The 72,089-nt window shown below is 32.5% G+C and overlaps 3 protein-coding genes and 2 long non-coding RNA genes across 18 annotated transcripts in view; 3 read left to right on the top strand and 2 right to left on the bottom strand.

Annotated features, from left to right (window-relative positions):
- Nucleotides 1-9,135, top strand: part of LOC139512007 (heterogeneous nuclear ribonucleoprotein 87F-like) — a 15,545-nt gene extending 6,410 nt beyond the window's left edge. The window contains exons 2-9 of one of the 4 annotated variants that reach the window (XM_071299309.1): nt 2,926-3,231; nt 3,728-3,938; nt 4,293-4,400; nt 5,292-5,351; nt 6,796-6,957; nt 7,218-7,328; nt 7,732-7,793; nt 8,672-9,135. In XM_071299309.1, coding sequence (XP_071155410.1) covers nt 2,926-3,231; nt 3,728-3,938; nt 4,293-4,400; nt 5,292-5,351; nt 6,796-6,957; nt 7,218-7,328; nt 7,732-7,772 — 999 coding nt within the window. In that variant the 3' untranslated portion in view covers nt 7,773-7,793; nt 8,672-9,135. Of the gene's footprint in view, nt 1-2,925; nt 3,232-3,727; nt 3,939-4,292; nt 4,401-5,291; nt 5,352-6,792; nt 6,958-7,217; nt 7,329-7,731; nt 7,794-8,671 lie in introns of all 4 variants that reach the window. The other 3 variants (XM_071299308.1, XM_071299311.1, XM_071299310.1) reach the window with 3 other exon arrangements.
- Nucleotides 9,136-14,193: 5,058 nt separating this feature from the next.
- Nucleotides 14,194-14,863, top strand: LOC139512008 (uncharacterized). Its single transcript, XR_011662143.1, has 2 exons — nt 14,194-14,333; nt 14,693-14,863. It is a non-coding gene; the product is annotated as an uncharacterized lncRNA (long non-coding RNA).
- A 12,206-nt stretch (nt 14,864-27,069) lies between these two features.
- On the bottom strand, nt 27,070-46,317 carry LOC139512006 (heterogeneous nuclear ribonucleoprotein 87F-like). 2 transcript variants are annotated; one of them, XM_071299307.1, is made up of 9 exons: nt 46,191-46,317; nt 45,158-45,454; nt 40,941-41,151; nt 35,989-36,117; nt 35,220-35,288; nt 34,536-34,679; nt 33,941-34,063; nt 33,365-33,432; nt 27,070-27,133 (listed from the first exon to the last, which is right to left on the bottom strand). In XM_071299307.1, exons 1-8 carry the CDS (start codon nt 46,242-46,244, stop codon nt 33,392-33,394), a joined length of 1,068 nt encoding a protein of 355 aa, XP_071155408.1. In that variant the 5' UTR covers nt 46,245-46,317; the 3' UTR covers nt 27,070-27,133; nt 33,365-33,391. The 2 variants fall into 2 exon arrangements, with proteins under 2 accessions (XP_071155408.1, XP_071155407.1); XM_071299306.1 differs by lacking the exon at nt 27,070-27,133 and adding an exon at nt 31,634-32,506 and having other exon boundaries at nt 46,191-46,316.
- A 5,335-nt stretch (nt 46,318-51,652) lies between these two features.
- Nucleotides 51,653-53,321, bottom strand: LOC139512005 (uncharacterized). Its single transcript, XR_011662142.1, has 2 exons — nt 53,262-53,321; nt 51,653-51,885 (listed from the first exon to the last, which is right to left on the bottom strand). It is a non-coding gene; the product is annotated as an uncharacterized lncRNA (long non-coding RNA).
- A 4,264-nt stretch (nt 53,322-57,585) lies between these two features.
- On the top strand, nt 57,586-67,947 carry LOC139512004 (chromobox protein homolog 1-like). Of its 10 annotated transcripts, none has more exons than XM_071299297.1 (6): nt 57,586-57,726; nt 58,235-58,319; nt 59,825-59,974; nt 60,429-60,597; nt 64,883-64,983; nt 66,102-67,947. In XM_071299297.1, the coding sequence occupies exons 1-6, from the start codon at nt 57,606-57,608 to the stop codon at nt 66,250-66,252; spliced, it is 777 nt and encodes a 258-aa protein (XP_071155398.1). In that variant the 5' UTR covers nt 57,586-57,605; the 3' UTR covers nt 66,253-67,947. The 10 variants fall into 10 exon arrangements, with proteins under 10 accessions (XP_071155398.1, XP_071155397.1, XP_071155406.1 ...); XM_071299296.1 differs by having other exon boundaries at nt 60,429-60,606; XM_071299300.1 differs by having other exon boundaries at nt 57,635-57,726; nt 58,192-58,319.
- Nucleotides 67,948-72,089: the final 4,142 nt, after the last annotated feature.

Here is a 72,089-nt window from a genome sequence, read left to right as displayed (position 1 = left end):
CAAAAACGGCAAAATTTCCTCAAAATTACCAATTCAGGGGCAGCAATCCAACAACAGGTTGACCGATTCATCTGAAAATTTCAGGGCAGATAGATCTTGACCTGATTTACATTTTTACTCCATGTCAGATTTCCTCTAAATGTTTTGGTTTTTGAGTTATAAGCCAAAAACTGCATTTTACCCCTATGTTCTATTTTTAGCCGTGGCGGCCATCTTGGTTGGTTGACCGGGTCACGCCACACATTTTTTAAACTAGATATCCCAAAGATGATTGTGGCCAACTTTGGATTAATTTGGCCCATTAGTTTCAGAGGAGAAGAGTTTTGTAAAAGATTACTTAGATTTATGAAAAATGGTTAAAAATTGACTATAAAGGGCAATAACTCCTTAAGGGGTCAACTGACCATTTCGATCATGTTGACTTATTTGTAAATCTAACTTTGCTGAACATTATTGCTGTTTACAGTTTATCTCTATCTATAATAATATTCAAGATAATAACCAAAAACGGCAAAATTTCCTCAAAATTACCAATTCAGGGGCAGCAACCCAACAACAGGTTGACCGATTCACCTGAAAATTCAGGGCAGATAGATCTTGACCTGATAATCATTTTTACTCCACATCAGATTTCCTCTAAATGCTTTGGTTTTTGAGTTATAAGCCAAAAACTGCATTTTACCCCTATGTTCTATTTTTAGCCGTGGCGGCCATCTTGGTTGGTTGACCGGGTCACGCCACACATTTTTTAAACTAGATACCCCAAAGATGATTGTGGCCAAGTTTGGATCAATTTGGCCCAGTAGTTTCAGAGGAGAAGATTTTTGTAAAAGATTACTTAGATTTATGAAAAATGGTTAAAAATTGACTATAAAGGGCAATAACTCCTAAAGGGGTCAACTGACCATTTCGGTCATGTTGACTTACTTGTAAATCTAACTTTGCCGAACATTATTGCTGTTTACAGTTTATCTCTATCTATAATAATATTCAAGATAATAACCAAAAACAGCAAAATTTCCTCAAAATGACCAATTCAGGGGCAGCAACCCAACAACGGGTTGACCGATTCATCTGAAAATTTCAGGGCAGATAGATCTTGACCTGATAAACATTTTTACTCCTTGTCAGATTTGCTCTTAATGCTTTGGTTTTTGAGTTATAAGCCAAAAACTGCATTTTACCCCTATGTTCTATTTTTAGCCGTGGCGGCCATCTTGGTTGGTTGACCGGGTCACGCCACACATTTTTTAAACTAGATACCCCAATGATGATTGTGGCCAAGTTTGGTTCAATTTGGCCCAGTAGTTTCAGAGGAGAAGATTTTTGTAAAAGTTAACGACGACGACGGACGACGACGGACGCCGGACGCAAAGTGATGGGAAAAGCTCACTTGGCCCTTCGGGCCAGGTGAGCTAAAAAGCAACAATAATACTGATCTTTTTTTGAGGCTTTCCTGTTAAATAAAAATCTTATGTCATGCCATTGAAAATGGTATTACATCCACTTTGTTTCAAGAACTTATCCACTGAATAGAATGGATTTCAACAGTGATGTCTTGTCTGACTTATTTTTATTCTTTTTTTCTAAAAAAAATTCTGGAATGAAAGGTTGTTAACTCCACCTAAAAAAGTCTTACAAATTGTCTCTCATTGCTGGATTTTGCATCTCATTTTTCAAAATTTCCTTGAGAAAAAGTTCAGTTGGAATAAAATTGATTCACTGAATGTTAACTTTTATCTAAAAAAAACCAACTATATTTGAAAAACTCAAATGAACATTTGTGTGCTTTGAGGTGCTCAGATGGCAGGAAATTGCATCTTATTTTGAAAAAAATTCTAGGGGGGAGCATGCCCCCAAACCCCTCTAGCAAGTTCGGGCCGCGTTTCTGCCCTCACCAGTGATAGTGATGGACTACCAGGACTACCCAAAAATATTTCTTGGTAGTCCTGTGGACTACATGTCCTCTAATGTTAGTGTCTAACCCTGATGAACTTTATAGAAATGCAACATTTTATCACTTTCTCATAAGGGTTAAAATTATTATGAATTTTTAAGAAATAAAGAAAATTAAAACGTTTTATTACTTTTTATAAAAAAAATATGTTTGGAATGAATATATGTTAATAAAATAAGAAATATTAAAAAATTTAATGACATTTTAGTTTAATACAATTATTTCAAATTAAATAAAGGATATAAGAGATATGTTTAGTTCCATATCATATTAAATATTTTATAAGTTAATATAAACTATATGAAGATTTCAGTTGTACAATTAATGAAATTAAAAAAAAGAGTTAATTTGATAACTTTTAAGCGGGAAACAACTAAACAATGTTTTTTTTTGGAATCACTTACAATAAAAAAAAAGGTGTAATTGTATAACCAAGAAAAATATCCTGAACAAACTGAAAAAAAACCAAAAAAGTAATCTAACACATATACAAAGTTTCGAGAAATTTAAACAGTAATATGGTAGGATATTACAGCACACACAACTATAGAAATATTGGAAAAAAACTTCAAAGTCCAAGGAGTCTATTGTAGAATTTGTGCAAACTGGAATCCTTACAGTCCTGACTTTGTGATGCAACACTTTTGAAAGATTCATTTAAAGAGAATCCATATTTGTTTAAGCAGGAGCAGCAAAATATAATTTTTAACAACTTAACAAACATGAAATAGATTCAGCTACCTGTATTTACCTATTTGTTTAATAAGTATTAGTATGATTGTTTTGATAAGCATGCACTTTTGTTGTGATAACTACTTGCACCTATTCCTTGAAGGCCAACATAATTTTACAGGTAAATTGTCGGTAGAACAAAATATGTTGGCATTCAAGGAATAAACCGCCTAAGGCACCTGAAATTTTGAAATGTAACTCTTTTCCTAACCTTGTACTTTTTTGTGAATATTTAGGGTAGAAGAGGAGGGGGGTCGGGAAAGAAATTTGGTGAACCTGAAGATCCAGAGTCCGAGCAATTTAGGAAATTATTTATTGGTGGATTAAGTTACGAAACCGATGAGGAAGGACTCAAAGAACATTTTGGACAATGGGGAGAAATTGTAGATGTAGTTGTCATGAGAGATCCTCAGAGCAAGCGGTCACGAGGCTTTGGTTTTGTAACTTTTAAAGAATCTCAAAATGTGGACGATTCACAGAATTGTCGACCACACAAACTAGATGGAAGAGAAGTTGAAACTAAAAGAGCTATGCGTAGAGAGGTATGTGTACATTTTTATATTATTTACAAGTTGATTAATATGGAATAAACGTAAATGAGACAGTACATATAATATTAAAATATGGAAGGTCCTACAGAGATGTTTACATAGCAATACTTATATTTGTAAATCTGCATCATTTGAACTCTCTTCTCGTGGACAGTCGTTTCATGTGCAATCCTACTTCATCTCAAAATTTAAAATTTTGTAAATATACTCATCACTGTTCAAAATTAAATGGAGAAATACATCACATACAATGTACATGTACATGTAGCTTCCCCAGATATATGGATGAGGCAACCAATCTTCAGCTAAAATTAAAGACATTAAGTTATAAAAAAAAGAGTGAAAGACATTAGAGTATTCAGTAATCTTGAACCAAGAAACCAGGTACGTGATAATATACACAATGTAAATAAATACATACTATACTTATTTTCAGATTGTATTAATGAATTGTTCCGAATGTTGACATGTTATTATGTATTGATAGGACTCCCAGGACCCAGACGTACAGCAGACCTGTAAAAAACTATTTATTGGAGGGATGAAAGATGGCACTGATGAACAAGATCTGCGTGATGTATTTGAACAATACGGATCTATTAAGGAAGTTAATGTACCAGTAGACAAAGCAACAGGGAAACTCAAAGGATTTGCCTTTATAGAATTTGAGGACTATGATCCTGTTGATAAATGTGTTTGTGAGTACAAATATGTAGTATATATGGTTCTGATCATAAAATTATGTCTTATGTGAATAATATTGTGATAACTGAAATAGAGGCTACATGTAAGTAATTTTTCATGTTTTTAGACAACTTGCAACAAAGTCGAGCTCGACTTATTATGTGCTGAATGTTAGGAGTCCATCCATCTTTACATCAAACATATATCAGTTTGCAGACAACATGTTTTTAATTACTTACCAACTTGCCATAAGTTGAAAAATATGTATAATTTGTACCAAACTTGGTTTGATTACCAGTACATATTCATATAATATGTAGCACCTTATCAAGATTTATTTTACATCTTAAACATTGTTTTTTTTATAGTAATGAAATATTTCACTCTATCTGGGAAAAGTGTGGAAGTTAAAAAGGCAAAGAAAAAGGATGGTGAAGGAGGAGGTCGAGGTGGGGGTAGAGGTGGAGGTAGAGGAGGTAAGAAGGATTGTTTATGATCAGTTATTATAAAAAAAGAAGATGTGGTATGATTTGCAATGAGACAACTCTTCACAAGAGACCAAAATGACACAGAAATTAACAACTATAGGTCACTGTACGCCCCCGAAATGACAATGTGGAACAGTTCAAACGAGAAAACTAACGGCCTTATTTATGTAAAAAAAAAAAGACCAATGATGTCTCTTAGGAATTGAAAAAAATCAAACAAGACAGACACCTGGATGATTTATATATAAAACAAAAAGGAAAACAAAATATATAATATACAGCTACCAACTGCATCCACTTATTTATGGGCAACCCACCTTCTTTGGATGGGAACTCTATGTCTCAATAGTTTTCAAAAACCTACTTAGTTAAAAAATTAAATACATCATCTTTCCCCCTCATATTTATTAAGCTCTTCGAACAAATACATTTGTCTTTCCAAAATATCCAGACCTGTACAATTAATTCAAAGAAAAAGACCATCTTAAATGTTTCACTTCAGATATTAAATGAATGAATTTGTAACAGAAAAAAATCAACCCCATTATTTGATGTTTAGAAATAGAATAGAGATTTGTATTAGATAAAACAAAATAAATCACCATGTTTCCATCCTCCTGAACAGGTTTTCCCTATCTTCATTTGTTGTCCTTTTTATGACCTGCCTTCATTAGTAAGGGGGCATGTTGTTTTCTAGTCTATGGGTCTGTTAGTGCTTTCATTTGACATTGTATCCAGTTCAAGTATTAGTTTACAATGGCAAGGGATGGTAAAAACAACTTGAAGCTTAGAAATATTACGATGTGCTTCTTTCAAATTTTATGCCAATAGTTTTCTGTTTTTTTAACTACAATGCTTTAATTTCATGTTTATTTTTAGGTCGGGGAGGTCAAGGTGGTGGATTTGGAGGTCAAGGTGGGGGATATGGAGGTCAACAAGGTAATATTTTTTGTCATATTTGTCATATAGGTGGTGCTCTGGCAAATAAAAGGAACCATTATATAGCAAATTACATGACTTATGTATTATCATGATTATAATACATTCTGTTGATTTGGTCAAATGTTAATGATTCAATACAAAGAAAAACAATTCCAGGTGAAATATTGGTTGAAAAATTGAAGCTATATAAGTGTTTAAATGATGTGCTTGATGTTTAAAATGTGCAATATCAGTTGCTTTCTTATCAGACTCACTAAATTTGCATTTAATTCAAAAATTTACATTAAATTAAATAAATATTATTTTTATGCCCCATTTATGGGCATAATGTTTTCTGGTCTGTGCGTCCGTCTGTTCGTTCGTCTGTCCGTCCGTTCGTCCCACTTCAGGTTAAAGTTTTTGGTCGAGGTAGTTTTTGATGAAGTTGAAGTCCAATCAACTTGAAACTTAAAATAGATATAGGAAGATGTGGTGTGAGTGCCAATGAGACAACTCTCCATACAAAGAACAATTTAAAAAGTAAACCATTATAGGTTAAAGTACGGCCTTAACCAATAACTGAAATATATAAGGGCATACACTACAAGCACAGGGACACATTCTACTGCATCCACACAGCACGAGTAACAAACCCTGCAGTATTAAAATAGATATACATGTGCCCTATGATATGATCTTTCTAATTTAAATGCCAAATTATAGTTTTGACCCCAATTTTACGGTTCACTGAACATAGAAAATGATAATGCAAATTTCAGGTTAAAGTTTTTGGTCAAGGTAGTTTTTGATAAAGTAGAAGTCCAATCAACTTGAAACTTAGTATACATGTTCCCTTTGATAAGATCATTCTAATTTTAATGCCAAATTAGAGAATTTATTCCAATTTCACGGTCCACTAAACATAGAAAATGATAGTGCGAGTGGGGCATCCGTGTACTGTGGACACATTCTTGTTTTTATTCTAATTTTTTTGCCAAATTGGAGATTTTACCCTATTTTCACAGTCCACTGAACATAGAAAATGATAGTGCGGATGGGGCATTCGTGTACTTAGGACACATTCTTGTTTAATAGTGAAATTAAATATTCATTATCAATATTATTATTTTAATTTGAAAATATCATTGTTTTATTTAGAAAATATCCTTGTTTTTTTATTTAAAAATATCATTATTTTAATTTGAAAATATCAGTTTTAATTTGAAAATATCATTGTTTTAATTTGAAAATATTGTTATTTTTATTTCAAAATATTCATCTGACACATATGATGTAATCATGTTCCTTAAATGGTAACCAGTTATCTTATGATATGGAAATTTAGAATTTTCACCATATGACATGTTTTAGCTAATAGAATATACAGCTTATATCAAAGGACGACCTACCGTTAATATATCATCAAGTAAGATAACAGCACAAGTATGTATTTTATTAGCAGGAGGTTACCAGAGTTATGGCGGCGGTGGTTATGGCGGAGGTTATGACGATGGTAGTGGTGGTTACGCTGGCGGATACAACCAAAGTAGTACATATAACCAAGGTTACAGTGATGGTGGATACAGTGCCGGTGGTTATGGTGGTGGTTACGGTGGGGGACAAGGTATGCACACAAGACAGGAATAGCAATGTCAAAACTGTGCATCGCTGGAATGACCAGTCAACTCGTTACAATAACACAGTAAACAGACTTGGATGGAGAGTTGTCTCATTGGCACTCATACCACATCTTCTTATATCAATTGGCAGTCTTCTCAAATTTGTACAATGTGGTTTCTTTCAAACAGTTTTAACAGCCATTTTAATTTACCTACAGGTAAACAAAATATACATTAGTTTAATGCATTGAGTGTTATATTACAGGGGCAGGTGACTATAGCCAATCGTTTGGACAAAGTTACACAGGAAATTCTGGTGGAGGACCAATGAGGGGACAGTATGGTAACAAACGAGGAGGTGGAGCACCTTATCAGAGTAATTATTATGTTTTGAGGAGCATTTTTATTTATGGTGAAATTGTTAATTTCTATAGTTTGGCATACACATACATGCATGAATGAATAAAATTTCAATGTGGCTCTTTTACGAAACAAAACCTAAGGGTAAAAATTATTGTAAATTGTATTGAAATTTACATAATTTAAGAGTGTTATTTCTTTAAGATCTTATGATGAGAAAACAGATGCTGGTATCATTCTGCACTATAAGCTACTGTGTCAATGGCCTAGACCAGTAAATTTTGGGTTTCGGATAAGTGAAAATTTCATACAGGGTCAAGTTTTGATATTTAGTTTCCGGACTTTGGATGAAAAAGTTTTTGGCGCAGACTGCAGTTTTATTATTTTTGTTTTGTTTTTCACGAACTTTCTCTTTACAGGTGGAGGAGGAGGAAGAGGGAGAGGTGGTTACAACAGATAAATCATACTCAACAATTTTTAGGTAATGTCTCAGATGGGTAAAGACAATTATCAGGGTTTGTTTAAAATGGAGGAAGGGGAGACAATTGATACTATTTGTAAAACACAGTTGTGTTAAGCATGTTAGGTACCTATATTTGACCCGTACATCAGACAAACACTTAATTTCAAATTCTAATACATTACATTACCATATCTGATGAGAAATTTGAGCATGGCAACAATAAGATTGCAAAAGATAAGAATATATGATTTGGTGAAAAGAAGGAATTTATAACCAAAGAAAAGAAGAGTACTGTCTTAGTTGTGATATATAACTATTTTACCCTTGTTCAGTGGTCTAGACTGGATCAGTTTCAAGCTGTAAGACTTTATTTTGGCTGGAAACAAGAACTGTTCTAATTGACATTAACTTAAAAATCCTAGACATTCAAGTTAGTAATTCGTCATTTAAAACATAATACTTAATCGTGCATGGGATTAAAGATGAAGCACAATAGGATTATTTTAATATTTGAATTTGATTCATAAACTCTTTTAAAAAGATTATGTGTTTCAGGTTTCTGTCATATAAAACTTTGGCTAGGTAGGTAGGTAAGGGAAATTCATAATCATAAACAGAAAGTTACTTATATTGATTGGTTTGAAGGGGGAAAACCTGAAACATTTATCTTTTGATCCAACTCAGTGATTTATAAATAGATTCTAGAAATATTAATTGGTTTTAAATCATGTGTGTAGTTAAGCATGAAGACTGGAATTGTCTTGTGTAAAATAAGACGTTGATTTGAAACGTTCAAATAACTTATTGATGGTTTAGTGTTTTATAATTCACTGTAAATTAAACATGTCAATATAATTATTGCATTCATTAATAATATTTACTCTTGATTACATTAGGCAGGTATATAGAGACTAGGCAAGAAGTAGGACACAACCACTGTAGGCATCCCCTTGTTAGGCAAGGATTAGGATATTCAACACAGCTTATTAATATTATCATATTAGGCGATGACTATGTTGTTCAGCAAGTGTCCATAGGCATCCCAGTGTTAGGTAGATGCTAAGAGATAATAGTGAACATCTTCAATGCCATAAATACAAGGATTATATATTCAACATTTGGTCTTATTTCAACATATTTAAGACTGATATTCGTAGCTGTGGGATATCTAAACACTTATTATGGATCTATATATACCTGTGTAAAAATTGCCAATACCTGACAATCAGATTGTCAGTTTTAATGTATTATCCTGTGATAAATGTTGTGTGTCTCGTAACAGAAAGTTACAACTTTTTTAATAATCATGTCAACCATCTGTTAATATTTACTGTCATCAATTAAAAATATTTTAGAAGAATCCATATTATTCAGTGTTCGATTGTAGTGAATGACTTCCTTTGTAATTTTATGCCCAGCACTGATTAGCACTGATAACTTCCAATTGAGACAAGTTAGCTAGTGATATTGCTGTCCTTCAGGGATTTTGTTGTTGAAATATTGATATTCAGATCTTTTAAAGGCTCTGGGACTATCTTTGTTGTTTCCATTTATTTCTGTGTACTGTTAGTGTTTAAGATTCTTCAGTGTGTTGATGAACACAACTGTACCATCCACTAGATAAGCCCCAGAAGTTCAGCTGCATGCTTGGCACTAATAAACCTACCTCATGCAGATCCTTTATGTTACGGTCACGTCGACTTATAATTGAGGCTCGAAAGACTTTGTTGAGTTTTAAGGCTAGATAAGTCTCCTTGATATCCCTTGTAATATGAAGCTGATATTTCAATACTACTATCCCCTTCTAGATTCCAGTTTGTTTTGGAAATTTGAGTGACAGTATATTCATTTAACACTCAAGAAACTTGTCAGATATAATTTAATTTCGTTGATCAGAGAAGCATAATATATCAATGATTATTTTATACTGAAGGGTTCATTGGATCATCAAAAACGTTTGAGAAATGGTTCAGTACAGTACATTAGGTTGGTTACAGGGGCAGAAATTTCATCTTTGCATTCAACATTTCAGATATAGAATTAAAAATACTCTGATCAGTTGCTCTATCCACCATTCCGGAATTAGGATTCATATTCTGCCATTAATATTACTTCCATTTATAATATTGAATCAATCCTGGTTTCTGAGGAAAGACGGGGACAGTCAGTTCCACACAAATATAAATGAGGTTGCAAAAGTGGTTCCTATGCAAGGGAGAATATTAAAACCATGAAGTGGTTGCACACTGAGGAGATATTTGTTTGGGGCTTGAACCATGCATATCTGCTTTATTACACAAAACACTACTGCTGAGACACCATCCACATGAATAATCAATTAGAGGCAACAGTAGTTTACCTATGTTAAAATTTGTGTAAATCCATTCAGAAGATACCAAAAAATGCTTTAAAAAAATGAGGGAATCTTATCATATGAACTCCATAAAACAAATAGCTTCAAATGATAATTTAGTAAAACAAATATATCAACAACCTCATTAAACTTGTAATTCATTCAAATATGACATGAAGAAGTGTCAATTTTTTGGTGACATTACAATGAAAATTCCATATGAAAAATCAATTCTGGCAAAAAATAAATACTCTAGATTTGTAACATGCACATAAACATAGAATAAGTCTTTTGGGGAATCTTCCATTCTTCATTTTTATGTGATAAGTGGAGTTACAAATGGTACATGAAAAAAATTCAAAATCTATTTCCGAAATTGCTTGCTACTCTTTAACATTGATATTACAAATATCAACCTTTAATAATGCATAATCATTCAAAGTGTATTTTAAGTATTTAAACTGCTGATTCAGATATGTTGTCTTGTATTCCAATATTGGTAATTGTAAATTTAATAGCAAATATGGTGAAGAAAAATTAGAATCCATGTAAACTGTTAAACAATTGTGGATCAAGAAAATTGCCTGGAAACTAAAGCAGCTAACTCTTTACTGTTCCTGAATAATTAATGCTGCTTTAGTAGGGTAGTAAATTTTGATTCACTTCTTTGATTTAACCTCAATTAGTTGAATAAAATATCGTTTTGTGTGTTGATTAACATTGGGAATTGGGTTTGTACAAAACGAGAGATTTCAAACTCCTATAGAAGGGTACGAAGTCCTAATGCTCAGAACAGGACCTCAGTAGGCTGTAGGGATAAATCATCATCAAGATCGTTACAATTACATGAAGATCAAAATGAAGACATCTAGGGTTCAAGATAACAGATCAAATAGCAATAAATAGGTTCCTTCAGATAGGTGAGGTAGGTTCATATTTGATGTAGTCAGATTATATGCATTTCTTGTATTGTCATGGTTTTGACACATAGTCATTTTGTTTCCACTAACAACAAAGTTATAAACATGAAAATAATATAAGAATTTGACTTATGAAAGGTAATGGTTGTAAAATCAAAGATTGTTAACCTGACATAAACTTTTTTAGTTTTGAATTATTAATAGAAAAGTAACTATTTTACAAATAAAATTTATAATTACAAGAATTGATTTTGAAGTTTTCAATTATGATGTTATACCCCTCCATTGCTTCTTTAAAAATGTTTGTCTACCCAGACACTGAATGAGATCATGCTCATTTCCAAATGGATGTAGCAGTAGGTTTCTCGTGTATCCTCCTGGTTTAATTCCTTTTTAAAGCAATAACCTTTATCTCAGTCTGTTGACAGGTGTAAAAAGTAGATTTTTTTATATTTTTAACCTACTAAGCATCTACATCCAATACTTACAGATTTAAGGTGGTACCCAACACTTTAAACTAAAATAAATTTGGCTCATTTAATTTTCATAAAATTTTGACAAAGTATTTACTTTGACCCTTTGACAAAAATACAAAAATTTCAAAAAAATTGAACCAACCGTTTTATCAGAAAAATTACTGGTTATATAGGAGTTTGGCAAACACTTATTTTGATCATTGAGAAGCTTAATATTCCGTTTACAACACAACATAATTCAAATGTTGCTGATTTTACAGAGTTATCTCCCTGTAGTGTTAGGTACCACCTTATAATTACATGCTATGTATTAGTATTCCAGAATTATTCTTTAAATTTTTTTTTATGAAGAATATCTCATACTTTTAATTTTTGGAAGTTATGTTATACAATTTGTTCTGAAAGTTCCCATATTGTATTAGTAATATCTAGTTGTTTTTATCTAAATCTATCAGAGTTCAGAAATTGAATTTTAAAAGATAATGAAATTTGGTACTGGTATAACATTTGCGAGTTTTAAAATAATGATTATATTAAAATGTAATATTTAGTATTAATTGCCTCTTTTTTTAATAATAAATAAGCTATTACAATAAATAGAATGACGCAAAAATTTATCTTGATAGGCTTTTCAAATTTTGATACAAATTCTTACAAAAGCATAAAATGACAAAAAGTTTTGCATATGAATTCATCTGTTTAAAAAAAAAAAAACGTATATAATAGAAAGATTCCTTTAAATAAGGATTGTTAATGACATTTATATTTAATCATTTGTTTTCAAATTAAGTTTTTCTTTGTCATAGTGAATATATCTGAGAAATAATATGTTGAATTTGAGATCTATCATCCTCTAAAATTGATATATAAGTATTTTTTTATTGCGAAGTCAAAAGACAGTAAATTTCAGTATACGTCTTTTACGTTCTTAATTTTCAAAGCAGTAAATGAACACTTTCGTTTCAAGTGATTCACATTGATGAGCAGCTGTTTTGTGCAGAATTAAAAACAATACATTTCGCAGTGAAAAATATAAGAAAAAGTATTCTTGTGAACATGAAAGTCAGCAACTGTTCTCTTTTGATTGCATTTAAGTTGTTCACAAAATTTAGTTAATCAAATAACTTGGTTAATTTACTCAGTTGTAAAGAACTAAGTATTAAATTGTTCATTAAATCTAGCAAAGAGAAAAATGTGTTTAAAATTGAAAACAATACTGACTAGCTGTTTTGTCCAGACATTTGCTGATTTTAATATGATATTTGTTGTAGGATGCACATAATGACATTCTATTGAAATATGGAAGACCTGTTTTAGCATAAAGATGTTCAATGTATTTACAGCTAAATGTAAGTATTTTTTTATTGCCGGGTCAAAAGACAGTAAATTTCAGTATACGTCTTTTATGTTCTTAATTTTCAAAGTAGTAAATGAACACTTTCGTTTCAAGTGATTCACATTAATGAGCAGCTGTTTTGTGCAGAATTAAAAACAATGTAAAATGTAAAGTTATTTTGCACTATACATAAGGTAAATCTGCAGTACAGAAACAATATTTCAGAAACAAAAAACCAAAAATAAATCATTTGAACTGTATTTGATAAATGAGACAACAAATAGATTACTCTTAGACAAACCTAAATATTATGTCAAACTAGATTGCCGATAAGATTAAATGGGATTAATGAAAGAGAGAGGCTAAAGATACCAAAGGGACATCAAAACTCATTAGTTTGCAGCTGTTCCATTATTCCCAGAAGAAAACAAGAATGTGTCCACAGTACACGGATGCCCAACTCGCACTATCATTTTCTATGTTTAGTGGACCGTGAAATTGGAATAAATTCTCTAATTTGGCATTAAAATTAGAATGATCTTATCAAAGGGAACATGTATACTAAGTTTCAAGTTGATTGGACTTCAACTTCATCAAAAACTACCTTGACCAAAAACTTTAACCTGAAGCGGGACAGACGGACGGACGAACGAACAGACGGACGAACGGACGCACAGACCAGAAAACATAATGCCCCACTACTACTAGGTGGGGCATAAAAATATATGGTAATTATTGATGAGGTTCATGACTTCTGTCTTCAATGCTCTATTAACAACATCATTCAGTTGAATAACAACATTTGCATAAAATACTACTACAAATGTTATGAAGGGAAACTCTATAATACAGTTACAATACCGGTAGGTAAAATTATTTAAGGGACAAGCAAATAAATAATAAACCTTACAGCAACTAATTAGAAAGCATGCTTTGAAAACTTTAGTTGATATCATGCCTTTCTATCGTTTAATATCGTCTGGTGATGATGATGATAATGATGGATGGCTGGTAAACATGCAACTTAAATGCATCAATGAGAACATACTGATTTAAAAGGAATAGAAATACACACCCTATTTCTTAACTAAATCAACACACTAGCTTGTTTACCTCAAAAGTTTGATTCCCAAAAAAGACATCTCACCCTAAACAGACGTTTGCAGAGTTTGCTTTGTATATCAAGTCTTGTTTGATAATGCCTGTTGATTTGTTACTTTCATTTGATATTAAGTTTGAGTAGAAATGTTAATAGTATTCTTTATATTTAAGGGAGAAGACAATATTTTGTCTTATGGACTGATGTTAATCAAGTACAAGTGTGCAAGATATCTGGAAGAAAAGACATTGGTGTATGATGTGATCCCTACTGCTAAACTTGACATGTTGAAAATATTAAATTCATTCCAGTTCAGTTTTTTTTTTAAAGGAAAGGATGCTATCAACAACGGCCATATTCTTCATCACATAGAGGTAACTTTTAAAATTCCACTTTATTTTCAAAATTAGTTTGTTCCTATTGTATAAATATAGACAAAGACAAATAAAAAGAACACAATTTAACATGTAATTAAGATGATAAACAATTTCAGTACATAGAAACTATTTTTCAACACTATTGGGTATTATTTTTGAGCTACACTGATAGCTGTATATGACGACTAACAGTGGGTACTGAAGATTATTAGTAAGATAAGAACTGCCTTTCCAGCACAGCTATGCTTTGATCTCTGATCATTTTGATACTTTTAAATCACATATTTTCAACTAAAATTATTTAAATTTCAGCGTAATGAACAAATTTAATGAAATTTTAATGTTTTTCTTTGTAGAATTTAAGATCATGGTTGGAGGCGAAATATAGACATCACTCTTCAAAAGACTTTCATCTGTGTGGTAGCTTTCCAATTTGCCAAAAAGTTGGCTTGTTACAGTAATTAGAATTGTAATGAAATAAACAACTATGACAGAGTTTTTGCCAGGCACTGCCTATTGTCTACATATTCCTGAATTGTGATTCTAATTCAATGCTGTGACTTTCTGCTATATTAACTCATTATTTTATTTATTAAAAATAATGGTTTTAAGAAAAAATATAAATTTTTCTCTGCTTTATAAAAAAGAAATAGAATAATAATTTCATGCTGAAAAAAACTGATAATTGTCTCATTGACAATCATGATACATCTGCCTGTATTTATTTATGGTGTTGAGCTTCAACTTTGTTATGTCAATGAGTTTTTGTACCGGATTATTTGACCTCTAATAAACTTGAAAACAATCTTATTGTTGTTTATTATCATATTATATGTTAAAATTGTTGACCTTTGACATAGAGGATCTGTTATCATTTAATGTAACTCTTATTGAATTTTTGGTGAAACTGCACAATGAAAGGTGAATTAAACCTAATATGCTAGAAATAGTGTAGAGAAACTTCCGTACATATATACAAGACTAGAAAAGTGGATCCTTTAGTCCAACAGTTTTCAGTTTTTATAAAAAAAATTGACTTGATTGAAAGATGAAGTGATCCATAGCCACAAACCAAAAGTAAATCGAAATATTTTATGAATAAGGCTCCAGAGTTCTCATAGACTTCCCAGGTGAAAATATATGACAAGAGTTGGACACCTTCTCCTTTTATATGTTAACAATGACCACTGTAGATACTTGACTATGAATTGATAGTTAAGAGTGAAGAAATGTGATTTATATTATGTTTATTTGGAATTATTGTTTTAATTGTTTCCTAAGGCATCAGTCTCCCACTTAGGAAATAATCGATTTTTATGCACCCGTCGTAGTGGAGAATACTTTTAAGCTGATGAGGGACTTTCCTTTTTGAATTTTCCTTGGTGTTCAGTATTTTTGTGGTTTTACTTTTTATACGACCGCAAAATTTGAAAAAAATTTCGTCGTATATTGCTATCACGTTGGCGTCGGCGTCGTCCGAATACTTTTAGTTTTCGCACTCTAACTTTAGTAAAAGTGAATAGAAATCTATGAAATTTTAACACAAGGTTTATGACCACAAAAGGAAGGTTGGATTGATTTTGGGAGTTTTGGTCCCAACATTTTAGGAATTAGGGGCCAAAAAGGGCCCAAATAAGCATTTTCTTGGTTTTCGCACTATAACTTTAGTTTAAGTTAATAGAAATCTATGAAATTTTGACACAAGGTTTATGACCACAAAAGAAAGGTTGGGATTGATTTTGGGAGTTTTGGTTCCAACAGTTTAGGAATTAGGGTCCAAAAAAGGGCCCAAATAAGCATTATTCTTGGTTTTTGCACCATAACTTTAGTATAAGTAAATAGAAATCTATGAAATTTAAACACAAGGTTTATGACCATAAAAGGAAGGTTGGTATTGATTGTGAGAGTTTTGGTCCCAACAGTTTAGGAATAAAGGGCCAAAGGGTCCAAAATTAAACTTTTTTTTATTTCATCCAAAATTGAATAATTGGGGTTCTTTGATATGCTGAATCTAACTGTGTATGTAGATTCTTAATTTTTGGTCCCGTTTTCAAATTGGTCTACATTAAGGTCCAAAGGGTCCAAAATTAAACATAGTTTGATTTTTACAAAAATTGAATCCTTGGGGTTCTTTGATATGCTGAATCTAAAAATGTACTTAGATTTTTTATTATTGGCCCAGTTTTCAAGTTGGTCCAAATCGGGGTCCAAAATTAAACTTTGTTTGATTTCATCAAAAATTGAATAATTGGGGTTCTTTGATATGCCAAATCTAACTGTGTATGAAGATTCTTAATTTTTGGTCCAGTTTTCAAATTGGTCTACATTAAGGTCCAAAGGGTCCAAAATTAAACTAAGTTTGATTTTAACAAAAATTAAATTCTTGGGCTTATTTGATATGCTTCAACTTAATATGTACTTTGATTTTTGATTATGGGCCCAGTTTTCAAGTTGGTCCAAATCAGGATTCCATATCAAGTATTGTGCAATAGCAAGAAATTTTCAATTGCACAGTATTGCACAATAGCAAGAAATATCTAATTGCACAATATTGTGCAATAGCAATTAATTTTCAATTGGAGTTATCTTTCTTTGTATAGAATAGTAGTTGATAATATATGTTGGAAATTTGCCAGACATGACTATGATGTCATTTTCTATTTTTATTTGCCAATAACTTTATGTAAATAACTTCATTGGAAATTTGCCAATATAAAATGTTGCTGATGAAGCTTTTTTTCCTTATCTTATCTAAAATGTTTTTAGATAATGTATGTTGGACATTTGCCAGACATGACTATGATGTCATTTTCTATTTTTATTTGCCAATAACTTTATGTAAATAACTTCATTGGAAATTTGCCAATATAAAATGTTGCTGATGAAGTTTTTTTTATTGTTTTATACAATAAACAATGTGTATTCACTTTTACTACCAACCAATCTTTACCATTCAATGATAACAAGCACTTTATTTTACATTTTAATATTTTATGATGTATTTAAATGAGTAGTTATTGCTGCAAACTCCATTAGAAATTTGAATTGATATCAGTTTTGGAAAAAGGGAAACGGGGATGTGAAAAAAAAGGGGGGTGGGGTTTAAATTTTTCTCATTTCAGATTTCATAAATAAAAAGAAAATTTCTTCAAACATTTTTTTTGAGAGGATTAATATTCAACAGCATAGTGAATTGTTCAAAGGCAAAAAAAACTTTTAAGTTCATTAGACCACATTCATTCTGTGTCAGAAACCTATGCTGTGTCAACTATTTAATTTTAGATTTAAAAAGTTTGAAGAAGAAATCTTTAATTGATTTGTAAAATCTTGACATTTGTTTTGTGTAAAAAAAAAACCATGTAATGTCAAAAATTTGATCACAATCCAAATTCAGAGCTGCATCACGCTTGAATGTTTTGTCCATACTTGCCCCAACTGTTCAGGGTTCGACCTCTGCGGTCGTATAAAGCTGCGCCCTGTGGAGCACCTGGTTCCCCTTGTTTGTATGTCCCAAAATTGGCTTCTGTTCCCTTCCTGTGGTTGCCTCCATCATGACACTTGTACACAAAACAGAGATCAACATTAAAATTAGGTAGGTGTACACAATGCTTATTACCACAGAACACAGATCATGTTTGCATTTTGGTGGCGTTACTTTTGCCGTTTTTTAGTTATTTCCTTTTAAAACGTTATAAGCAAACAGGGTATCATCTGTGTCCAATTTACACATTCCCCATTTATTTGTGTTTAATTTGTGTTTATGTCCGTAATTTTTTTCCAAACAGTATAAGTATTTAAGTGCAGGAATTTACTTTTGAAATGAAGAATGAACTTCCATTTTTATAAATTACTTTCTCAATTTACTTTACCAATGTCCTTTTCTGTAAAATGTCAAAATTAAGATTGGCTTAAATAAAGGCAACAGTAGAATGCCGCTGTTCAATAGTTATAAATCAATTGAGTGAAAACAAAACCGGGTCAAAAACCAAAACTGAGGGAAAACAAGAGATCAAAAGAAACACTGAAATGCAACAAAAACAAAGACCAACGAAAATAGAAACGGACAATTTGATAACAATTTAAATAAATTGGCGGTTGAACCTGGTATTATGGCTAGCCAAACCTCCCGCTTATATGACAATGTTAAAAATACCCCTTAAATGACACAACTACGTAAAATACTCTACAGCATTTCATTGTAAGTGTACTGTAATTGTTCTTTTCAAACCAATAATCCTAATTACAGAAGAAATATAGCAGATCTACGTTCAACTTACTTAATTGCCAAAAAACAAACTTGTGTTTATTTGAGGAGACTAGGATCTAAGTTTTAAGACTACATCTTATGGTCATATGTCCTACAAGAATAGCTGATGAACTTTATTAAGTGGAACTATATTCGGTATTTTTTTCTGTTTATAAAAAAAAGAAAAGAAAAAAAACAACACGATCAAAAGAACCAACAAGTGACACTTTTAAAATTGAGCAACACAAATCTCCTAGTCAATTTCGAGTAAAAAGGTATATTTAAAGTCTTACCACAGTTTACAAAAACAGGCACTGTGCTTTTGAATTACCACAAACATCTAAAACCCATAGTTTTGTTGCAGTGAAAAGTAAAGAATATCAAGCGATATTCTACCTCAATATTGACGCACATTACAAGCACTATACTTGATTTAGTAGGCAATCCCGTATATCCACAGTGTGGGAGCGGAACTACGTTTTTTTTTAATAATTTAGCCATTCCGGAGACTGTCAAGCGGGGCTCCGACATTCGAAAAATAAGTTGCTTGATGGAAACTTTGACGAACTCTAATGTTACTATATAACGTTTCTGCTTCAAGTTTTGATTGCTATGTAAATATGAACCAATAAAATAATAAAATAAGATATATGCATCCAAACGTTTTCCTTAGAATGGTGGAGCTCCGTGTAAAACGATCAAAACTGTCACACAACAGCAATCACAATTGTCAAATTAACATCGAAAAACCAATCACTGCTACCAGAATTTTCACATGTACCCTTTCTGATATATAGTCTTACTTGTCTGAAAGTTTCAAAGCCATTATCCCAGTAGAATCCAAATATGTTCATTTTCTCCATATCGTATATTTTTATTGACTATACAATTTGGCGGGGTTAAACAAATCTGTGTGCGCTCAGTCTGTTTGAAAACAGATTTTGTGAATTAATCAAAACGTGTTTAGTCTTAATGGATTTTCAGCTCATTCCATAATTTAGAAGCATAATATTTACCATACCGGTATTCTTAAAAGGTAAGCAATTCATTCTCTACTAGTGACATCCCTAAGGGTATAAGAGTCTACATTGGTCAAACGTCTGGATGAATGATAGATCATACCATTCCTTTTAAGTATTCTTTTCTCGCCTGGTTTGTGTAGCCAGCAACTCCGCTCTACCGCGAAAAAGTCAAGTGAATAGTTTAAGGATAAATGTGTTTTAAACAAGTTTGAACGTCATATGATTTTTCGACCAAGTATCACTCTATCCGTCTCTAACGATTTGAGAAGAGAGAAAACCAATTGAGGATCATGCTTATCACTAGATAGTACTTGCATTATTAGGCATCACTGCACAAAAATGTTACCTTTCAGCAAAACATTATGATAGAATATAATAAGAATAAGATACTTACCTTACCTGACTACATTTCTTTTCACCGCTTCGAGGGTACCTATATCCAGTGGTGATGCCACTGTGTGGCAACGGTTATCAAAAAATGACATGGCAATAGTTGCGATATTGGTATTACATAGTGCATGAGCATTAAAACCAAATAGAACATCCTATTTATCATAACTGAATTGGTATTTAAATTTCAATCAATTCTGGTAGCAATGATGTATAGAAGGATCTGATCACCGGTAACATTGTAAGTAATGAAACATTGCTAATGTCATCAGTATGCCAATCCGAAATATCTCCACTCAAACATGAGTTCATCTACTTGAGCAAAAACGTGTTTATGCGGGATTTTAGGCAATTACCGACGAGTTTATCACATTAACTCCGTTGAAACTATAAAGAACTTCGAGTAAATATTTGTTGAACAACACCAGGACAAAAACCTCTTCTTCAACATTATATCTTAGAAGACCTACATCGTTTGACGTCTGTTTTATGGATTAGCTTTTGAACAGTTTTCCGTTTTTATAATTAGCTGTTTACAAAACTTTGAATTATTCAAAATAATTTTCTATCTCAGGAATAGGTTACCATGATTCCTCAATGCGTTTTACTTTTTTCACCCGTCTAACCTTTTTTATTCGAGCAGCAATAAAGAGTCTTGATATACGAAACTCGGTAGTGGGGTACATGATGAGTTTGTTTTTTGTTTTTGTTTTTGTGCAAAAGGAAATAAAACAGAACTATGAATAGGATGTGTTTTAAGCCTTCCTACCACCAAATTGCACGAGACAACTGAACCGTTTTCCCCACAAATCATTAGACTTTTTTTCTTACAAACCATTTTAATTTTAAGATTATCGTGACAGTGTCCAACTGTGGTCTGCAACACAATTTACATCATGAACAAGGGTAAATTGCAGAAGACCGATTGCACCGATGATTTAAATTGCAGATACCTAAGTATTGCATTGAAAATACATGGCATGTCTGGGTCACATCAGCTAGATAAAACGCTAAATGACAACGACAGGACCGTATATTGAAAAAAAATCCCATTGAAATTCGAGGTCGTGTATTCATGATCTCTAAAATATGAGGTCAATGTAAATTTCACAGAAAAAATATACTAATGGTGGTCCAAAACAATCCTCAATGATTCCGATTGGAGGAAAAACATTGCAATCTGAGACATTCTATAAGTTTGATCAAAATTAATAATATTCAATTGAAACTTTTATTATCTTATGCAGTTATGTTTTCTGGTATCATTGATCAAAATATGTATTCGAGACAAAAAATTAATCGCCTATTCTTGGTTGGGCTATGTATTCGAGACAAAAAATTAATTGCCTAATCTTGATTGGGCCACAAGGATGATAGTTACTTTGGAATGTATTTCAAGCTGGTTTTTTCTTAGTTTAAGAATAACGTGCAATGGCTTTTTATGGGACGCTACAAACTTTTTAATGCTTTCCATTTCAAAGAAAAACGTGGACTAATTTAGGAATAATTCTTCTAGGATTGGTAAATTTTCCTTTTTTTCAAATCACCAAAAGTTTAGAAACAATAATTATTGCATCTCTAATTCGAATGATATCCAAAAACAAAAAAAGCAACAGAAGTTTATTGATAGCCAAAACTCGTAGGCCTTCCTTTTGAATGTTCCAACGTAGAGGGAGATAAAACTGAAGATGCTCTACTCGAAGCGAGACTGAATACATCGACAGGATAAACGTCTCCCATTAAGCAAATAGTACCCTCAATGCGAAACTAGATTTCAGCCAAAATATTATAGGTACAAATGGGAGTAAATACGTAAACTTTGAGATAAGAAGACTGTTTTAGGATCTAAGGCCGCAAAAACATGCATCTATTTACTATTTACAATAACCACAAAAAAACTATTTCTCGTATCTAACATAAACTAAAAGAACTAGCCAAGAAATTTGTTTTTGTCCCGGCCGATAAAGCTGCTAATAATATTATTATTGTTTGACGTAAATTTTACATTGAGGTTCTGAAAAAAGAAATCACCAATTCACCAACATTCCAACTGACTCCATTTTCAGAAAACGACATCTGTAACAAACATAAACGTTTAGCTACCGCTTTACAAGCAGAGTCAAATACAATGAAAGTCCCAACTATGTACTGGCTTCCGAAGCTACACAAAACACCTTACAAATATAGATTTCGTCTTCAAGCCATTGTTCCACTACTAAATTGTCTATTCTTCTTACCAGCACACTTGGTACAATTAAAAACCTGATAATAAATTGTTCAAATAAGGCCTTCGAAAATAGTGGAATTAATTACTTTTGGAGTGTCAAGAACTCGTTGGAAGTACTTGATAAATTGCATGCTTATATTGGTGATTTTAAATCTGTTCAAAGTTTTGATTTTTCTACCCTGTATACCACATTGTCTCACATTCTCATTAAGAAAAAAATCACACACCTAATTAAATGGGCATTTAAAAAGTCAGAATGTGAATATATATGTTCAAACACTTTTAGGTCATTTTTTAGTAGCAATAAACAAAAAAAACTATGTCAATTGGACATGCTTTGATACTATATATGCCCTTGAATTTTTACTAGATAACATTTTGTTCGCTTTGGGGATTCCGTATATCGTCAGATTATCGGAATTCCAATGGGGACTAACTGTGTACCACTTATTGCGGACCTGTTTTTGTATTGCTATGAGTTACAATTGATGACAAAAATAGGCAAAGACCCATCGAAACAACATCTGATAAACAAATTTAATAATACTTTTAGATATTTGGATGATATTTTGGCTCTCAATAATGACGACTTCAGTATGTATATAAAAGAAATTTATCCTGTTGAACTTACTTTAAATAAAGCTATACTAACAATGACCACTGCCCTTTCCTCGATCTTGATATCTATATCACTAACGGGAAGCTTAATACTAAAATTTATGATAAAAGAGATGATTTTTCATTTCCTATAGTTAATTATCCATTTTTAGATGGTGACGTTCCCTTGTCACCATCTTACGGTGTTTATATATCTCAACTTGTACGATTCGCTCGTGTATGTAACAATGTTTTAGATTTTAACGAGAGAAATTTATGTATTACTGAAAAATTATTACACCAGGGTTTTCGATATCACAAACTAGTCAAAACATTTACTAAATTTCATCATCGACATAAGGACATCATTCGTAAATATAGCTCAACATGCAGACTTCTTATACGTTCAGGTATTTCACATCCAATTTTTTATGGAAATATTCTTTATAAAGCACAAAGGTGTCAGTATTCACCTCAAAAACTAACAAAACCTTTGAATAGACTTATTAAGAAGGGATATAGTTACGATACTGTTGTCAGGTCATTAAAGATTGCATATTTTGGCGTTAATATTGATTCACTTATATAGGGTCTTTGCATCAGAACTAAACACATTTATTCAAAAACCAGTTGTTGGCATGACACGGGTTATGTTCTTCTCATATTTGTTAAGATGGTATGATACTAAACCCCTAACGGGAAGTATTGTGCCTGATGTTCATATGATGAAATCATAATCTTTCAGTCAGTTTAATTGAAGTCTGGAGCTAGCATGTCAGTTAACTGCTAGTAGTCTGTTGTTATTTATGTATTATTGTCATTTTCTTTGGTTACATCTTCTGACATCAGACTCGGACAACTGAATTTTAATGTGCGTATTGTTATGCGTTTACTTTAATATATTGGCTAGAGGTATAGGGGGAGGGTTGAGATCTCACAAACATGTTTAACCCCGCCGCATTTTTGCGCCTGTCCCAAGTCAGGAGCATCTGGCCTTTGTTAGTCTTGTATTATTTTAATTTCTTGTGTACAATTTGGAAATTCGTATGGCGTTCATTATCACTGAACTAGTATATATTTGTTTAGGGGCCAGTTGAAGGACGCCTCCGGGTGCGGGATTTTCTCGCTACATTGAAGACCTGTTGGTGACCTTCTGCTGTTTTTTTTTCTATGGTCGGGTTGTTGTCTCTTTGGCACATTCCCCATTTTCATGCTCAATTTTATCTAGTGAGTTAAGATAGAACTAACTATTTTAATTTTAGTTTCTTGTGTACAATTTGGAAATTAGTATGGCGTTCATTATCACTGAACTAGTATATATTTGTTTAGGGGCCTGTTGACGGACGCCTCCGGGTGCGGGAATTTCTCGCTACATTGAAGACCTGTTGGTGACCTTCTGCTGTTGTTTTTTTTTTCTATGGTCGGTTGTTATCTCTTTGGCACATTCCCCATTTCCATTCTCAATTTTATCTAGTGCGTTAAGATTAAACTATCGATTTTGTCTACCAAAGTGTTAGGACCTGAAAATGTTTTGGTTGTGTTCAACTCATGGGTAAAAGCTCAACCCATCTTGAGACAGTTTGGTATAAGATAATATTAACTTTATGTATCAATTTGAAAATAAAAGTGCCATACAATGTCAAATTGATAAAAAAAAAATACACAATTTCTATGGGAAAACTGAGTCTGTTGTCACATCGTTGTCAATATAATGGAATTTGATGCGACTGTCATACAAGCGAGAGGTTTAGCTAGCTATAAAACCAGGTTTAATCCACAATTTTCTACATAAGCAAATGCTTCTACAAAGTCAGGAATATGACATTTCGTCGGAGTTCATTGTTTTGTGATTTTACTTTTTGAAAACTTATGTATTTCTGAACTATGTTAGTTAAAGTATACAAACGAAAAAGTGCCAAACTCAGATTTTTCTGGATATGGTATTTTTGAATGACAGTTGCTATGGTGTTTCTTCTACAAATGAAAGTCGGGGCAATGTGTACAGCTCAAAGGTGAAAGATCGGGAGTTTAAATAGAAGCACGAATCTGCCAGTCACTGTGGATTTTCCTTTGCAACTGTAAGATAAATCAAAGTTCACAGAAGTAATAATCACAAACAAAAAGACTTAAGGATGAAGTAGGTTTCTTTTCATTCAAAATTTGACTTTTTAACGAAATTCCTTTTGCGTCCTTTAGAGAGACTTCCTTTTTTTTTTGCTTTGGTTTTTATACTAGAAGATTATGTTGAAGTATGTTCATGGACGAAGTATGCGATATCTGAATCAATTGTATTACTTTGAAAACGATTTTAAAAGAACTCAAATATTTTTGCTGGAATCTTACTGGATGTATATAAAATTCATTGAAGCTTATAATGTGTCTTGTTTTACTAAGGGTTAAGATGCGATTATTTCGGTGTATTTTACGTAAAAAAACCCGAAGATAATTGTTGCCTGCCTTGTCGGTAATTTTGTGAGAATATGAAAGACAAATCCTCTGTTCCGTCATTTTTACAAAGTTTGAGACTAACTACTATAATGCTGATGATACTGCCATGAACATGCAGCTCCAAAGCAGTGATATCTGTTTTTGAAATGATAGTAGTCTTGACTTAAACTTCTGATTTTGATTGCCCTTGTTACTGGAGAAAGTTTAGTATATTTGCTACATAATGAGAATACAGTATCAATTAATAATACATTAACAGCGCTTCCTATCCAGTACTAGTATTTGATTGTGTACCGAATACCAGCAATATCCAGGGTATCATAATAGGATTAAACTGTGATAACGGTATCTATCAATCGTACATTCTGCTAGTTCAAATGCCTAAATTTTTGAAATTTTGCCCCTAGAAAATGCCTTTTAATCGCTGTGTGGTGAATGTGGGTAAGGCGAGTTAAAAAGTTGTTATCTTTTTTTCTCTGCACCTAGAATATATATGTAACTAATTATATATAGTATTATGTTTTATTCATTTATAATTTTTCCATTGACATTCATATTGTTTTAATTGCTTAAACTTCCACCATTTGTGCATCTGTATTCCGTCTCGTAAACTTCTTTTGTTTCTCCACGTTTAAATAGTAGCTTAAAGTATTTTTCTTGCATCTGTAATCCGTCTCGTCAACTTCTTTTATTTCTCTTCGTAACCTGCAAAAAAGATAATTATCAAAATTTAATAAATCATGAATATAAAAATGTCTGGGTTTTTTATTGTCATTTTCAATCTTTTTTGTTTAATAAATTTGAAAAAAGTGCAATGCAGTTCTAGATAAGAAATGTTAACACCGACCTTTATTCCTATTACGAATTAATATATCCGATGACAAAATATTGTTTCATGTCTAGGTTTGTCATTACTTAGAATTCGTGTTCTCGACACAAAAGTCCATACGTGAATTACAGGTTATGATGACTCAATTCAGGTTTGAATCTTCGCTCCTATTCGTGTACAAAACTGATTAAAATACAGATGCTGTGTTCAAACTTTGCTTGAAAGCGATCCTGGGCATATGATCAATTTTTCAATCAGATTGATGATACATGTGCACTAACAAATCATCACTGTTTAGCTTAAAAGGGAAAACTCGGGAAATCGAGTTAATATATGTAAATTCTAAATGCGTATCGAGTATTTTACATCAGTAAGCTGGAATGCCAGATCAGTGGCGGATCCAGAAATTTTCACAAGTGGGGGCCCACTGACTGACCTAAGAAGGAAATCGATGGGTCACTGTGAAAACTGTTAAAATATGGAAAAAGGTAGGTGAAACTTACATAAATGAAGAGATAAATGAAAAATGAACAGATTGATGCCCGATTTTTATAATTCCAAGGCCGTCAGTCGGCATCAGAAGCGACGAAGCAGCGCATCTATTTTTGGTGGGCAAATATCCACTTTTTGATATGGGACGAGCTCTGACGTCCCACAGCCCCAGCTTGTCTGGCAAAACAGCCGTTGGACGTCAGAGTAATCTAGGACTAGCAAACAGGGAATTTGATTGATGTCACTTATACGTTGTATTAAAGACGGAACATAATAATAACTTTTAGATGATCTTAGATGGATAAAAACTGCATTCGGTCCTCTACGACACGAAGTTGATATCATCAGCATTAACGAATTATTTAACCGGAACGAGTAAATCCAACTAGCCAAAACACCCAATAAGAAGTGTTATCCTCAACTTCAAAATTGTGCGACGAATAAATTTATATTTACCTGTCTTTGGTGTGCAACAGAACCTATTTCTTTTCCGTATGCAGACGTCAGTATACTTGTATGCCAGTTTAAGACCAAGTTCAATTCATCCTAGAATGTATACAAGAATATTCGAGATAAAAGACTTTAAAATTGTCACTTTTGGTAATGTAGACCGTATATTTTTAAGTAGTATACATCCGTTGAAAAAAATATCGTTTACGATGGAGTCATGTTTAAAGAAAGACGTACTTGTCGCCTGTAAATCTTAAAACAGTCACAAGTCTGTTAATTACCAGACATATGGTATAATGAATAAATAAGCCGGGATTTTTGCAAGATTTGGCAATTTGTTTATTTCAAAATTTGCAGTGTTTTGTTTGATCGTGCGATAGTGCAAAAGGCGGGATCAGAAGCGCATCATTAACTATAAATCCGGAAGAAACAGCTCATTTCAGAAATTTTTAATTGATGTTTAACATAATAGTATCAATTTGTTGTTAATTTTGGTGGCCGTTTATGTCGTTTACGATAATTCTTAAAGTTGAAATCTAAGACGATCTAAACTGAAAAATGAAAAAAAATTATGCAGGTGATCAACAAAAATAATTAAACAATCCGTACGTAAATCTGTATTTACATGTCGAATAAAGAAGTTAGTATCTTTCATTTTTCATACAAACAAAGAAGGGTAATGCACCTTTACACCTCCTTCCCCTCTCCTACACCCCTGATAAATAATTCATATATCGAAAGTTTATCTTCAACTGGGCACAATTCTTAAAAGAAGGCGTAATCAAGGATTTTTTTTTATAAAATTTTAAAACTATGCCGATTTTTACAAAGCTTTTTTTAGTCTTCAATTTTCTTATTTGTGTTGGCATGTTGTGGAATACCCAATTTACATTTACATTTCAAAATCGAGACACTATAATTATATTGATGCAAAGCTTGGTTCTAACCGTCTTTATGTTTTACATAATTTTTTTTATAAAGTATAATCCCCTTGAATAACTGACAAGGGAGGATCGACAGACTGAAAATGACGCAAATGTAGAATTAAGGCATTTCCTAACAGCTGAGCATAAGTATCAGTATCACCTAAGTTGATAAGAAAGACCGACCAACTTTTAGTTTAGAATCTAATAAATTAACAATAAGTTTTCATCTCAGGGGCGGATCCAGCCATTTTAAAAAAGGGGGGTCCTAACCCATGACAAAGGGGGGGGGGGGGGGGGTTCCAATTACATGTCCCCATTCAAATGCATTGATCGTTCAAACCCCTCAGGGGCGGATCCAGCCATTTTAAAAAGGGGGGTTCCTAACCCAGGACAAAAGGGGGGGGTTCCAATTACATGTCCCCATTCAAATGCATTGATCGTTCAAACCCCACCCCTTCTGGATCCGCGCCTGCATCTATAATTTACTTCTTTGGTGGTCAGGCGGTTAGCGTAACGTATTTATAATTATGTGTGCCATTCTATTATAATAATTTGTTTATTGACTTTTATTTTTTTTAATACTACAATTGAATAAGGAATGAAAGTAAACCTACCTGAATACAAAAGCCTTAACCTTAAGCCAGCTTACCCATGCTTCTTATAACTTCTTCAGTTGTACGACCATTGAATTTATAGCATTCATTAATTGCATAACCTACAGTGAATGGCAGATACATGTTTTTATATTAAATCCCCGTCTTTCACCTATTCCTCACAACTCAAAAAGAACTGTAGAAAATGCTTTTTGATTCTTTAGACAAAACACTAGCTTAGTCTTTCAAAAATTCTTAATGCATAATACAGTAGAAGATTCTGGTAAGGGGAAGCAGTTCTACAACTTTTTTATTACCTCTTCAACCATAAAAGTTTGCGACAATGCATGCATTAACTGTAAAAAATTGATTGATTGTCGTTTGTTAAAAGTGAGAGTTGCCTACATAAATCATTTACGAGGAAAACCAATGAAATAATTAATCTATATTGAGGTTCGAAAAGTGGCTACGAGGACATGAAACGGTTGGGGAATCCATGTAAAAAAAGGCTAGAAGTATCCCCTTAATCGGTCTCCTGGTTTTTTTTTACTTGATTCTTCAGCGTAATCATCGGATCTAACACTGGTTAGATCGGCCGTGACTGTACCTTTATATCTACCACATTGAATGAAATAAACTCATCATAGATACCAGAATTAAAATTGTGTACGTCTGAGAAGCGTTCAGTCAAACGGGCACCTATAATCACGTGTTCTGCTCAACGGTCAGAACACCCAATTTGGCTTAATAAATTAAGCCCAATGTTGCGCTAAGCACTCGTTAGTCGTTACCCAATGGTTGTTTAAATTATCGAATTTGTTATAACAAAATGTCGAGCATCCATAAGAGAAACATTTAATTAATATGCCCATCACATTACACAGTAAGTCGTCCCAAACATTTTTGTTCCTTACGCTATTTATGTCGGAGTACACAAAATATCTGTCTTCTGTCTCACTGGTAGCCAAGAGGAACCCATATTTTATATAGTGTGACGAAAGCTTAAGTGTTCTCTTCAAACTTTTGATAGCCTAAAGAACGACTTTCAAGTCCCAAGAACTGCATTCTTAACAATCAACTACAAGCCAAACAGCACAGCTCAGCAAATATTTTCAAGAGAAGATGCCACAGGATCCATAATTTTATAAAAGACAGATTTTCGGGCTTGCCAGTCAGTAACACATTTGTAATAACTAAGCTAAACATCTTATAATGGTTTTCCTGAATCGTGGAAAGGCTGAAATTGACATGGTAAACTGCTTTTTCATAATTTAGTTCCCTCTATTGCAATTGTGATCGATTTTAGTGCCAGGTTTAATGAAATCAAATTAAGTTGCCTTTAAAATAAATCTTACATACAAGGCATTTTTTGATCATTTTATTGGAAAAAAACATCTTATAAACTTATACAATTATTGTCTGTTCATCACATTAAAGAGCTTAACAATCTAGGTAAATATCTTTATTTAGCTGATAAGATTCGTTATTCATAATGTTAAGACTTATATTTCATTCTTCATATTATGTGTTGTCACTCTCCGCCATTGATACAAACTGTTTGTAATTTATAAAACATGTATGTAACTCTTCACTGATGCTATTATATTTGTATATGTAAATTCTATAAGCTGTATTGCTTCTGAATAAGACTCTTATTATCAAATGGACAATTATATACCTAAAACAACTCTTTAACTTCCCTTTTTTTAGACAGCATGTCGTTTGAGATGACTTTGTATGAATTTTCAATCATCAGAGTTGTGAGCAATTTATTTTGGATGAATTTGATTGAAATTATTAATCAAACTGAAATCATTAAAAGTAACAAGGCTGCATCTAAATAGAAAACATCTACTTCAAAAGTAAAATCAGTTCTTTTATTCATATCAACAACAGGAAGTGCTAGCACTGAACATGTTATTTTTTTATTTTGTGTTGATGATATTTCTTTTTTTAAGAGGTGACTTTGATGACATGCAGAATAAATTATATACCATCAAACATATGAAGGTAGCAATTTTGAGAGCTAAAGTGCAGTATTACTGAATGAATGTAACAGATTCTAAAAAAAAAAAAAAATCAGTTGAGTACTTTTCAGCAGGAATAAAAGGATACCAAATGTTCTACATCTAAAACTGTGGAGATATATTTTTTTTATCATGTCATTAATTCAATAGGTGAATGGAAGAAAAGATGATGTTTTGATATGAATGCCCATAGTATAAAGACTTGCATATATCAACCATGTAATAACTTATAAGGAGTTTGATGTACAATCTCTGGTAAATAGGTGTATATACTTTGTCTGTGATAAAGATTTTAGGCTTGTAATTTATTACCAGACATATGTTTCATGTATAAAAATAAAACTTGTAAGTGGTCCTCAAACCTTGTTTATAATTTCTATACCATTGACTACAGAAAGTGAAATTTCTGAGAAGCATTTTAAATGAAGCTAACAACTCTGAACTACAATGAACTTCAATCTGAATAACATAAACTAACAAGATGAAGGAACATATTTGTAATTTTTGAAACAAAAAATATGTAAGGAAGAGACCTACATGTAATGTATATTTCTAGATTCCATTAAAAAATTACAAAATTACAAAGAAAAAAAATAATCTTACAAATGGGAAATATACCAAACATTCACCAGCTTGTGATTGTTATTAATGCTTTCATCTCCTGACTTTGAGATTGCACATGGGAAAATGTATTTGTTTGTATTTCAAAACATCTTTGTAAGCCAGTTGTTGACATTTTTAAATTTCTCTTCTGTAACAGTTGATCTCAAAATAATTAAGGAACAGACATCCTTAGTAGACAAATGTTAAAAAAACTTCTGTGTCAGCACAGGAGATCAATTGACCATGCAAATAATGCGATACTAACTGAACAATTTTAGGATGTTGCCACTTGATAACAAAATGTCAGACTCACCACCTAATATACGAAACAACATTCCAAGTTTTGCAAGTTTATGATGTATTAAATCAGATATGTAGTAATCTAAGTTTGTTTAAACAAATTCCTAACAATCTGACATTAAATAATAAAGTGGAATGAAACTAAAGTATGGTATATTCTATATTTTTATTTGACAGTTACTGGTGACAGTGAGTTATATACAGATGAATGACATTTCTATAAAAAACACAATATTTTAATTTTATAACATGATGGACATAATTAACAACAACCAAGTTCATTGGATATATTCAATTTCAGCCAGGTATACTTCAAAACTAATGTTAAATGAGAAATTATTTCACTAGGAAATCTTAAAGCATCGATCAACCTATGAAACAATGTATGAAAAATCTGCTTGAGATTCAATAGTAATCCTCAACACCTTAAATGAAATATGAAGTTCAGGAATAGATACTTAGCCCATTTTTCCTTGCTTTACCTATATGGAAAATAAACTTCTGTTGAACTGTAATACTATCCCTTAACTACTCCTAAAGCAGTTTGATCCATCATTTTACCACTTATCCAAAGTGAAGTATTTTTAGTCAGTTGGAAATGCCTCCCTTAACTGCTTAATTTGTTTACACTTAAGCCATCTGTTGGAGTTCCTTCACTTAACCATTTAGTTACTATAAATGGATGTTATTTCGTTTGGATAAAATACTTAGCACTTCTATTGAGTTCCTTCTCTTAACTATTTATGGGGTAGTTGTTATCCCCTAACATCTTACGGGTGGTAAAACAATTCCATCTAGCTTCCTTCCCTTAATAGTTAAACTGGATCGATTACAAAGTAGTTCGGTGTAGTTCTTTCCCTTATCTACTTAAGGGGTAGTAAAGCAGTTCTGTGTGGCATCCTATTCCTTCCCTTAATGACTTAACTGGAATGTTTATGTTGATTTTTCTGCAACCTAGGACCTCCTTAACAAAAGGATGCTTAACTTAGTCCTATTGGTGTCTGCTGCCTATATACCTGCCTAATGTAATGTAGAAGAAGAATGTTATTAAAAAGTACTATAAAATACAACAAAAACAAAGAGTTTACATTACACATAGAATATTTCAAGTTTAGATGTCAATTAGCAGATATGTGTAAATATGACCCAAATTCAGGAAAAAGTGATACACCTTATTGAATGATTTTAATGACTTACACAGGCCATCCAGACCGTTCCAATTTAAAGAGTAAAACATAAAATGATCACAAATAAAATAGAATTTAAATTTACTTATTACAACCAGTTTAAATAATCCAAGTTGCTCCTTGAACTCATTAGGATTTTTCAGTTTATATTAAATCGTGTTCAAAACATCTACTATTACATTTTTTAATGTTACTCTATCAAGAAGGCAAAACTTAACTTGGAATTTGTTTCAGCTCCATATTATTTCTATGTCTTAAATGATCAGCCTACTTTTTTTTAATTTGGACAGAGCCTGTCAAAATTTATAATACTATTATAGTAAAGTATTCATCAAATTTTTGGTACATAAATACATTGTTATCTTGGGGGAAATTAAACAAGCTTTTGAATTATTTTCAACCATATTAACCATGTTAACATCGGATTCCATTAATTAAGGTTGATTTCGAAGTGCCAAACCTGAGTTTAAGTCTGATGATATAGATTTGGTTGGACAAAACAAATAAATGGAAAATTTTGGTAAAAAGTAACATTTTGAGAAAATAGTTCCTGGATATATTTGACTATAAGACAGATGGGTTTAACATTATTGTCAAAACATTAATTTATATCAATTGATATTGATAAAGATAATATATTTTTACACCTGGATTTAGATAAAATTCTTTGTAACCATGTAAGACTAATTACCTGAAATGATGAAATGAAGATGAAGACTTATCGATTGTATCCTCCGCCTCCTGCCCCTCTTCCATAACCTACAACAAATACATGTTTATTTTTAATTTTCATATCCATGCTATATTCTATTGGATCAAATTATGAATCAAAAATATGTCTTTATCTACCTAAACTCGAGAGTGATTTTATGCATGTTATACTTAATATTATCCCAGGCGCCATTAGGTGAAGGGGATATAGGACACTGACACAGACTCCAAACCCATGTGAAGCTTGAATAACATTTATATTATATTGGAGTCTCCTGATTTCAACGTTGTGTACCATTCTAACTCAGATGTTGCACTCCAGTATAAGATGTTCAAGTGTGTGTATTTTAATCTGATTTTTGGTAGATTTTAAAATTGCTTACATAGTGCAACTCATAATTCCAGACCAAATATCAAAACATCCCATAATAGAGAAGCCAAGTTATATGCAACAAAAGTTTTCAACAGTTGAACAGGGCAAATGCAGTATACCTACTGCCTACTACGCAAGGACCGGTATAAAAATAAATTTGCATTAAATACAAAGAGAACTAACTCTGATAAGGTGTTCCTCCTCCACCTCCCCCTCCTCTCTGAGTGCCACCATACTGTCCTCCTCTCATGGGTCCACCTCCAGAATTACCACCATAACCTTGTCCAAACTGTTGGTTCCAATCTCCTTCAATAAAATAACAGTAACATTTAAGAAATAATAAATAGGGAATGTGTCCATGGGACCAGATGATGCCTAGCTTGCATATAATGTTATAAATGGGCAGAATTCAAGAACGTTAAAAGTGATGCCATCAAAATTCAAGCTTGGTCAGTGTTCTGTGGTCATGAGCATTGTGTACAAGTTTCATAGCATTTGGTTGACGCAAACTAAGGTAAGAGTACAGCATGTAAAAAATGAGCATTTTTTCCATTTGTAAAGGGGCATTATTCTAGAACTGTAAAAGTGATGCTACCCAAAATTTGTACTTGATCTGTGATTATTCTTATAAATAAAGGATTTTTAAATTGAAATTATGCATTTTTTTCATATTCCATCTTGGCAAGAGAAAAATCAAATTGACAACATGCTACCCTTCTCAACTTTCATTTTCCCCCATTTAATGATTGGGAGTATCTTAAAGCTTCCCAATACTAACCTTGTCCACCTCCATAGCCACTACTATATCCACTGTCACCATAACCTTGGTTGTATCCACCACCTTGGTTGTAGCCACCTCCGTAACCACCACTGCCATCGTCATATCCTCCACCATAACCACCGCCAAAGTCGCCGTATCCACCTAAATACACATAAAAAAATAAAAATCAGTCATGTCACACATAAAAAACAAGCATTCTGAGAATATGTCATGGACATTCTATCAAGTTAAACCCTGTTAAAATAGTGGACAACCTTTAATCTATTATAACATTATTGTATTTCTCTTGTTCCTGGTTTACTCCCTTTATCAAGATTTATGGCCAAAAATTATTACATCAATAAGTATTGATTGATATAGGAGGTTGGTTTTGAAATATCTCTGTATCCTATAGTAATTAAAAGTGTTTAATATTCATGATAAAAAAATTAATCTACAGAACAGAAGCTGAACATCTTGTTATATTCTATTGGCCTGTAGAGATAAGTTATACAGATCAGACAGCATTTTTACAAGCCCGAGCTGGTTGGCCTGTGGTTGAGTGTGAAGACCAAATGTTTTGTAACTTTTAGTTGTAAATTTGAATCCACTAAAAACTAGTAATCATGGTAATGATGAGGCTTAAAACTGACACATTGAGTGGTCTTTAAACAAACTGGGTTTTTTTCCCCCTTAAATTACCTTGCTGGCCATAGCCTCCACCTTGACCTCCAAAGCTTTGACCCATGCCACCACCATAGTTTCCTTGTCCTAAAAAAAAAATCTTTTAGTTAGGATCATGAAAATCTATAAAAAAAAATCAACTTATACAAAAAACTTTCATTAATATTGAATATACAAAAAACTTTCATTAATATTGAATGAATCTGTGTTGAAGTCTCCTTCACAAAAAAAAACTGGGTCTTACATGACTTTTACTGCTATAGAACTCTGGCCTTTTTTCCAAAGGCCAATTTATTTAAAATTTTCAAGCAGAAAAAGGTTCAGGCAGAATTAGGGTCATTAATGAAGAGCTCTACCCTTTGTAAACAGACAAGGAAGGCAGGTTCTTCTTTTTCTTCTTTTTTTATAACTGGATGTCACATGAATGGTTTAATGGATTGACTTGTCCAGTCAAGGCAAACTTTTCAGTTGTTTGTGGTCAATTTGAGTGTATTTATTTAGATTATCAATCCATTTGCTTTCAAGCAATTTCAAAAATGGGAAAAAATTTATTTTCGGGAATAAAAATTATTGGATTTTTTTGTGGAAAATAATCTTTTGACCAGGGTGGGGGAGGGGAAACAAACTTTTTTTTATTTTGGCCTTCTGAAGATCATTTCGTGTTCAAGACGTTAGGTCATATATCCATCTTATTTAAGTCAAGTACATTATCAAGAGTTTTGTTGGTCAAATCATCAGCATGATGATATATAGAACTAATCAAAGTTGTAAATAACTAAATACACACCTCCGCCTCTTCCTCCCCGGCCTCCACCTCTACCACCGCCTCGGCCACCACCACCACCACCTTCTCCCTCTTTTTTGTGAGCTTTCTTTACTTCTATCTTCTTGCCATTAAGCATAAATTCTTTCTTCACTGCCATTTGAAAATGATAAATCCAATGTAAATTAATTCATCAAAAAATGAGTGAATGCTAAGCACCAAGTAGACTTCCTCATGATCATCAGTATTTTAGTTTTTATCAATTCATCTTCTAAAATTGGTAATAACCTTTTACACAAAATATAGATGCATTTGTGTTCTATGTTTCATATCTAAATTAAGAATTCTGTGAGTTTTGCATGGCAATATATGAACCCTAACCGCTTAAAAATTCATTGTAATGGAACAAAATTCTAGCTTGATCTACATGTATAACTTGTCAAGTTGTAAATTAAATAACAAATATCAAGTCAAAGTCTTCAAGCACAAAGAAAACTGGTTATTTTTAAGTAAATTACTGTACCAAACTTTTTTTCAAAGCCAAACAAAATATAGACCATATTTACATAAATAAGGCCGTTAGTTTTCTAGTTTGAATTGTTTTATATTGTCATTTTGGGGCCTTTTATATCTGACTTTGCCGTAGGTATGGGCTTTGCTGATTGTTAAAGGCTGTACGGTGACCTATAGTTGTTAATTGCTGTGTCATTTTGGTCTCTTGTTGAGACTTGTCTCATTGGCAATTATACCACATCTTCTTTTAAATCAGGGCTTTCCATTGAAATGGAAGTAGAAGGCTAAATTAAAATTATAGGCGGCTATAACATGCGTTCGGCGAAGCCGGACGCCCACCAAGCTGTAAGCTTGGTGCCTTACGACAGGGGGTCTGGGGGCCGCTCAAGGCCCCCAGAAGCTCTGGCATAAATCAGACATGGGGTCAATTACATTTGAAAGTAATTAATTACATTCAATTACAATTACAAAATCTTCAATTAAATTACACATTACATTTGACTTTTTTTACCAATGTAATTAATTACATTCCAATTACTTGGCAAATGTAATTAATTACTTCAATTACATTTGAAAGGAAAATTAAGATAAAACATTGAAAACATGCATTTATTCTATGATATGTACATAAGTATTATACATTGCTCTATAGTTATAACAATTAGACAGTGTTCAACTAGTATATACATTTTTGTATTGTGTCATATAACTTATTTAAGCATTTTCCCATTACATTTGACCATCATCAGCTTTTCAAATGTTCCATCAGCCAGTCTGCACCTTTCCGGCCTAAATGTTTTTCCAGCAGTGCTAAATAAGCGTTCAACTGGTGCAAAAGGCCTTATTTAATATCTTGAAAATATTAAATTGTTTTAATTTACCTATTGAAATTTTACATTTATTTAAATTTATTTGATTGTAAATGATACAAAAAAAGAGCACTATTTTTTATTTTTTGAAATGATTTTCATTTTTATCCCAGCTTATTCAAATTATTTATCTTAAATAAGTGATTTAGAAATCTGACTTCTTAAAACAAAAATAAACTTTAGTTTTAATCACAACTAATTAATTTAATAAACAAAATATTTTCCAAATTTAAATGTAAGCTATTAGAGGATATAAGATAAATGAAATCTGGTTAGAAATGAAAAAGAAGCATTATGAATTTATTAATTTTTAAAATTCTTATATAGTATTACCTTCATATGTGTAACAAAGTTGGATGTAACTTTATAACTTCCACTAATGAGGGTGCCACAATGCATACATTTTCCTTTGAAAGTATTTCCATTTTGGAAGTCATCAGGAACAGTAAAATGTTCCAGTACACTCTTGGAGCTCATTTTTAAATCTGATAAAATGTTTTCTTTCAACATTCATATATATAGTGAACAAATTTTGCAAGTGAGATTTTGTCATATGCATTATCCCTTCAAGAATTTAAACATGTACCTATGGTTCATTCCCTCTATTCCCACTTTTTATAAATCTGGTAAGAAAAGGTAAAATTTCATGTGGGAATAGAAGGAAAACTTGTGCAAACAAAGGATTATACTGTACAAACATTTTTTAATCAGCTGTTAATTGACCAGTGTTTTTTTTTATTAGAACAGGTAATAAGTTATTTTTGCATCAGTATGAATTTTTTTTTTTAAACAAAATATATAATGAAGTAAAGTTAACAGTTTTCACCCATTATTTTATATCTTTGATTATTGGTCCAAGTAATTATATTTTAAAGTATACTTTTATTCCACATCTTAAGCCAACAGGAATCACCAAAAGCATTAAATTATCGTTTATTTAAAGTTACTTTGGAGTTTGAGAAATATTTATTTTGGATGACCGGCAGATATCCTTATTTCTTAAATTTGGAACTTTGAACATGAAATTTCCAATAGAAACTGGAAGATGGCAAAACATAGAAAGAGAAAACAGGAAATGTGTATTGTGTAATTCAGATGCCATTGGTGATGAATACCATTACATTTTTAATTGTTCAGCTTTTGATAATTGTAGAAAACAATGTATTGCATGTTACAATAGAAATAGAACAAACACATTGAAGTTTTATGACTTAGCGAATTCCCCAAAATGTACAGAACTGAACTAACTTGGTAAACTTATTAAGGAGATCAATAACAAATTGAACTTTTCTGGGTGAACAATTGTGAATGCCTCTATCTACTTTTGTACATTATTTATTTATGTAATTGTATTGAAATATGTATAATTATCTCAAGGATTTGTATATCCTTGTATAGTATACAAATCCTTGATTATCTCTATACCTTTCTGTAATTTGGTTTGTAAGAATAAAGATATATATATATAAGATTATACTTGGTTATAATATTATATATATCATGATTTATTAGTAAAGCAGACAATTTTTTAAAGTTACAAATTCAAAAATTTAAAAATAAATCTGACTCCAATCTATTTATCATAATTTTTCTTTATTTTTAAGTACAAATTCAAAAGTTTAAAGACAAATCTAACTCCAATCTATTTATCATAATTTTAAGTAATAATTTTCTCTATTTTTAAGTACTTATTTGATGAAAAAAGAAACATATTACAAATAAACAAGGTATTATACCTAAACAGTGTACCAAATATGTTATGCTTTAAAAAAAAATACAGGTAAATCTTAAGTGAAATTCTAATTAACCCTGATTGTTATAAAAACAAATTATTTATCAAAACATCTATTGTTATTTGCAAGTGGGAATAGAAGGAATAGTATTTTTAAAAAGTGGGAATAGGAGGAAGACACCGTACCTATAGGCCCTAGGGGTATATTTATCTCTCTCTAATTAGCCTTATATCTGTTTAACATAACTGTTATAAAAACAGTCATTATATAGTTTGTAATAAAACAAATAGCCAGAGGTTATATTTATTGGTTATTTAAGTCCTTGAATAAAGTTAATTATGTTAAATCAATGTCTTAAAATATCTATCTAAATCTACTAATTAAGGTCAAGACAGTGACTTCCTAGTGGTTTCTTTTAAAATTATGGCATGTGTCTACATTTTTTTTATCATTCAATACAAAATGAAGAATCTACCATGGTTGTGTTAATACAGAAAGTATACTGTGAAGGCTTTTCTTTGTCAGCTTACAACATTTGTTAAGATTATTGCTTTTAATAATTTTTTGAGAAAACACAAGATTTAATCTTTTGATCCAAAATTTCAAATGTAATTGACTTGTAATTGAAAAGTAATTGTCAATTACAGGCAATTTTGGCTATGTAATTAATTACATTCAATTACATGTAATTGAAAAAAATGCTCAATTACACATTACATTCAATTACATGATAAATTGTAATTAATTACAGTCAATTACAATTACATATTTCAATTACCCCATGTCTGGCATAAATAGAACAAAATCCTGCATTCTCGCAATCTCCTGGCACCTAATTTAATCTTTCAAATGACCATTTTTTATGTATGAAATTAAAGAAAGAAAATAAAAAAAACTCAAAAGAAATTTCATTTTTTTCTATGTCTGTTTTTTATTTTCATTACCTTGTATGCTTAAAATTCATTTACTTTTAAAGGAGTTTTATTTAAATAATCATCCGATTTGTTAGAAATCTTGATCGATTTATTTTGCATAACTACGTGCATTTGTAAACAAATGACCCCCCTTTTCTCTCTAAAGACTGTTACGCGTATTTAAATCATACAATTATTTCTCAAGCATTGACAGAAAATTGATATATCCTCTGATTTTCTCTTTTTTTTGTAAACTGTTCAATAAGTCGGATACATAAATCATTTGGAAATGTTATTTATTTGAGGTCGAGTCGACAATATTCTACTTTCGTTTTTGACTTTGATTCTCTGAACAACACATGGGCTTTGAAAAATTAACTTCAAAATATACTGTTTTCCAGATTCTGAACAATATGATCTACTACACTTTCTTTAATTTGACTAATATTATTCCATAACATAAGATTGTCATCCTATCTGATTGTCTTCACGTTTTAAAAGCCAAAAAAGGCCAACGAGTTTATGACCATCGGAACATCTCTATTGTTATCGTTCAATGACCACCGGAACGTCTCTCTTGTTATCTTTGAAAAGAAACGATGCATTCTGACTTTAAATAGACAACCAATCAGTGACCTGAATTCATGTTAACTATATTTAGCCTAAGGTAAACATTGACTTTTCATCCGGCTTGTTTATCGTGACCGCGACTTTGCGACAATATACGTCTCTCGGCTGCCTATAAACATTTGAAAAAGATATTTTTTTCTTTTTGAATTTATATTTTTGGCAGGGAAGTAGCCTGCACTTGAAGTCACCGTAAGCGGCAGATTTCCGCCAGCTACCAGCTTCAATGGAAAGCCCTGTTAAATAGGCAATTATACCACATCTTCTTTTAAATAAACAAAATTTCTGATTTATATACATTATTTTAATGCTATACTTACAGACACACTTGTCAACTGGATCATAATCTTCAAACTCTACAAAGCAGAAACTTTTCTGTTTGCCTGTTGCTTTATCCGTCACCATTTCAACTTTGGCAATTTTTCCATACTCTTCAAAAACTTCACGTATGTCATCTTCTGATGTTCCATCTTTCATGCCACCAATAAACATCTTCTTAGCAGCCTCATGTACATCGGGTTTGCCTGAATCCTATTTAAATACAAATATATATAGATAGATTGTTACAATGAATCAAGTTCAACATTGGACATATATATATACATGGTACTACGTTTACAAGTATTAATTTAGTAATTTATTGACCATGTACATGTATATATAAATTGTAGACCTGTTGGTGACCTTCTGCTGTTGTTTTTTCTATAGTTGTGTTGATGTCCTTTTGACACATTCTCCATTTCCATTCTCAATTTTATTGAAGTACTTGAATACCATTTAAATATACTAGATTCAAATTTTTTTATCATCGTTTAAATAATCTCCTCAATTGCAAGATTTTGCTGATATTCAGATAAAAGGACATACATTTTGACAAACAGTTAAAAGTGTACATAATTTTACAAGCTAGTTGTTACAACCTTGACATACCTGCCAATTGTCACTATTTGCAGGGGGTTTCCCTCATGGAGGCTCCCAAATGGAAATTTTGAAACAGCAATTTTGTCCACAATTTTATACATTTACTGATTTACATATAAACAATTAATTTTACAATGGCTAACGGCTTATATAAGTATGAAGAAGCCAAAAAAAGAACATTAAAATATATTTGAAGGTCCCCTTAAGGTTCCACTAAAGTCAAAATATAGGACATTACAGAAATATCTGAACTTTGCCTGTATTTTTCAACCTATATTGAATAAAGTCCTAAACTATGGGAACATATGTTCATTTAAACATACTCTACATGTACACGCTGTAAAAATTGTAAATAAACTTGAAATTGTTATGTTGTGGCCAAACCGGTTTTGGGGGTGAACACTTAATTTTCAAACAAATCTGGAGGCCTACGAGATGACTTTTTTTGTTTAAAATTGGTATAGACGATTACTGTTACATGTAATGCAGTACAAGCTAGTGTTTATTTGTCAAATAAATATGTTTCAATGAGATTTTTGTCCAATTTCTCAGGGCTTTCAATAAGTTTAGAAGTAGAAGGATAAAACCAAAAAATAGGAGTCCCATGAATGCGGATGGCGAAGCCGGCCGCGGCGACGGACTTGCTCGTCGAACCTACGGCGTGGGGTCTGGGGCCCGCTCAAGGGCCCCAGAATTTTTTTTTAAAATGGTGCAAAATCCTGCATTCTGGGAGTCTCCTGGACCCTGTTTCAGTCCTCTCAAAACATCATTTTTTTAATGAAGATAATGTAAATGTTTGATTAAAATTTGTAGCATGGTTGGATTTTCTGTAAATATTGATTACATTTATATATGCATTTGATCCAGACTTCAATTTAAAGCTTGTATTTGAAGTTGTTTGAGAATAGCAATGACATGATGATAATATAGGGAAAGATCCACATCCAATCATTTTTATTCATTAATAAAATTTTATTATACTTGAACTCAAGAAGTTCTGAAATAGAAGAGGGGACCACTATATTTTGGTACAATTATAGCACTATTAAAATCCCTTTTTATAATATAGGAAATTAGTCAATGCGCTTTATGAATTAATACTATCAGGAGGCTGGCCTAAATTACAAATATATGTGTTTGCTGTTCGCTTACTGACCCGTCTGATGATTCCCACCCCTCTAAAAATATTGATTTTCTGAAAAAAAAACATTTAAAAATTTTATTTAAAAAAAAATATTATTATTTGCCCCTTAATAATTTTGTGATTATTGTGCTCTTTGAATAACAATTGAAAAATAGTCATTAGATTAAAATTCTATGAGTTCAGGGAAAATAGAATATAAATTACATGGGACATTAACATTCAGTTCAGTAGATACAGTAGAGACAGACAAATCCTTTACAGGATAATAAATTGTATGATCCTTGACATGGGCATTGAGTGTGGGTACATCGTTGTATTGTGCATTGAAGTCAGAAGACCCTAAAGTGGCCCCAAATTTGACAGTGTTGCTTTACAGATACAAAGAAAGGAAGATTGCGACACCAATTTATTTAATTTTTAATACAAAGCCAACATAGTTATAAAGGAACATGTCCATGTAGTTCACTCTATTCTCAGATCCGGACATCCTGGCATTTACATTTGTCAGGAGGTGATGTCATCCGGAATCCTCTAGATTTTTCATCTATTTGAAGGGGATTACTGATTATTTATGTTGCCGATTATTTTTTAACCAGAGGTTATAGTATGTTAAAAATCAAAATAGAGATATTATATAGTGTCTTTAACAGTATTAAAAGAGTAAAATTACTATATTCAACTGGTTACGATATATATCAATTAAATTAATTTGCAATAAGTCTATGGAAAATCTAGAGGAATCTTATCCGCATCACCTCTCAACATTGTTTACATAACAAAAATGCTAATCATTGATTGGTCAGTTACATGTTGTGATGTCACTGCAGATCTGAGAATGTAATAGGATTTGAATCTAAAACAAACGTGGGATCGGTGTCCTTACGAACACGTAGGTCAGTGGCTGTACGTTGTTTATATTGGCGTTTGTTTGTTTTTTATTTTATTTTAACATTGTGAAAATATACGGTGTTCTCCTTTGAATAAGTTGTATTTCCATTCAATATTTATAAAGCACCTTGTTTTTGTATTTTTCTAATCCATTGACTGATGTCACTTTGTTTTCGTTTACTCATTTTCGTACACGCCTATTAATTACACCAATCGTAGGTCGTTTAAGAAAACCGGTTGTAAATCGACCAATCAGGAGTCTGTTTACGGACGGTGTTCGGGTGCCTTCTGCTGGTTTCTACTTTCAGTAGTTTTCGCCTTGCTCTCCTTGTTGATAGGCGTTCGTGACTACTCGGGTCACTTCACGTAGATAGGGAAAGGTTATAAATATCAACCACACTTTATCGGAAATCCCCTGGTTGTGTCAACAGCGTAAATTTCCCATTCAGTCATTTTTATTGATTTTTTAATTTTACAATTTTGAGCAAAGTAGGCGGCGGATTTCCTTCAAGTAGACGACGAAAATCGCCGCCTACCGCCTTCTATTGAAAGCCCTGTTTCTGTATTGTACCTTTGATATGCGTTCACTTAGATACATGAATTAAACTGAAACTCGTAAATCACTACATTTTCTTAAAAATCAACATTAGCTTGTACTGCATCATATGTTACAGTATTCATTCATACCAATTTAAAACAAATTAAGTCATCTCGCAAGCCTCCAGATTTTTTTGAAAATTTAGTGTTCACCCCAAAACCGGTTTGGCCACAACAATAAACATTTCAAGTTTATTTAAAGTTTTTACAGTGTGTATATGTAGAGTATGTTTAAATGAACATATGTTCCCATAGTTTAGGACTTTATTCATTATAGGTTTAAAAATACAGGCAAAGTTTATATGTTTATGAAGTGTCCTATATTTTGACTTTAGTGGAACCTTAAAGGTGTAATGGTGGTCACTTTGTTTACTTGTTTATTCTATTTATTTGGGGAAATTGGTTAACTTTATTATGACTTATAGTTTTTCTCTTTCTTCTGAGTTCGGCCATGAAACTATCCTTGTCGGGACTTCCTGTTCTGGCATGTGCCCGGCCGGGCTCGTTGTCCATAGGAACAAAAAGTATGACGTCACTCACCAGGTTCGGGGCAGTCTACATTTAGGATTTGAAATGAGCAGACGCTCATACCGTTTGGCTTTCAAATATGGAACTTTATAAGGACAAGTAGACTAGCCACACCGTATTTTAGTTTATTCATGTAATCGTATGTTCAATCATAATGTATGCCTTTAAAATAAACATTTTGTTCATCATATTTAAGCAGTTTACATAAAATATTGTCCAATATCCCAGAACTTAGGTAGACAGTGGGAAAACGAAGCCAGTGGAACTGTGGCAGCCATTTTGCACGTAAAACCCCCATGGGGATTTTGAAAAGTTGGCAGGTATAATAAATCTGAATAAATACAATCAAACTACTACTCAGTCACTGCTGGTTACCAACAAATACATTGTAACAAATATTTGATAGTAAAAATCAAACGCATAGATTTATATTCAAAACTCAAATATTGATAAAAGTACCTCTCTTGGCATAGCTCTTTTTGTTTCCACCTCACGACTATCAATTTTGTGGGGTCTGCTAGCCTGAGCATCATCTAGCATGTGTGATTTTTTGTATGTGATGAAGCCAAAACCTCTTGATCTCTTTGTCTGGGGGTCTTTCATTACAATGTGATCCTCTATCTCTCCCCACTGTTCAAAATGTTCTTTAAGTCCATCATCTGTTGTCTCGTAACTTAGTCCGCCAACAAATAATTTTCTGTACTGCTCTGATTCTGGATCATTTGGGTCATTGAATGGTCTATTTCTACCTCCTCTCTGGAAAACAAAATAAATGCTTACAACACATATTTCGTTTAAAATCTCATAATTATGAGACATTCTAACATCAGTTACATACAAATGTACATGAATTAATAGAATCTACAACTTTTTGTTTAATAAATTATCTCCAATCATACTAATTATGTCATAATGATTATTGCATTGAGTCAGTGCCCAGCTGAATGAACTCAAACTGCTAATGCTTTCCTGAAATTTACTAAGACTTTACTTTTCGATTCCCATAAAATGGACAATTTTGTATAAAATTTAAAATGATGTGATCATACCTGCAAACTTTTCAAACTCACCAGGGGAATTTTAATCACACAGGGCCTATTTGCATGTTGTTTAAAGGTTTAAGTATATTCAATAAGTTATACTATGGATTTTTAGGATTATATATGTGTTCATAAGTAAAATTAAATGCCATCTTGGGTATCCATCTCATTTGAAGGACGATTTTGAGGTATTAAGACATGTCAAGTTCATACAAATGTCAGGCCAACCATCCTCATGGAAGATATTCCCCATAAACCGAGATATTCGTCAGATCTGTATGATTCAATGCAATAATCATTCCCTCCTATTTGAACCGCGTGCGTTGCTGTAAATTATGCCCCACGCGGACTCACTTCGACATCGCCTATGCTCAAGAATACTGTTTATATTGATATGTATGATTGTATTAAACTTGCTCAAGATTAGTTTATATAAATAACATATTTCTTACCCCTCCACCACCTCCTCCTCCGCCGCCACCCCCAAAATTTCCATAGCCTGGCATTGTTGTTCCTTGTTAGCGGTAGAATGGACGACTGAAAGAGGGACCACGTGATCTGTCCGTCAAATCTAGAGTGCGTTCGAATTGTCGACGTTGATGCTCATATAAAAATATGTCTTTGAAATAAAATAAAAAATCCGCAGTCAATAGATTTTCTTCAAATTTGAAATTTTGAAAATTTGAAAACGAACATTATTATGTAAGTGATAAATTTGTCCTGTTAAAATATGTCTGGGCGGACAAATATTACTAGTATAAAAAGTTAAATTGAGAATGGAAATGGGGAATGTGCCAAAGAGATAACAATTACCCGACCATTGAAAAAAACAACAGCAGAAGGTCACCAACAGGTCTTCAATGTAGCGAGAAATTACCGCACCCGGAGGCGTCCTTCAGCTGACCCCTAAACAAATATTTACTAGTTCAGTGATAATGAACGCCATACTAGTTTCCAAATTGTGCACAAGAAACTAAAATTAAAATAATACAAGACTAACAAAGGCCAGAGGCTCCTGACTTGGGACAGGCGCAAAAATGCGGCGGGGTTAAACATGTTTGTGAGATCTCAACCCCCCCCCCCCCTATACCTCTAGCCAATGTAGAAAAGTAAACGCATAACAATACGCACATTAAAATTCAGTCCAAAAGAAGTCCGAGTCTGATGACAGAAGATGTAACCAAAGAAAATAAACAAAATGACAATAATACCTAAATAACAACAGACTACTAGCAGTTAACTGACAGAATTTACTAGTATATTTAGTCCGATGTTAGTAATATATGTCCCCAGACTAATTTTCCTAGGTAATCATGTCCTATAAAATCCTGTAATAAATTCAATTACATTTAATCCATGAAAATTTAAATGTTATGTTTCAGTAGTAATGTTTAAGAGTTGCATAGTTATATTTTTGAAAAAAATGTATGTCCCCGGACTAATTTTCCTAAGGAAGCATGTCCATGTCATTAATAGTCATTAGTTAGGTTAAAATGTCCATGCCCTTCATTTTAAAAGGTGAATATGAATGTAATATGTTTTAATATTGTTAAAGACAAAACGAAAGAGTTGTGTATCAATCTGTTTAAGAATATTTGTCTCCAGAATAATTTTCCTAGGAAATCAAGTCCATGTCATTAATAATTCTAAGTTAAAATTCCAAGCCCTTAGTTTTAAAATGTAACTATAAATGTAATCTGTTTTAATATTGTTAACAAGTTTTGTATCAATTCTTTAAATAATACATGGACTTGATTAACTGGAAAAAAAGTCTGGAGGACAAATTTTACTACCGGACCAAATTTACTGTTATATATATACACATATTGACTGGGTGTGAGGGTTATAGCAAGTTTTTTGTCCCTGAGACACCAACTATTGCTCTCGGCTTTGCCTCGAGCAATAGTTGGTATGCGAAGGGACAACAAACTTGCTATTACTCACAAAACCAGTCATTAGGTGGTTTATTATACTGACAACACAGTCATTCAGTGTTTTTATATACCAAATTAACTAATTTTCTAAAAGTGTACATATATCATCTGAAAGAAAAGAAAAATGTCAAATATCTTGAAATGCACAAGATGAACTGACGAACTCTACGTTTTTTTTAAAGTTCGTGTTGTATTTGTAACTATTTCATTAATTGCAATCAAGACTAGAAATACTTGTGTTAAACTTTCCGTTGATATAATAAATTCTAGCTAAAGTACACCAAACGCAAATACAAAGTTTTAGAATACGACGACCAATCCATATTATAAGTAAGGTACTATATTTTAGATCTTTAAAAAATGCGCGCGAAGATTTTCTTTCTTTTTTATGCTTCTTGTATTAAATGAAATTACAATCGACTCAAACAGATTATTCCGTTTACGATATTTGAGTTTGACGTTGCCAAGCACACACATCCAAGCAGATCAGTCAGTGATATCGATCACTATTGTCCAGTGAAAAATAAGCATGATAAAGTACGGGAAAGATGATTATAAAACTATTAACCAGGGTATTAGTCTTTGAAACTATTGACTGGCAAATAGTCTGTTGATTGAAATAGCACACAACTATTTCATTATTTTTTATACAGAAAAAACATACTGAGACCATAATGAATAATAGGTTTGTTTGCCCAAACGCGTAACTACCCAGAAAAAAAGCTGCCTTCTCAAATTCTTTTATTGTCCTGATTTGAAGAAGTTTTTTTTTAATCAAATAGGCATGAAAACTAATAAACATCTGATACTTCAATTTCTTTTTTTGAAAAAAAAAAAGAAAATGCCTACCTACCTACCCACTGTCTCAACCTTTTGGTAGCGTTTGGGCAAACCAGAATATTTTTAAGTGTGGCCTGTATTGAGGTATAATAAATTTCGGTATTAACAATTTAAAATTAGAAAGGATTTCCTTTCTTTGTTTTGCTTTCAGGACCAAGTAACAGTTATGTAAGATTCAAAACTATAATGCCATTGAGTGTTTTTTTTTATTGTGTAGCATCTTTATCTTTTAATAGAATCCAAAATTTGAATGAGTCCATTGATAATATGTTAAGACGTTAATTGTACAAATGCGTGTTCAATATTTCCCTAGTAAATAAAAATATATCACTGTTGCTTTGTCTTAGTTTATGCCCGGGACTCTATAGTGGCGATTGCAAGAGAACCACGAGAATATGTCAAAACCATCCTCGTTTATTACTATCACAGTCCGATATGCGGTTTAATTAGAACAAAAGAATTCGACCTCTTGTGTTTAGAAGGTAGAAAAGTGAAACAAACTTTGTATATGGTTGTCAAGATGTATCAAAAGTTACTTTCCGTAAAGTCATTATAAATATTTGCATTCACGTTGTTTAATTTTCATATTGTACAATTGTTAACAATGCAACCTGCAAACAATCGTTTTTAAAACGACCATAAGTCAAGCTGTTACGTCATTTAGGGGGTCTCCTTAAAAACTGCTACTTTTTTTTGCCCGACATAGAAAAAATCTGGGAAAATTACAAAAATTGAGAAATGAATTGTCAATCGTTTAAGACCATTCCCAAAGTGGCACACCTAAAATTGACATTTGGACACAATTTCAAAGTTGGATGTTATATGACAGGGTTTTGTTAATAAATTTACGCATCGAACACACCCGTCCTATATATGTAACATCACATGACTTTTAAGTGATTAAAACTAATTTATTTTAAATAATATTTGCATGTTTGACATGTTTTTTTCTTAAACAATTACATTTACACCGACAGTCATAATTTCTGTATCATATTTTAAAAAGTTTTGTTGCACATTTTATTACATCTAAGTTATACAGTAACCCGGATTGGTTGATCATTGTGAAGTTGCATATATTTATATCGTTGTATTCCTTTTGTTTGTGTTAACCAATTGTCGCTCGGAATTATTTTTTATACATCATTTATTGATCTTGTAATTTAGTTTGCGTCTTATTTCAATCTTTGGTGTCATATTTTGGCTATGTTTGTGTTCGATCATACAGTATAATATATAATAAGTCGGTAGTTGCCCGCGAATGGATTTTTTTTTTAATTTCTTGTGACTCTTTGCGTCTTATTTGTTGATTGCATTTGATTTTTGTTTTGTGTCATGTGGAGATATGGTGTGATTTTGTTTTTCTTTTGATGTGTTTGCATCTTAGATTGGGATTGCACTGAGTTATTTCATGATTTCTTTTGTGCTATATTTTCGATACATTTTTATTGCCCCACCTACGATAGTAGAGAGGCATTACGTTTTCTGGTCTGTGCATCCGATCGTTCGTTCGTTCGTTCATCCCGCTTCAGGTTAAAGTTTTTGGTCAAGGTAGTTTTTGATGAAGTTGAAGTCCAATCAACATGATCAACTTGAAACTTAGTAAACATGTTCCCTATGATATGATCTTTCTAATTTTAACGCCAAATTAAAGTATTGACCCCAATTTCATGGTCCACTGAACATGTAAAATGATAGTGCGAGTGGGGCATCCGTGTACTATGGACACATTCTTGTTAGTCTATCTTATAGCATCTTACAATTGGCTCACTCTATTTTTCTCATACATGCTCACTATTACAAGTCAAGTACTATAGTAGTACACCGGTGTCTTCATATTTCATGTACTACACATGCGTATATATATTACTCGAATGTGAAAAATGCAACAATACTCTACCAAAGCAAGCCAGGAAACAATCCATCAACAAGGAATTAAGTTATTCATTTAACTTTAAAGGGGGTATGGTTTTCTTGTCTGAGCGCGACCATTTATTGTCCGCCTCCACCAATAACATATTTTTTTCTTTCAAAACTTAACACTTTAAGGTTTAAGAAGATCAGAATTCATAATATTTTTTCTGGTTTTAAATTTTGCCTGACAACAATATTTTTTCGAACGAATTTTGGATCTGACGATATTTTTTTTGAATGAATCTTACCCCTCACTCTTTTTCACAATTTGAAGTTAAATTTTCGTTCCCGTATGTAAATAACCAGCACAAAGACTCATTTTTTTATACATTAGAAGACTTCCATCGCACTGTTCAAACCAATATTCAGTGGCGGATCTAGAATTTTACATTAGGGGGAGAGGGGGGGGGGTGACTGAGCTAAGGGGAGCTTCAGTGATTCCCTATTTTTAATCAAACATATTTTCCCGACGAAAGCCCCCCCCCCCCCCCCCCTCCCCTCCGAATCCGCCTTTATTCTTTAAAACGTTGTTCTTATACATACTTACCTCCATGTTATTGTCTCAAGTCTTCAGTCTTTGCACCAAACACTTACAATCAACCAAGCCGTTGCTAAGACGGTGCTTAAAAGAGCAGCGGCTTGGGTTAAAATTGTACTTACTAGACAGTTTTTGATAATCTTTAACAGTTTTGTACAAGAGTTAGTCCTTTGTTGTTTTAATAATAAAAACGGAACTATTATGAGGTTATGGGAAATATCGAGTTTGCTTGATATTCACAAATCAAAAATTCAAGTCACATGGTAATGTTTGGGATGCTTAAACCTTTGACATATTTAGTAAGTTGAAATATGACTATACTAATTTAAAGACCTTTTTTGGGGTGTTAACATTTACGGTTGACTAGCATATTTTAGTAGAATGTACAACCTGTTTTATTTAAAAAAAAAATGATGATTCTAAAAGATAACGAAAATTAAGCATATGCTCTTTATTCTGTTCTTGATAAGGGCTCTAATTTAAAAAAAAAAAAAGAAAAAAAAAAAGGGTTCAGCTGATCAAGTTCTATGAAGAAGGAGAAAGAGGAAACCAATGGCACTGCTATATCATCTCAGAAATTATATAAATTATTACCATCAGTATTACAAGGCTATGAAGGATGCATTCACATCTCTTCTGTTATGGATACGTTTGACAAATTATGTATATAAAAAAAAAAACAAGTTCCTTTTGTAGCATAACTTTATTCATATAGATTATTTCTCCTACATATCTTTATATATTGCTTTCTTTAGTTCAAATTGGAATCTCAGATAAGCATCTGGTACTTTAAAACCTCTCCTCTCTGTTCTATGCCTCTGGTCGACATGTGTACTTCAGAATAATTCCTAACTGTCGGATGTATAGCAGAACTTTCACATAACTTCTTGATAAAACTGCTGTCTATCTCCCTTTTCGACACTGCAAACATAAAAATCGAACAGGCAATTAAAGAGGGGGTTGCAACCACATGTTCCCCGTACAAACGGATCGGAAATAAGAGCTCTTTCCCGGATCTGACACTGGATTTATACACCAGATGCATCACAAAATATAAACATGTTATTAAATATACTAGAATATGAAATAAAGAAAATTTAAAATATTAATCGAAATTGTTGAATTATAATTTATGTCTACGAAACCCAAAGTTCCTACTTAATTGGCCTTGTTTTCAAATCATATCAAATGTTTTCATTGGTCTTCACATGTTAGAATAATGTAGGTTATTGCATATTCTTCAGAGCTGTATCTTCAACTAATGAATTGAAAAAGAGGGGATGGATATACGTACTAAACATTAATTTTGTCTGTATTTTCAACATATCTAACAAACATGCGAGAAAAATCAGTTTTAGAATACGAAATATCTCTTTCTTTCTGTAAACAGATATTGTAGGATTGTTAAGGTATTTTGGTGTTTTTGACCCCCCCCCCCCCCCTTTTTTTGTAATGTACACCACAAAAAACATTTAGTTAGGATAAAGAACTAATAAACGATAGTCCTATAATGTAAGGCTTCAGAGTTTCATTTCATTTACATTCAACATGTTTATCGGATTTTTTTTATATCAATGTTGAACCGTTATTTTTTATCGGATTTTTTTTAACTACCAATGTCGAACCGTTGAACCGTTCAACATTGATAGTAAACAAAAGTTCGATAAAAAATGTTGAATGTAAATGATATGAACCTCCGGTCTTATATTAGAGGACAATATATAAGACTTCTGAGATTCATATCATTTACATTCAACGGTTTTATCGGATTTGTTTTTATTACTTTGAACCGTTCAACATCAATAGTAAAAAAAAATCCGATATAAAAACGTTGAATATAAGTGATATGAACCTCCGAAGTCTTATGTAATAGCACTACGGTAAATAGAATAATTGAAATTCAGTTAATTGAGTGTGGGAGGCTATTTTAATCCACTTTATGAGTGTGTATTATATAATGTTACAATGTAACAAACCTATCGAACACACCGTGAAAAATAACATTATCTCCCCTGGAAATGCTTAACAACAAGATACAAAAAGCTGCTACCTTTTTGTGCCCTATATCACATGATTATGAAAACACATTACATAGATAGGGAATACTGTGCTTGTGTACACGTTTGAATGTGTAGGTGGCACACTCAGAACGATTGTCTCTAGATTTTTTTTTAAAATTCGTCCCGGCCTTTCCGGGTTCACGTAGCAACACGTTTCTTTCCTTTCCAGCTATTCCTGATTATGAATAAATCAAAAACATACATTTATCCCAAAGCAACAACTATTAAACAACTCACCTATACCAATGGTGATCGTCTAATTCCTAACTGATTCCTTTAATCGTACCTTTCTTGCCGACACCCATCGTTGTAGCGTCTACCATTGGAGGTAGCGAAATTACATGATTTGACAGGAGAGCGAAATAAATAAGGGGAGCAATTTTATCGAACCGCATTCCGGACTGATCACTGTCTATTTTTTTTATGTAAGTCAAGATATGAGGCCGACTTAACGGTATCTGATGTATCCTTTATCTCTAGTTCGATTTGAATCGATAGATGTGTTCTACATAGTCACCAAATTTTGAATTATTTAGTGAGAGAACATCATCTATATAGCGGATATTTCTTACTTCTTATCTTTCTTCCTAAGAAGTTCCTGTATGAAGTCAGCCTCATAATAATAAAGAAACAAGTCGACAAGAAGAGGGGCACAATTGGCTCCAATTGGAATGCCGACTATCTGCATGTTAAAAACACGTCCTCCAAACGAAACAAAGGTGTTGTCAATCGTTAAAATGTTAAAGGAAACCGCAGATAACATATTACCTTATCTGAAATACATAGTTGAAAGGTCATTATACACAAAAAAAAAGACTGGCCTGAACGATTGGACGACATTAAATGTGTGAACCTTTTTTTTTAAAGAAAGGAGATATATCAAAACCATGAAGTAAATTATAGATCAGTATCGCTTACATCAGTACCATGTAACGTGATGAAGCATATCTATAATACTAAAATTACGAGGTCCAATTTGTCAGCCGTCATCACGTAAAAACGACGAATCACAGAATTCAACTTTATATATAACTAATATAGTACAAAGGTGTATATTAAAAATTACACCACTCCAGGCCCTTTTGTTTTCCACGTAATTAATATTGCCAATAATTAAGAAGTTCCGGGTCGAGTCCGCTACCGATACCAATAGTATATTCACCTGTTACCTATTACCTTATCTGTATGTTCCGCATCTGACGGGCGCACCAACAAATGTTGTTTTCAGGATTAATATGCTATATACACGGGTCATAACCACAGGGTTGACACTACTAAATTGTCAAATTGTCTATTGTAGTATTTTAATTAGTAAGACTTTCTAAGATAACAATACGAATACTAAAAATCTGGACTAAAAATAAGGCGTATAGGTACAGTTTTCAATTTGTAAGTGGGCATGACGTAAAACAGCGAAGCAAAGAATTCAACTTTATTTATAACTTATATAGGACAATGCTGTTGATTAAAAAATACTCCATTCCAGGACCTTTTGTTTTCCAAATAATTAATATTATTGTTTCAGTTCGACGGGTTCAAACAGAAAGACTTGAAAGCAGAGAAAAACTGTGTATCTTATAATCGGCATGACTTTATCAGATGACAATATACTAATACTAAAATAAGGCTTGCGCATAGTTATATACTTTAATTCAGTCACGGACCCGTGATATCACGGGTGTGTTCTAGTTCTATTTAAACATGCACATTATCGAACCACTGGAATGTAACAATATATTACTGCAGACTTCCGACTCATTGTACGTAATAAATAAATAAGCTTCATTTGGAGTCGGCAGACGGTATATAACGTCAAAGACAATATACGCTTTTATGAGCTTTTAACCGGACGGTGGAATACAAGACATTTCATTTTAATTTTAGTTTCTTATGTATAATTCGGAGTTGAGTATGACGTCTATTATTACTGGAGAAAATCCATAATTTGTCTTATATTGAAGGATCCGTCGTCAGATGCACGTATTCCGATGAATTACAGAGGTGTCAGTCTATTATCATGTGTAAGCAAACTCTGTAGCGCATTTGTTAACAAGAGATTATCAAGTTTTCTCGAGACTGAAAATATTCTTGCAGATGAACAGAATGGGTTCAGGAAAAATAGGTCTTGTGAAGATCATATTTTTACCTTAAACAGTATTGTGAGAAACAATCCCAACGTCTTTGCGGCATTCATTGACTTAAAAAAAGTGCTTTGATTTCGTTGATAGAGACATGATGTTGTATAAGTTGCGCTTAAATAATATAGACGGCAAAATTTACAATTCATTTAAAAGCATTTATCAACATACAAGCTCATGTGTGCGTATCAACAATAAACTGACGAATTGGTTTGACTGTAAATCCGGCGTAAAACAAGGGGATAACGTTTCTCCGACACTTTTCTCTATCTTCATCAACGATCTGGTTAAAGAAGTTAATGATTTGAATTTAGGATTTGATATTAATGGAAGACAGATTTCACTTCTACTTTACGCTGATGATATTGTTATGTTCGCAAAAAGTGAGGATGAACTTCAACAAATGTTAAATGTGATTCATAGCTGGTGTAAACGTTGGAAGGTTCTGATCAACACGGACAAATCTAAGTGCGTGCACTTTCGTAAAGGACGTAAAAAGCAGAGTGAATTTAGCTTTTCAATCGGCAATAATGCGTTAAAAACAGTGGACGATTACAAATAATTAGGTGTAACTTTTAACTGTAAAGGTAGCTTTAATTTACATGCAGAGACTTTGGCTAAAGGTGCAGGAAGAGCCTTAGGTAAAATTATCTCGAAAATCTACAGTTTAAAGGATTTTGGTTTCCAGTCTTATGAAAAACTTTTTAATTCGTGTGTTACTCCAATCCCGGACTACGCATCTGGAATATGGGGAAATAGGAAGTTCCAATCAATAGACAACGTACAGAACAGAGCAATTCGATATTACTTAGGCGTTCACAGATTTGCACCAATTCTAGCACTGTATGGATACCAAGTCAGTTTCGGCATTGGGTAAACATTATTTGATACTGGAATAGGCTATTATCGTTTGAAGACGACCGATTAACGAAAGTGGTGTTCAATATGGATTATGATCGTTGCACAAACAATTGGTGTAGTGACACTAAAGATATACTTAATATGCTACATTATCACGAAAGTAGAACAATGGTGGATTTAAAATCTTTTGAACAAATTGTACGAACTTATTACAGTGATATATGGAGAGAGTCCTTGATAAATAAACTAAGATCTTACTTAAACTTTAAAACAAACTTCGAACTAGAGCACTATGTATAAAACTAAATCTTACGAAACACGAGCGATCTGTGCTAGCCCAGTTTAGATGCGGGATATTACCGATCAGAATTGAGACTGGTAGATATATTGGGGAACCAGTAGAAAACAGACTATGTCGATTTTGTAATTCTCAAAATGTCAAGTTGAAAGTGAGCTACATTTTCTTATAAACTGCACATTTTATAATGATATCAGACAAACTGTTTTTAGCGAGATATTAATGGTGCCTGACTATACGCAACTAGATGAGCAGGGAAAATTAACATTTCTAATGGTGAACCATCCAAGGAAAATAGCTAAATACTTAGCAGCGTCACTTTTCCGTAGAAAACAAACAGTTTACTCTAGTTAACATTCTTAAACTTTTTCACAAACTTTAGATGAATAATATATGAACTTTTACAAACTTTAGATGAATAATATATGAACTTTTACAATCGTTAATTCTTAATCTATAATTATCTGTATTTAAATTTAAATTGGCAATTGACACGTGATATTAAAACATTTATTTTGAACTTAAAGTAAAAGGTGACTTATTGGTCCATTGGGCCGGGTGTATTACATATGTAATTATATTCTGTACAAATTTATATATTTATGCTGATTTAAAAAATGTCACTATAATAAACAATTTACTTTCTTACTTACTTACTTATTACTGAACTAGTATACATATTTGTTTAGGGGCCAGCTGAAGGACGCCTCCGGGTGCGGGAGTTTCTCGGTGCATTGAAGACCATGCCCCATTGGAGACCTTCGGCTGTTGTCTGCTCTATGGTCGGGCTGTCGTCTCTTTGAATGATTCCCCATTTCCATTCTCAATTGTATTTATAACAATACAACGCATAATTAATGCACTTGTACACAGCACTAATCCGACTAATAACATGGTAGTACTAACTTGAAGCAGAATATAATGCATCAGTGATAACAGAGACATATAATATATGTCTCTGGTGATAAGCCATGAATTAATGCCAAAAGCATAATAGGTGGTTTAGATTTCTTTCTATCACTACAAATAATGGGAATATATATTCATTTTTATTATCTAAAAAAAAACAACGATGAAAAGAAATATTTTTAGTCTATAGTTATATGAAGCTGTTAGAAGATTTAATGAGGTGTCGAAGTGACTAAAACACAAATTCAGAACGCACCTCAAATTGAAGTCATTTTAATCCTAAAAATTAAATAATATGAAATGCATACATATGAATAAAAAAGACTCAATTTTTAAAAGACTTTACATGATTAAAAGTTAAACAAAATTAATATTATGACAAACGATAACAAAGAATATTTGAAGAGTTTCCCGCGTGATCTTTTAGAGCACATGCGCATAATCCCAAATTCACCGGGTAAACTTGATACAAATTATTTTGCGCATACAATTGCAGGTAAAAACAGATGCATGCACTTACGATAACTTTATTTATGATAGAAGCTTGACTTTAACGTGGAATTAGACTGCATGTCAGTTGGTATGAGATGATAAATACAAACAATAAGAAAATAACGTGTACATAATGAAGTGAAAAACACAAAATGGCGCCCAAACATGATGTTGGAGTAAAAACACATTGTAAAACACAATGTTTGTCCAATGCTTCAGTTTGTAATTAATATGTTCGAAATAGTTTTGAAATTTAAATGTTTTAATTTACGAAAAACTTAATTACTCTATAAATACGGTCTACATTTTGTTCTTTTTTACCATTTGAAGGGAGGAAAGATATCTTTGTACATGTTTACCCTAAATATTGTGATTGTTCATGAATTGTGTGTGCATTTCTTAGTTCACATTGACCTTGCTGAAGGCTGTTGTTCAATATTTTGTTTTTTTGAATGTTTTGTCTTCATAGAAAGAAAAAGTAATGGAACTTGACACTATACCCCCTCTTGCAGGAACGAATCGCCTCAACACCAGTGCAACTACTACAAACCCTAAAATTCAGGCAGACAGGATGATGACTGATGGTGTAATGAATAGGTAATCAGCTCTGAAATTGACGTAACTGTATTTTGCTTCTACTACAGGAGCATTTGATTTAGACGTGACCGTGATGAATCTATAGTTTGTCAGTGACTAGATGAATCATTGCAGTTTGTCTGACCGAACTCTGAAACTGTTCTGTGAACAACTTTTTGAATGCATCATTGCTATGTTCCAGTGAAAGGAATGAAGTAAAGCTTGCAAATTACAAGAAAAGGTGTTTTGATAAAAGACCCGACAGCAAAGAGAGTTTTGAAGTTACAAAACATCTGTACAGCTTTCCGTATTGATTCGAATTAGCGCATTCAAAATCATTTTTATACTCAATCATCAGTATATGGTGATGTTATTATGTACAAATGTTAAACATTCGAATGGTACTGAAGTTAGTTTGTAATTAATTTTGTCTTCCATTGGAATAAAGACCAGGGGTCATACAGATCTGGTCGTCTGTTCTTGTATTAAAAGCACTCTAAAGCCTACATTTCTGTATGGATTTGTTTTAATTTACAAAGAGGTTTATGTGAGCAACAACCTGGGACAAATTCCAAAATCAGTGCCCATAAACTCGAGAAATAATGCCTCATGCAACTTCTATACATCAATGGCTTCCTATTCCAGAACATATTTTCATCAAAGCAAAACTTTGTTATAAAATAAAAACTTCGCAACCTGTACAATAGTTTCTTACATAATACATAAATTGATATTACACAAATTGAATAATTAGGCATATAAAAAGCTGTTGTGATTTGTGGTTTATATTAAGTGGTAGCCAGTTTAAGGTTATGGTACATGTACATGTAAGACTACATAAAATAGTGTAACTTCAAATATCAACTAGTGAAAGAAGAGTTGAGTCATGAAGAAGTGGTTTATTAAACTGGTAAAAAGACTCTAAAAAAGGAACCAATCAAAATTCAAATCATAACAAGTTGTATCATCAGCTGAATCTTAAGAACAGAAATAATTCGAACCTTTTAAAGCCTTTCTTAAATATCCAGTCGCAAATTATATATAATTTCAAATAATTGTAAATACAATGTAGCTTAAAAAAACACAGTTCAAAGTGTTTTAGGAGGCCATACATTCAGGTATCTTAGTTTTAATAGAATGTTTATTAAAAGTATCAGCTTTTAATGGGAGTGTGCATGCATTATACACACAGGGCTCTGGCTAAGGATTTTTGAAGGCCAGTCCGGGGACTCATTTTTGGCCATGGCAAGTCCAACAGCAAGAAGAAGATATTTTATTGCAATATAATGTAATATTTGAGTCTCCAATGGCCTAACAAAGCAATTAATCACATTAAATTCAGATAACTTTTAAACAATTGCTATAAAATGATGATGCGTGTCTTCAGTTTATACAAAATATTTCAATCTTGATGCATCTGTGGACTCGCCAGTTTTGAAAATGGTGAGTCCAGACAGATTTTGATGAGTGCAGGGACTCATGGACTCGCCTTCGTGAGAACCCTGACACATATCTTTGTGTTTTAGGCCCAAAATGGCATCAAAAGAAAAAGATACAGCTGAAGATATGGAGGATGGTGAAGAAGAGGAGGAAGAATATACAGTGGAAAAAGTTCAGGATTCAAGGATGAAAAATGGGAAAAAAGAATACTTACTCAAATGGAAGGGATATCCAGAGTAAATGTTTTTTAACATTAGATAGCAAAAAAAAAATTTCTTGCCCAAGATATACAGACCAATATCAGCCACATTCCCAATTCAAAAAGATTTTAGGCAAAATTAAAGTATATGGGTGGTTCCAGTTACCAGACCAACACTATAACTGTAATCATTTCTGAACGAAAAAAAGTTCTAGAATTTTGTTTTTTTAATAATGAGAGTTTTTTAAGACTTTAAAATTTAACTACTGGAGACTAAAAGTTATGTTGTTCAAACTAACTTATAAATTTTATACCAATAAAAAAATTAGTATGATATGCCAATGAGACAACTATCCACCAGAGACGAAATCGTGTATATATGAGCAACTATTGGTCATCCACAATGACCAAAACCCAAACTGCAGTAAACTATGAAAGATTATTTTCTGGTTAAAGGTTCTTGGCATGACATGTCTCCTTTAATATTTCAGTTCAGAAAATACATGGGAACCTATGGAAAACCTCGACTGTCCTGATCTCATAGAGGAGTTTGAAGAAAAGAAAAAGAAGAAAGATTTGGAAAAGAAAAGAAAATCAACCAATGGACCAGATGAGGGAGCAGCAAAAAAGAAAAAGAAAGTGGCTGATGCTAAATCAACCGTAAGGAAGGTTGGGAGGTGTTAATACATTCATTGACATCATTCTCATTTATATTTTGCTTCAGGGCTATTCCAGAAAAAATGGGGGGTTGGAAGGCATTGATATAACTGCATGGGAAATGGGTTTCAGATCAGTTTCAACATTTTTATTAAACTTGTGAATAAAAAAGTATGGCTAACATGTTTTTACAAAAAGTCCTGTCTGACCTACCCCCATACATTTTTTCTTGAAATAGCTCTCAATTATTTAGAGCCTGTATGCATGTATGTTCATTTCTCCATTTGCATGTACATGTAGTAATCATGGGTATTTTACTGAACTAGCCTTTGGAAAAATATCTTTTTTTGTATAATTATCGTTTTTCGTTTCAGCTCTAACTAAGTTTGCCTCATTCAAGAGTTATGAAACTTCTACACAATTTACACAATACTAATTACTTAATACAACACAACTCAGATCAAGTAAAAAGTTGTGTAGCTTCACATTTTCAGTTCGTCAGTTATGTCCCTTTATAACTTACATGATAAGCGAGTGGGGGCATCATCTGTGTCCCATGGACACATTCTAAATTTATTTTGAAATATCATGAACCAGCTTGAGTATGTTTTAATCAAATTAAGGCCAGAATTTTTTAATTTGTTGGTTTACGGATCCGCCGATCCGATTTTGCCGATTTCCAGAATAAAAATAAAATTCACTTTTCATGCTTTTTTATTCCCGCCGACCGTTACAAATGCATTATCCCTAAAAAATAATTAAAATACTCGTTTTTTTATGAAATGGAATGCATTAATCACTATTAAAATTGATAACACTTTCTGTAGTGAAAAAAATAAAACTTCCATTTTACGTTTCTAAAAATAGACAAATCAATCATAACTGACCTTGAAATGTGGTTTGCGCAAATAATTTTGCGAAACGAAAACTGTTTAAAACCAATTACAAAATCAATTCGTTTACCGTATTTGTCATCAGTCCGTAAGATGCATCATCTGATAGAAATAGACTTGTCCAAATGTGGACAGGTAGAAGACGTCAAGTTAAAGTACTAAATATTAACAAATCATTTGAAATTTTCTTGCTTCATAGATCATAAAAAAATATCGCCCATTTGGCCAAAAAAACGGGAATGCATGACCACAGATTAATCCGATATTCTCGTTTTTCCAGTGGACGAGTCCATTACGTTTGTTGACATGTGTGTTGAAACTTATTTTCGTACGACGTTTTTACATTTTTTCTTCTTTATCAGTTTTCGTGCTTGAAGATCGTAATTCACCAAGCCCACCAAGTTATCGGGAATTGATTAAGAGCTTTTTTCATGTTTGTGAAATGACGATATCCAAGCAGTCCCCGTCCACTTTTTGTTTACTGGAAATTATTAGAATGTCATGCGATGTTTATGACAGCTGATTTCATCGAACTAAAATCTAAGAAATGATGACAAAATAGCATATTTTTTTTCTTTTTTTGCCGACCGACCGACCCGACTTTTTCATTGGTAAAATCCGTAAACCAACAAATTAAAAAACCCTGGCCTAAGGTTCATCATAACCTTTTGGCTAAAATGGCCGTATTTACACCACAAATTTTACTCTGAGTACAGACAAACCTGTGCACACGCAAAAGTTGTCATGGCTGGACCTAGATAATTAAATTATAAATGCATTTTATTGTTCAGAAAATTATAAACTTTTATAGATTTTGCCATTCATTTTTAGCTCACCTGGCCCTTGGGCCAAGTGAGCTTTTCTCATCACTTGGCGTCCATTGTTGTCCGTCGTTGTTAACTTTTAACAAAAATCTTCTCCTCTGAAACTACTGGGCAAAATTTTACCAAACTTGGCCACAATCATCATTGGGGTATCTAGTTTTAAAAATGTGTCCGGTGACCCAGCCAACCAACAAAGATTGCTGCCATAGCTAAAAATAGAACAGGGGTAAAATGTAGATTTTGGCTTATAACTCTGAAACCAAAGCATTTAGAGCAAATTGGATATGGAGTTAAATTATTTATCAAGTCAACATCTATCTGCCCTGAAATTTTTTTATGAATTGGAGAACCTGTGTTGGGTTGCTGCCCCTCAATTGTTATTTTTTTAAGGAATTTTGCCATGTTTGGTTATTATCTTGGATACTTTTATAGATAGAGATAAACTGTAATAACAATAATGTTCAGCAAAGTAAAATCTACAAATAAGTCAACATGACCAACATAGTCAATTTTTAACAATTTTCATTAATTTGGTAAATTTTTAACAAAATAATTACCTCTATTACTAATGGGCAAATTTCATTATAGATAGAGATAATTGTAAGTAGCAAGAACGTTCAGTAAGGTGAACTTCAAACACATCACCATCACCAAAACACAATTTTGTCATGGATCCATCTATTTCCTTTGTTTAATATGCACATAGACCAAGGTGAGCCTCTAGTTTATTTGACCACAAACTAATTTTGCAATTGTATATTGGTATCATGTCATCATCTGAAAACAATTGGTTTCAGAACAATAACTTTAGTATAAGTAAAACAGAAAGCTTTGAAATTGAAACACAAGGTTTATAACCTCAAAAAGGAAGATCTGACAAGATACTGGGTTCCACTGAACTCATGAATATTTCTAGTTTCTAGACAATAACTTGTGTTTCCAGGGATGATTCCAGGTGTTTTCGGATGGGTCCCTTCACCATTAAATTGGGAATGTTCATCCTAATTGGGAATTTTTTATGCATAAAATCTAAGACGAAATAACATTATTTTCCTGTAAAAACGGAAAATGTATATTAAGTTTCAAGTGTAGACTGCTGTAATAAGATGTAACATTTTGAATAATCCTGGACGGGCTACTGATTATGATATACCGGTATATGATTACCAGATCGCTTGACAGTTATGCGATTGAGACCAGGGAAGTTGTTACATGAAGATCATTGCACACGATGCACTATCTTCTCTAAGCTATGGTATTAACCTAGGCCTTTTACATATAAAACAGCTAACATAAACCACTGAAAATAATCTTCCATTGAGTAATTTTTTCAACAGCAGGTCATCTTTATAAATTTACCTTGATTCAAATGGATTTCAAATTGAACTGGTCAATTGTCGAATTCAGAAAAGCAATTACAAAAGTTTAAGTACTTATTGGATAAGATTTTTTTGTGATTTTTGCTTTCTGTTTTATATGTAGAAGGTTGCCATGGTTTTACTTTAGGTGTAACCCTAAGAAACAGGATTGAAAGCATTGAACCATTGCGTTTAAATATTATTATATTTTGGATCATCTTCAGACTTCACAACTTTTGAAAAAGTTCCATGATGTTGAAATCCATTTCATGAATGATCTATCATCCACATGTATTTTCAAAAGCACTCAAACATTTGTCTTTGGAGGAAATAGAGCCTGACAAAATATAAATTTATTTCTTTTACAAAAAAAAGTTTTTTAATCATATTATATAACCGGCTCTGCTGGGCGATCTCCTTTAACGAGATCGGCGCCCATTAAGATTTATTCATCAATGTTATATCTAAATTGGAATTTTGCTCTCTGCCGAGGTCTGCTTCAATGAGACCCATTTTGACAAAAAGCATCTTTTTATCAACCTGCTGGGCGATCTGCTTTTACGAGATCAAATACTCCCATTACATTTCCATCAATTGAATCCGGCTGCTAAAAACGTTTACCACATGTAGACATAATTAAATCGTTGTTAATAAAACGCAATCGTTGACAGCACTCTCATCCGGATTTTAAAACGCTTTGACGACAAACTATGAAAAAATATAGTTGCCTGAATCGGTGACGGAAACATTTCCGATTTTTAAAAAAAAAAATTCTGAATTGGGAATTTCAATTCACATTATTTTTTTTGGGGCCGCTGGCCGATTTTAGGGCCGTTAAGTGGCCCTAAACTATATAGTAAAATTATCCCTGGTTTCAGTATATGGATCTCTATGAAATTATACCACAAGTTTTTTATACCTCAAAGGGATGGTTAGGATTGGATTTTGGAGTTTATGGCTCAAACTGTTTCAGAATTGGGGGCAGTGTAGGGGAGGTAATCCAAACAGAGTTGCAACAATATTGGGAAGAAGTGATGGCAATGATAGACTTACAAATTGAAAACCTAACAGAAGAGAAAATTCTTGTGATGAAACTAATTCCTTGCACTAGCCAAGAAATCCAGGTCTATAATAAAAGTAATGCACAACTTAAAAAAAATGAGTTCACCAAAGGATTATTTTATCAAACTTATATTGGTTTATTTTTTAATAGGAAGAGGATAACAAACCACGAGGATTTGACAGAGGGCTACAACCAGAAAGAATTATAGGTGCAACAGACAGTTCTGGGGAACTCATGTTCTTAATGAAATGGTATGGCTTGAGCAATAAGAAAATTAGGCAACTTTCCATAGATATATCTTTTCAGATTTAAAAATATATATTTAAACTGCCTTGGTCTGATTGTAGCATGCTTACATGCTAACCACATTTGTTTGAAGCCTTGACAGATCAAAGCATAGATTTTGAAATTGGTATTTTTTACTTCTCCCAATATAGAGTAACCACAAATCGGTCAAATAATGTGTCTTCATTAGAGGAGTTCCTATTACATGTGAATGATAAAGCGCATACACATTAATAACTAGGCAGCAATTGCTTTAACAGCCTTTAAGTCTGAACATGAATATATATGGCATGCTTCTTCATAGGAATTCTTGTTTTAAAAATAGAAAAACATTTTGAATGTGCACATTGTACTTTAATACAAACTCCTTTATGCAAACCTGAAAGTTATGACCAGGTATTTAAAAACAGTGACAGGAAAGAAAATACATACATGTATTCACTAATTCACTTTTAATCAGGCCAAATAAAAATATATGTGTGGTTCCAGTTACATACTTTTAAAAAATAGGGTCGGTGGGACGGATTTTTTTTTTTTTTTTTTTTTTTTTGAATGTCAAAATCCGGAAAAAAATCGTTAGTTTACCAAAATTGTTTCCGGTATTATACACGCCCCAACCGGAAGTCCACCATTTTTACATGTGTTTGGTTGTAAAATAAAGCATGATACGTTTTTAGTTAATTTTGTTGCATTCTGTTATGAATTGTTGCATTTTAGCCATAAGAATTGTTGCATTTTAGCCATAACAGATACTTGTGATGGAAATTCAGATGACAGAAATCTATGAATTTAATTATTTTAATTCACAATCCTCAAAATTTGATCGTTTGAAAATTTATTTTTCAGAAATGAAAAAAAAGTTCTAGGGTCGGGATTTTTTTACTAGGGTCGGTCGGGTTACTGGAACCGCACATATATTTTTATTTTATATATATATATAAAAATATAAACAAGTCAAAATTGAAAACAACTTTCAAACCTATGATTGTGTACTTGTCATCTAATTCACATTTAATGTGTATTACTCACAAACATCTTGATCCTTTAATAGATATTTAAAATTTTGTACAACATATTTTTACAGGAAAGACAGTGATGAAGCAGATTTAGTGCCAGCACGACAAGCAAATGTTAAATGTCCACAGATTGTTATAGCATTTTATGAAGAGAGACTTACGTGGCATACACATAATGATAATGAAGATGAAGATAACAAAGACGACTCTAAATCATAAGGCTGTATCTTGTTCATTAAAGTAGGGGATCAAAACATCTCTTGTCAACCAGCGCATATTTTGCACATAATTTAGTGCTGTTTTTACATTCAGGTTTTTAAATACTTGTATGTGAGCTGTGGTTGTGGTAGCAAAAAAAGTTGGAATTAGTAAAATTATTTGAAAAGTTATATTAATTAAGAACCTTTAGTTATAGTTTGAACTTCAATTTTTATGGGCATGAAAAAATAACAGGTTCAAGAAATTTTGAATGAATTTGAGTAGAAAGTATTATGTCTATATACTCTACCACAACCAAGAACTGATTAAATCAGACGTTTTTTTATATTGTAAATATTTAAACATTGTAATTAAGTCATTATCATCAATCGTTCATCATTTAGTTCATCAGGATAAATCACCCTCATTGAAAGAAACTCGAAAGCTACAGTGTGTTTTATAATTTTGTTTTACTGCAAAGATTTCTGCATGATAAAATACTATAGGTTAATATTTCTTCAGTATGCCAGATTTTGAGATTTTAAGAAATAATGTCTTTAAGAAGAGTTAGGTTTAACTTAATCTCCAGACTTGTCTCTCATAGCTACAACAAGTAAAATCCTCAATCGATGACGAATGCATATACTAAGAACCCTAGGTAGTTTAAAGTCTGTTATATGACTGATTTAACATGGGAATCTATGACTAGACATTATTTTGAGTAAGTTGCTTGATAAGAAAATGCTTACTTGGGAGTGTGAACATGTAGTTTGACACGAGGATTGAAAGCTTTCGTTTATCATTATACAAATTATACATATTAAAACATAAAAGATCAAATAGAATGGTGTTTCGCTTGGAGTCGCCATTGAGATCACTTTCATAGGGTATCATGGTCCGAGGGGCTCTTATTCTAGTAAGAAATATTACAGATCTCTTGAACAGACTCCATTGGTTCATCTGGTTTATATTGAGACATATGCCTATCTGATAAGACTCACTTTCATATCAAACTTGCAAGACATCCCCTGAATGTTTTCTTTAATAATAATTGTTTGAAATGCATGAAAGTAAGTTATTTTAAAAAATGTATATTTCATTTCTTGTTGTACACTGTTGATCTAATTTGTCTTGTATTTCTATGTACTGTGAAAATATGTTATCAACCAAATGGCATAGTCAATTATAAAATCGGTTGACAAAATAAGTATGTAAAAATATCTAGAGAGTATTTGTTGATATAAAAATAGGAAACACTTCAAGTTTTTTGGGGGCTGAAATTAATTTTTAAATATTAGCAGAAGTCCAAAACAAAATGGTTCTTTTTAGATGAGTATATTTATAAAACTATAAACAAAATCAGTCTGTTTTTATACTTGTTGAATTACCAGAGAAGTCGTAGACATGCATTCATTTCTACAAGCCATTATTGTAATAATATGTTTATTATTCTTAAGAAAACTAAAATTCTGGTAGAATTCTAATGCAGTGAGTGGATCCATATTCATATGATCTCAAAACTGCTTTTTAAAGGATGTATTTGTGAGGCAGATATTGAAATATTGTATTTTTAACAAATTTTGATCAGGTGTACGTTTTTAACTATGCTTTCAGTTCCATTACCATCATTGCTTGACTAGGCAATCGATGAGTCGGTATCATCAGTGGACTTAGAGTTAAAACAGAGAATTTTAATAAAATGTCTTTTATCTAGTATATACTTGTTATTAACTGATAATTAATGCTCTGTGATATATTTTTATTGGTTTTGTCTTTCCTGTGACTTAGGGGTTACAATCAGGCAGTGATGACATAAACCGGCGTAAATCATTTATTTAAGGCTTTTTGGATAAAGATTGCTTTTCATGCAATCAAAATCCTATGTTACTGGCTTGACATCTAAATCTTCCAAGGTTGATCACTTCTTTTGCCATACACAAAATATTATGCATTGATTATTAACATGCTATGGATCCCAACCATGAAAATTTAGAAATTTTAAATTATTTATATGTTCAGATATTCAAGTTTATACAACATGAGAATATACTTTTAAAAGAAAATTAAATAACTTGTGAAAGGTGCAGGAATCTAATATCTGTTCTTACAAATCAATGATGCTTTAAAATTGGGGTTATCTTCCTTTGTCCATAATTGTAGCTGAATTAACTTCCACCAATGCTTTATACAAAGGGATGTTTAATTTTATTTCCCACTGATAGATTAAAGCAATCTTGACCCTTCAGTGCTTACAAGCACTTTGATTATGTTTAGAAGATAGAAGTCCTGAATGTTAATACCTTGTAAACATGTTCATTGTCCTTGGCCTCATTTTCATGGTTCATCGACTGCTATGTGTCTCTCACTTTTTGTCTTGTCTGGACAGAGTCTAAAGTGAGACCAGTATTCTGTTTCAAGTGGCGGTGGCTTCAACAATGTATAAGTTTGTGATTAGGTCTATCTTATGGTGAACACTTAGTGGTAGGTCATTGATAGATGTTTGGTATGCAGTTCTATTAGCATTGGCTAACCTCATTACAATGGAGATTGACTTCAAAACTTTGTCTTAGTTTTCATGTATTAGTTTTTGATTAGATCAGTTTCTGGGGACCCGTTAGTGTAAGGTCAATGATAATTGTATACACGTTAGCACATCTCATTTCCATGGAGAATATTTGGTCCTTACAACTCGTTGAAGGTTTATTGACTTTCAAAATTTTGCTTAGTTTTCAAGGCAGTGATATTTGGCATATACAAGTTTCATTTCCATGCAGATTATATAACCCCATCCCCTCATTATGGTTCATCGACTTTGAAACTTTTAACATAGTGTTTAGGTTTGTTTAAAGGGAACACCTTGTGAAAAGTCAATGGTATTTGGTTTGCAGTTGTAATAGCATTGGCACATCTGATTTCTATGGAGATTGATAAGCACTGTTTCTTCAATATGAGTCATTAACTGAATATTTGTATAAAGAATTGCTATTTAAATTTTAACATCTACTTTAAATAAGATAACAAATAGGCAAGTCATATCTCAGTGGTAGCAGTTATGACCAGAAAAAATGTCAGTTTAAGCAGGATGTCTGAAATTCTGAATATTCTGGGGTTTTTTTTTGTCACAGAAAGCTCCACATAGGGATAGTGTTCCAGCTGGGGCATCTGCGTTGGCTAACTTTTTAAAAGCTTTATATTAAGAAGGTGGAAAACCTGGATGCTTCATACTTTGTTTATAGATGCCTCATGTTACGTAGTTTCCGTCTTCTGTCTGTCACATGTCCAATGTCCTTGACCTCATATTCATGGTTCAGTGACTACTTTAAAAAAAAGTTGAGATTATTTGTAATGTTCAATTCTCTCATTTATATTATTAGTAATAGGATAACAATATTTGGTATGTGCGTACCTTGCAAGGTCCTTGTGCCCGTCAGACAGTTTTCACTTGACCTCAGCCTCATTTCATGGATCAGTGAACAAGGTTTAGTTTGGTGGTCAAGTCCATTTCTCAGATATTATAAGCAATAGATCTAGTATATCGGTGTATGGAAGAATTGTAAGGTGTTCATGTGGAACTGGGAGTTGTCATCTGACCTTGACCTCATTTTCATGATTCAGTGGTTCTAGCCAAGTTTTTGTGCTTTCTCTTCGAAGAAATTTAAAGATCCCAATTGAATAAACTACTCGGAGATTAATAGTTATTGTATTCATTCAATAGGACAGATGAACTTACAAAGTCTAAATAGCCTGGGCAGATAGAGATGGCACTGTAGAAAACTTTCACTGGGTTCGTAATAAGTTTATGTGACAGTGGTAATAAAGCTTTATATTTAGGACTATCAACATAATATCAATGATTAGTAAAGAAGGCGAGACATTTAAGTGTGTGCACTCTTGTGGTCTTAATTTCCAATACTTGAACAATACAATGCAATAGGTCAACTAACTTTGGTGTATGGAAATATTTTAGGATGTACCTGCCTGTTTAGCAGGTTTTATTAGACATTGACCTCATTTTCACGGTTCTTTGCTGAGTGTTGTCGTTTTGTGTTTTGGTCTGTTCTTGTCTCGCCTTGACAGAGTTGAAAAGCGAGACAGGTATGCTGGTTCCGATGGCGGCGTCAACAATGTATTAGTTTGTGATTAGGTCAGTTTATGGGGAACCACAAGTGGTAGGTCAATGATATTTGGTATGCAGTTGTATAAGCATTGACATATCTCATTTTCATGGAGATAATAAGTCATGGTCAATTGACTTTGAAATTTTTTCTATGGTCAATTGACTTTGAAATTTTTTCTAAGTTCTAAAGTATTGGTTTGTGATACAGTCAGTTCAAGAGGAACCTTTAGTGGTAGGCCAATGCTAATTGGTATTCAGTTGTATAAGCATTGGAACATCTCATTTCCATGGAGAATAGTTTATATGTATTAGTTTGTGATTAGATCAGTTTTAGATGAACTGCTAATGGTAAGTCAATCATATTTGGTATGCACATCTATTGGCATTTGCAAATATTTTTTCCATGGAGATTATATAGCCCCATCCCCTCTTCATGGTGCATTGACTGATAATTTTACATAGTTTACAAGTTTATAGATATAGGAAGATGTGGTGTGAGTGCCAATGAGACAACTCTCCATCCAAATTACAATTTAAAAAAAGTAAACCATTATAGGTCAATGTACGGCCTTCAACACAGACAGAGCCTTGGCCCACACCGAACAACAAGCTATAAAGGGCCCCAAAATTGCTAGTGTAAAACCATTCAAACGGGAAAACCAACGGTCTAATCTATATAAAAAAAACGAGAAACACGTATAAATTACATAAACAAACGACAACTACTGTACATCTAGCTAGATATTTAGTTTAAATGTATCTAATGACCTGGCCTGCCAACCAACATGGCCGACATGGCTAAATATATAAAATAAGGGTAAAATGCAGTTTTTTGCTTATAACTTAAGCATTTAGTGCAAAAATGTTCATCAGTTAAAGATCTATCTGCCCTGATAATGTCAGACGAATCAGATAACCCTTGATGGGTTGTCACGTTGTCCCTGAATTGATCATTTTGCAGTTTTTGGTTATCTTGAATAAAGTTATAGATAGAGATAAAATGTAAAAAGCAATAATGTTCAGCAAAGTAAGATCTACCAATAAGTCAACAAGGCTAAAATGGTCAATTAGCTCCTTAAGGAGTTATTGCCCTTTATAGCCAATTTTTAACAATTTTTTGTAATCTTTTACAAAAATCTTCTACACTTTTTTTAAAAAATAATGTACTGGGCCAAAAAGAATTAAACTTAATTTTCAATAGGGTATCTTGATTGGAAAAAAAATCTGATAATCCATCCAACCAACATGGCTGCCTTGAATAAAAATAGAACACAGTGATTCTAGAAGTCTTGGGGGAAAAATGTTAAAAAAAAATGGTTACAACTTGAACACGAATTAGACCAAACTTGGTCTCAAACATTATTGGGGTATCTAATACTAATTATTATGATGTAACATTATTTTACATGATTTCCATATCTACAGTAATTACAGGTGAGCGACACAGGCTCTTCAAGGCTTCCGTTGTGGTTTGTTTGTCGAGCCTGCAACTATTGTCGCAGAAAGCTCGACATAGGGATAGTGATCCAGCGGCGGCGATGTTAGCTTACTTCTTTAATGCTTAATATTTTAGAAGGTGGAAGACCTGGATGCTTCATATTTTGTATATAGATGCCTCATGTTACGAAGTTTTTGTCTGTCATATGTCAATTGTCTTTGACCTCATTGTCATGGTTCAGTGATTCTTCAGTGACTACTTGAAAAAAAAAGTTGTAGTTTTAATTTAGTTCATTTATCTTTT

This window comes from Mytilus edulis, chromosome 2 (genome assembly GCF_963676685.1).
Source record: "Mytilus edulis chromosome 2, xbMytEdul2.2, whole genome shotgun sequence".
NCBI classification, from domain to species: Eukaryota; Metazoa; Mollusca; class Bivalvia; order Mytilida; family Mytilidae; genus Mytilus; species Mytilus edulis.
This window is presented reverse-complemented; position numbering and strand designations above follow the sequence as displayed.

What these genes read in the sequence shown, in the direction of transcription:
- LOC139512006 (XM_071299307.1), bottom strand. Translation starts at nt 46,244, where the DNA reads ATGCCAGGCTATGGAAATTTTGGGGGTGGCGGCGGAGGAGGAGGTGGT. An exon ending in GAGGAGGAGGTGGTGGAGGG is followed by an intron (nt 45,455 to 46,190) that starts GTAAGAAATATG and finishes TTTGTTTTCCAG; the next exon opens with AGAGGAGGTAGAAATAGACC. An exon ending in TGGCTATGGAGGTGGACAAG is followed by an intron (nt 34,064 to 34,535) that starts GTTAGTATTGGG and finishes ATTTTATTGAAG; the next exon opens with GAGATTGGAACCAACAGTTT.
- LOC139512004 (XM_071299296.1), top strand. Translation starts at nt 57,606, where the DNA reads ATGACAAACGATAACAAAGAATATTTGAAGAGTTTCCCGCGTGATCTT. An exon ending in ACTGATGGTGTAATGAATAG is followed by an intron (nt 58,320 to 59,824) that starts GTAATCAGCTCT and finishes TTTGTGTTTTAG; the next exon opens with GCCCAAAATGGCATCAAAAG. An exon ending in AAATGGAAGGGATATCCAGA is followed by an intron (nt 59,975 to 60,428) that starts GTAAATGTTTTT and finishes TTAATATTTCAG; the next exon opens with TTCAGAAAATACATGGGAAC.